The sequence below is a fragment of the Magnolia sinica genome, chromosome 1, assembly GCF_029962835.1.
Source record: "Magnolia sinica isolate HGM2019 chromosome 1, MsV1, whole genome shotgun sequence".
In the NCBI taxonomy this organism is placed as follows: domain Eukaryota; kingdom Viridiplantae; phylum Streptophyta; class Magnoliopsida; order Magnoliales; family Magnoliaceae; genus Magnolia; species Magnolia sinica.
The window spans coordinates 76,561,645-76,633,733 of NC_080573.1; the positions used below are offsets into that span (position 1 = coordinate 76,561,645).

The 72,089-nt window shown below is 42.9% G+C and overlaps 1 protein-coding gene across 1 annotated transcript; it reads right to left on the reverse strand.

Moving 5' to 3' along the window:
* Positions 1-34,128: 34,128 nt before the first annotated feature.
* On the reverse strand, positions 34,129-50,582 carry LOC131251093 (probable purple acid phosphatase 20). Its single transcript, XM_058251605.1, has 5 exons — positions 50,393-50,582; positions 38,167-38,458; positions 35,630-36,198; positions 35,218-35,306; positions 34,129-34,486 (listed from the first exon to the last, which is right to left on the reverse strand). The coding sequence occupies exons 1-5, from the start codon at positions 50,528-50,530 to the stop codon at positions 34,306-34,308; spliced, it is 1,269 nt and encodes a 422-aa protein (XP_058107588.1). The 5' UTR covers positions 50,531-50,582; the 3' UTR covers positions 34,129-34,305.
* Positions 50,583-72,089: the final 21,507 nt, after the last annotated feature.

Consider the following 72,089-nt stretch of genomic DNA (forward strand, 5'->3'; position numbering starts at 1 on the left):
TGAGGCATGTAGACATCAAAGATCAATCAGACAAGCTAGTAGGAGGGAAATTTTGGAGCTCTGAACTGGTTTCGGTGGTGGGTTCAAAGCTAGGAGGAAATGGCTGGTTTCTCTCCCGCAGCTAGAAGAAGGGAGGAGGTCTGTTGTAGCTCAATCCTCACGTCCTTATACGAACTTTAGCTCTCTTTAAATCCATTGGATGAAGATTTGAGGGCCTGGATCTGGTCCAGTTAAAACCACCACTCAAAACGGTGGGTAGGGATTGAAAGAGACCCTGGTTTTATTTGGAAAGCCTTAAGAAATCGGACGGCCGAGATCTGGTTTGTTTGGATGCTCCAGATCATGCCAAACACCTCACACGCGGATTGCCAACGTGTTTACATAGAGAACAGTTTCCATTTCTGGAAACTTTGTGTTTTTGGGACTTGCTTGCGGTGAGAATCGTGTGTATGCACACGCGTGGAATAGCGTGAAACTTATGAGGTTTTGGTTACACGTGGGTCCTCTGTCAGATGGACGGTTTAGATTATCTTGATTATTGATCCAGATGGCCCACCGATCCAACGCGCGGACGGTTTCTTTTCAAAAAGCCCATAGGCGGGAGTTGCGTAAGAAGAGAGGGATTTCTCCCATTTTTAGAAACTATCGGGTCAAAGGTCTTTTGACCCGACTCTACCTTTGGCGCACCTCAGTTGCACGCAGGATGGGTATACATCCTGTATATGGTGGGGTCCACAGTGATGTTTAGGTGAAATCCACTCCATCCATTCTCCTTGGAGGCCTAAATCAGGGCCTCAGACTAAAGATCAGGTAGGTCTAAAGTTCAGGTCGACCATGCCAATGGATTACAGTCTATAAACGTCAATCCCTATTGCTCTCATGGTCAAATTGCCATACTATAAAAAATCAACGGTCTAAAGAGGCCCTACTTCTATACTAGGAGTCTATTGATGGTCATAGTAATGACTAGGAATGTCCAAGTGGCATTTTCTATATATTTTTCTTACTAAAATATCAATTAATGTTATTTTTAATGTTCATTTTATTTATATTTATTTATTTTACTTCACACTGAATGATCGAGTCCTTAAACGATTTCACTTCGTTGATTTATGGTTAGATTAATCCTAAAATCGAATTATCAAGTGTCCAAGGGTTTGGGTAGCTAAGGAAGGGTCCATGACAGTCTAATGACGCGACGATTTGGTCTGGTTAAATAGTAGGGTCTCCATGACTCCACGGTTGGATCAATTCTAATTTGGATACCAACGGTCAATAGACTTTAGATCATTTGTGTGTTCGGGCCCACCCATTCTATGTGTTGATAGTACCATTATTGTCATTAAAATCCTTCCAATGATATTATTCATATTATTATACTACTTATTGTATGCATCACTATTATATGTGTATTCTTAAATACTTATTTTGTTTATTTATCTATTTAATTTTTCTTGTAGGATCTGCCTTTAATCAAAGTCATAAATGATTTGAAAAGTTCCATATCAAGCCATGTGCACACACTACTCCAAAGGTTTATGATTGATTTTATAATCCGATGGTTGATTTAGGAAAGTCAATCGTTAGATCGATCATTGAAATGTTGCGGACCTAATGATGGTGAAAGATCTCTAGGGAGCCCTATTAGTGTGACCAAGCCACGTGTCAAGGGAGAAGATGTCGTGGCCCCATTGATTCATGCTTCAAAGCCTAAGATGCATGGTTAGGTTTAGCCTAATGAAGGTGAATGTTCAATGGACTAGGTTTATGTTACCAAATTAGATCTCCACAATAACACCTGGGTACTGCAAAGTACGGGACGTTACATGAGAGGTATGGGTTGTGTTGACCTTGGGTAAAGAGAGGTATGGGTGAGTGATGAGTTATACTTGATTTGATTGATGTGACTGATTTGATAGATTGGGTAGAGATTCTCTTGGAATTTGCAACGCATGGTATTTTCCTTGAGATGAACGTGGGCCCAAAACTCCTAGCTTGGGTATTGGAACCACGACGACGATGCGGTTACAAGGGTACAAGTCTTTGGTCGAGTCGACTCAGATATACGGGATGTGACTTAGGGTCGCACGTAAATGTCAATTACAGGTCACGAGTTGTTAGAATTCGACGGGAGGATCGCGGGAGTCTAAGGAACTGTACGAACTAGGATGCGGGCCTTACATAACACCTAAAAGTTAAAGTTCCACAAGTGACGACCACCCATGTAAGAATTATATAAATCACAATAATTATAATAGGAACAGAAGAACAGAAGCTAGGGATCTACTCACCTTGAGCAAACCATTGACTGGTCTTATTCCTGAGTTATCTACATATGTCAAATATAAGGCGTCAAATGCTAACATAGTGAAGAAATATCCCCAAGATTGTTACTTGAGACATTTTAGTGATTAACAAGTTCACAATAAATACATATTAATACATGTAATAGACTCAAGCATGTTATCTTTAACGCACAACTATTAAACAAGTTACACATGTTACCAATATAATAGAATGCAAGTAATGATGGAATAATAAACAAACAGTTTCCTAATATATTTGGTAAGTATATTAATGCGATGATGAAATGATGCATGCTCCTCACAATCCAATACTCCCTCACAAATGACTTTCATGCCTATTTTGCAAATGCCAACACTCCCTCACAAGCGACTCCAACGCCAAATCGCAACCTATCCTAGGATATGCATGATTAGTCAAGTGATTATTAGTCCCATTTCATACAACAGGTTGGCGAAGTTAGGATAACGCCATTATATTATGAGTCATTATCCGAATCACATGGTTCATTGCGCATATGATGGCTACTCACCAGTGTCCCTTAATCCAAATTAAGGCATCAACAAGGTACGGGTCATCACCTAATATCAAGTATGAACCATCAATTTAAAGGTGCAAGTTTGTTACTCAAAACTAAATCAATACAAAGGAAAGAGCTTGCTACCCAAATCCATTCACGCCTGGTCGTTCGAACAGTACTCTGGCACGGAACCATCAGCTACGTAATTTGACAGGAGTCATTCGAAAAAATATTGTCACCTCTATTAGTGCTCAATGGTCACTATGGGGAGGCTCGTTACCCTAGCATATGACAGCAACTCGAACGCGGTGACCCATACCACGACGCACGACTCATGAGTCTCTGGGGATTGTGACGCACTAATAGTTATGAGTAGACAAAATAATGGTAATGGTAGTATCCAAGATTCTTTTAAATGCTATACAATCACCAAGCATAAAAATTATCAAGCTTGCATTAGAACAATGTGATCATCTATGGAGGACCCCGAGTAAATCGGCATTGGGTGCAAAGCATCCTATGTAGCTCCAACTACTGTCGATCACCCGTGTTCGACTCTAGTCAGCTGTATAAGCCTATGATGGCCTCCCTAAAGTGGGTTATTCACATATTTAGATAATTTACAAAGCTCAATCCACTGCAACAACACAATTCAATCATATTAGCATTTGTAAGCATTCAACATCAAAAAATTCTAATACTAAATGTTTCATATTATTCAAGCATTTCATCAAGCATGTTATCAATTAAATAAAATAAATAAATATATTTAATTATTCTAAAATGCCAAGTAGAAGCTTAGGGGAGATCTTCACCTTAGAGTTAAAATTCTCGACTCGGATGCGGCCCTAATGTCGGGAATTTGGGAAAAACACTCCAAATCCTAATTCATCGATAATTTTATCATTAGTCATGTGAATTTTAATATAATTAGGTTGTAACTGAGGGTTAAGGATTTTTTCTAACTTAGTTCGAGTAAATCCCAACTCGATTCGACGAGTCGGGGCTCGAGATTGTGTACTATGACATCCATACGGGGCTATGCCCAAATATGGCTTTCACAATAGCATGAGTTGCTCCTAATCAATTTCTGAGACCCTAAGTCCTAGCATGATCAAACCCTAGTGTTAGATTTTTGAGAAATGATGGAAATGAAAGAAGGTTTCCAATCCTAATGGCTCACAAGTGTCTTATACCAAGACAGTTGGATTGTAAGAGCTCATGTATTTGGTTCTCAATGACCAATTTCTAAGAAGGGTTCATTGATTACCTCTAATTACCGCCGAAAAGATTTTGACAATGCAGTGTAGTGCAGCAATGTTGTCAGCTAGTGGCGGCAGTGAGAATCCTCCAAACCCACTCCTCTCTCACCCCTCTTTCCTTCTCTTCTCTTCTCCCTTTCCCCTTCTTGCAACTCAAAATTTGTATGTGAGTGAGAGAGTGAAAATAGGAGGCTATTTATAGTGCCAAAATGTGCCCGATGACCCTTTCTCTAGTAAACTTGCCCTAAGGAGGTTGTTTTCTATTTACAGGGCCTTTCAAGGGCCCACAAGCTCATCCATGTCAGGGAAAAGGTGTCCCACTATAGGATTTATGTTTAGACACAATTAGGTGGCAATCAGACACTCCGCAGCCATGGGGGCCCACTTGCGATGGATGGTATCAGTGATCAATCGGGGCTGCGACTATAAAGATATGTGCGGAAAAATATTCTTAACTCGCACCTCAAGTTTGGTCGGAACCCAACGGTCAGAAAGTCATAACTTCACAAGAGAGCAAAGAGCCTAATTCACTTAAATTTTTAAATTTTTGCTTAGGGCATTTGTACATGCCATTTACCCGGCTGAAGTTGACCGATTTTAGACACTATCTCGCCTCGACATCCGCCATGGATGTCAAGCTTAGTAAGACAGTCGTTATTCTAAGTTTCGAGTCTAACGGACCACTAACGTGCGATTTGTATCTAATTTGGCGAATCTGGGCATTTTTGGGATGAACTGGGTAGCGAGATTTCTCATGCATGATGATTGGGGTTTGGATTACCTAAATTCATAGTGTGACCTATTTGCAATTAGCGAAAACGGTGATTCGACTCTAATCACCTTAATCAAGAATCATAATTCAACTATACTCCAAGCTATCTAAATTAGTAAAATATACCAAAAGTAGAAAATCTTAATTTAATCATATAACATAATTCCTATTATTATTAGAAGAAATGTCTAAGAAGATATCGAATATAAAAACTCTAAGATGAAAAAGATATGCGCGGCACATCGACAACATCTAGTTACAAAAAATTTTCAGTTTCAATAGGTCTATTTCTTGTAATATTTTTAATACTTTTAGTAGCCAAATTATTTTTAAAATTTTTATATTAGTTTATAATTAATTTTAATTTATTCTTACTAAATTTTATCTTATTGTGAATTCTAGAAAAATTCTAAAAATTATGGGAGTACCAGCTACCTGAAACTAATAATTTTAGTACATTTTCTAAAAATCTATTAAATTAATATATTTTTATTTTTATTTTTATTTGTTTTTTATTTTTATATAAAACTAGACTCATTAAACTTCAATCTGGATTTTAAATCACCTCAATCGGAGTTGTATAAAAATAGATATGAATTTTTTAAGTCAATACATTGAAACTGTTAAAATCCGAACATGTAGAATATTGCTGAACAGGGTTACTCAGTTCAACTGAGCCCCACTTGGTGCAACCAAACCCTACTATCTAGATTTTCTTGGTTGCTCGATGTTTACTCAGTGCAACCGAGCATTATTGCCCCAGTTTGCTCGGTGTAACCGTTTTTCACTCAGTTCAACCAAACCTTGTTGTCCATGTTTTTCAAATTTCTCAAATTTCACTCGATCGGGCAATTGTGGTGGATCCAAGGTCACTCCTTTTGATCCCAAACACCTGAAAATACACACCTGAATGTGCACTTAAGTTGAGAAATCAAAGGTAATGGCCAAGGATGTCCAACTCCCAAGTTGACAAAAATCCGGGACGTTACATCTATACTTTTAGATATTGCTAATACTTTGATCTCTTTGTTTGTACTAGGTTCAAACTTAAATAAGATAGTTGTACTCAAATTGTGTTGATCCTTTGTTCTATTACTCTTGTGAACATATTACTTAATGCGTGAATCATGATTAAGACAAAGCAAAATGTCAAGCCACACCAGCAGCTTGTGATGTTATCAAGTCCTAAACCTGTTGTGCCAAAAGCATAATTTTGTGATATGTTAGAGAGAGAGAGCCTTCGGCTTCCCCAGAGTGAACAAGACAAACAAATCACCTCTTTCTTGCTCAAAGGAGGCTTTCCTATGATGCACATCGAAAGTAGTACAATAGTGTGTTAAGCAAAGACTCCCTGTCCTAAAAAGCGAGCAAGAATATTCCTCCACAAGGAGCCCAAGATTGACTTCAGTTCATATATTGCTCGACTAGATCATGAATCCATAATGCAGTTGCCTTAAAGCAAATCCTACCTCCTAAGAAGGGCATAGGAGTCTAGGAAATATCATGACGTCTTACTATTTGTAACACCCTAGACTTCAGGGGTCGAACCGTACTCGACTCCCAAGGTTCCGGATGTCACTTATGCTTTCATGGGAATGCAAGAGTTAGTACATTTAATCAAGTATCACGGTGGGCATAAAATCAAACCAAGTAATGCAATATACTCTGAAGTAAATGATTAAAAACACCTCAACTAAAATAGATAATATATGCGCTTGTTCAAGTACATAGCAGAAGCTGGGTGGAGTATGAGTATATAATCCAAAATGCAAAAAAAAAAAAAAAAATGAAACGTGTTGAGTGATTTTAAAATTATTCACACATCTCATGCATTGGTCTTACAAGTACAAGTTGAGTGATTCTAGATACAATCTTGGCTTGATGTCCCGCAATAAACGTCAAGCCCACTAAGACGAACGTCTTTCTATAGTCTTAGGTTCAATGGCCCACTAACAAGTGGTTTAGGACTTCTTTGGTTAGTTAGGCCATTTCTGAAATAAACTAAGTGACAAGATTTCTTGTGCATGGTGACTAGAGTTTGTATTAGCTAAGTTCATAGCGCGACCTATTCGTAATTAGCAAAAATGGTAATTCAACTCTAATCACCCTAATCAAGAACTATAATTCAACTATACTTGAAACTACCTAAATTAGTAAAATATAATAAAATAGAAAATTTTAATTTAATAACATAAGATGATTACTAGTATAATTATAAGCAATTTCTAAGAAGACTCTGGGTATAAAAACTCTAAGATGAAAAAGATATGTGTGGCCCTTCGATAACATGTAGTTATAGAAATATTTTAATTTCAATAGGTCCGTTGCTTGTAATTTTTTTGGTATTTTTAGTAAATAATTTTTTTTTTTCAAAATTTTTATATTAGTTTATCATTAAGTCTACTTTAACTCCACCAAACTTTATTTCATTTTGAGTTCTATAAAAATTTTAAAAATTCTGGAAGTACCAGCTGCTTGAAACTAAGATTTTTGGTATAGTTTCCAAAATGTCTTAAAACTAACCTCCTTTAAATCTTATTTTTATATAAAACTAAACTCATCAAGTTTTAATTTGACTTTTGAATCAGCTCAATCAAAGTTGTAAAACAAAATATATGAATTTTTTAAGTCAGCACATCAAAACTATCAGTTGTTAACACTGCTACAGTGTTGAACAGGGGGGTGGCGGTGGCATTATTGCCTGCTGTCCAATTTTGGCAGTGGCACCATTGGGGACTATCCAAAAACTCATTTAGTTTTGTAACGCCCCGAATTTCGAGGGTCGAGCAAAACTCTACTCCCGAGATTCAGCACATCACTTATGCAACATGGAGAATGATGTTTATATGTCATCCATACCAATGCATTAAAATGAGTGGGATTATATTAAAACAGTATATCATACTCCAGAGATAATGTAATTTAGTAAACAGAAGTTTGATGTATATGAATTAAGATAAGTAAGAAGTTCTTAACGTCCAGAGTATGATAATGTAACAGGGTTTAATATATACAAAATATATTGTAAAATAAACAAAATGGGAAAATGTAAGATGTCCAACTAAACATGTATCCCAGTATCACAGCGTCCCAATGAATTAGCTCAAGGTCTACGTAGACCCGCCAGAAAGCTGACAGCAGGAGAACTCTTCCTCCTCATGCATGAAATCCTGATCCGTTGCGTAAACCTCATCGTCATTTGCATCTAAACCAGTGTCTAGTTGGTGTTTTAAAACACCGTCCCAGAGTGGGAGTGAGTGATCAACTCAGTAGTACTATAAGCCAAAGGTTAATATGTTATCAATTCAATCAAGTAGTAATGATAAAGCAGCATAACAATCACTTCCTAGATACTCTTGTAAATGCGAGAATGCAGTGCAAGTAATGATGCATGCCCTCACATCAAAAGCTCCCTTAACAAGCGATGCCGACACTATATCGCATATGACAACACTACCTCTTGTGCGACTTCCACACCTTTAAAGCATGTGCTAACTAATGCAGTACTATGCATGGTCATGTTAGCTCAGTAATTAATTAAGTTTATTCATACAACAGATTTGAGAAGCTAGGGTACCTCCCTTTATATCATTGACCCGAACCGAAGGATCCATTTAGGTCCATCACTCCTAGTCAAGCACATAGATAGGCAAGTTGTCGGGTCATCACTCTCGATTGAAAACAGTGGACAGGAAAGTTCAAAATTTTGTACTCGAGGACACTACGGGGTGGCTAATCACCTCGGCGTAGGCCTACAGCTCGAACCCGGTGTCTCATACCACCATGTTCGGCTCACGAGTCTGAGTTTGCTCACTGGTCACTACGGGGTGGCTGATCACCTCGACGTAGGCTGACAGCTCGAACGCAGTGTCCCATACCACCATGCTCGGCTTATGAGTCTTGGTGGATCGTAGTACCATAGTTAAGGTGGGCATTTACATCAGAGGGGGGTACCTTAGATTCAGGTAGTGGTGTCCGTATATGGTAAACACATATTAGGCCAATCGGTTTATTAGACAAGTTCGATTGGTACGAGCAAACGCTGGCTTAATTGACATGGAGTGCATAAGCACCCCTCATGGCCTAACCACTGTCGATAATCGTCGTGTGACCCGGATTCGTCGAATATATCTGAGGTGGCGAATTTAATTTCACCACCTGAATGGGGACTATTACCAATTGCCTGGACTACAACGTAGCCCCAATCCTACTCAGATGTAATAAGTAAACACATGTGACAATAATTCCAGCATTTGGGAATCAGTCTAAACAAATCTCTCATTTGAGCATTTCATCAAACACATTGAACATTCACCAACACTTACATGTTATCCACAAATTATATAGCGGCAAATATGATTACATGGAAGAAACTATACATATGATTAAGGTAATTGAGAATCCTATCTTAATACACTGAATAACTACACTTCATTAACATTTTCTCATTCATACATTTTATCAAACACCTAAGTTACACTTTACCAAATACATAGACTAGATTAGTTACGACATATATTAGAGCAATTCCCTATAAAAGGAGATCATCATGCAAACGACAAACAGGAATCCTAGGTTAACAGTCATGGTAAGCATAAATCACAATTTCAGGTTCATTCAAACATTTTGACAAACACATGGGATGCATCTTTCATTCAACATAGTCCATACATGTATAATATATCAAAAACGTCGTATCTAAAACAATATGGTGGCAATCAAGTCAGACATAAATTATTAGCTGACATTGAAAGCATTGAAAACCATAACCTAAGTGTTTATAGTCCACACCTTTCGTCGGAATACTCGATTCGGACGCGGTTCAAACACTACGTTCCCTAAAACAGAACGTCGGGCACCTAAACAATGAAATAGGTTAGCTATTTCATCGATTACTCTATTTAGATCTCTAAATCAAGATTAGGGTTAGGATTTCTTACCGAAAATGATTGTGTAGTGAAACAGGAAGGTGAATCGGTGCGTGGAGTTGTGGGAGAAAATCACAACAACGATCTCCCAGGATTTCTCTTCTCTCCTTACTCTTTTCTCTTCTTTTCTCTCTTCTCTCTCCTAGGGTTTAGAGAAATTCGTATAAGAGAGGGATGGGGTGGTATAAGGGCTATATATAGGCCCAGAAGCAATGCAAATGGCCCCAAGGCCCTGGTATACTTAGGTTATAACCAAAGGTGACAAACAGAGCACACATGGAGGCCCACTACTCATCTACATCACTATGTAAGTTCCCTGACAATGGATCTATGCCAGGATGTGATTTCGGTGCGATCAGATACGCAGATCGACCGTGGAGGACCTGTGTCAGATCAACGGTCGTACTTACTCGATAGGGGCCACGGTCATACGGATATGTGCAGGAAAATTTTCTTTTCCCATGGGTAAAGTCTTGGTCAAAAATTGATAGTCCAAAATCCTCATTTTCTTGCATGACCGAAGGGCCCAATTCACTTAAGTTTCATTACATTTTCTAAAGATATTCGTGTTTCTCACACACTTCACTCAGGGCTCAAGTTATATGTTTTTGGATACTATCTAGGCTCGATTCATGCATTAATTATCAAGCCCAGTAGGATGGACATAACCCTATAGCTTTGCAGTCATCGAATTTTCGATGTGCGATCTAGGTTCGATACGGAGTTTCAATGTACTCTCGAGAGCAACAGGCTCTTGGGATTTCTTCTAGGTCTTAAGACGACATTGAGTCAGTGATACTCATAATTTTAGGTCTTCTCATTTGTGAAGATGGTGGTCCAAGCTAAATCCACCGATTATTTAGTTTAGTACTTAACTAAATTTTGCCTAAATTATACTACAGGATGCGGTCCTTGGGTAGTTTTATATTTTTTTAGTACTTTTATTAGTATATTATTTTAATTATTTTTTTAGTAGTTCATCATTAAGTCTACTTTATCTCCACCAAATTTCATTAAATTTCGTGTTCTAAAAAAATTCTAAAAATTCTGAAAGTAGCAGCTGTCCGAACTAATAATTTTTGGATAGTTGTCACATCATCCTAGATATAACTATATTAAAATTTTTATTTTATTTTTCATATATTTTTATATAAAACTAAACTTATCAAGCTTCAATATGGCTTTTGAATCACCTAAATCAGAGTTATATTGAGGGAGATATGACTTTTTGAGGTTGGCTTAAAAATGTAGAAAATTTCAGCGAAGGTCCACCAAAATTCGGTGCACCGCCGACCAGGCGGTGCCGCCGCGCCCTTTTGCTGGTCCTGATGGTGGTTCTGCCACTTAATTTTTGAAAGGAGTTTATCGTGCAAACTGGAATGAGTTATTCATTGTGTAATATATGATTTTGGGGTAGGAGAATCTAAGCTATCCAAATAACCTAGTTATTTTGTGAGATTCCAAAAGGTTAATAGTCAAAAAATCCATTTTATTAATATATTTACTATTTATAGTAAATTTTAGTTTAATTATTATCCTTTATCAGTTAAACTTTAGGATTTGTGTCTAATATGAAAGTACCTAGAAATATTTGAAGAATAGGGTGGTGGAAGGTGAAATTTTCGAAGGAGATGGGTTAAAAGGGGGATTTGAGACTTTGGGATTGAGTTCTGAGAGCTTAGGAAGAGAATGAGGTGATGACTTAAGAGTGAAAATGGTAGAACGGACTAGAAATGGGGTATAAGTGAAGTAGAAATGGCCCTAGGAGAAGCCTCAGAGGCTTCTATGTGATTCATGAGAGCAAAAAAGGGTCAATCTACCCCCCTTAAAAATAATTTCATCTCCAAAATTGGCTAAGGCTTCTATTGGGTTCATATTCAACGAGTACATTTGTGGATATACTGACTTCGGTTATTGTAATTTAGCTCGTACCCATTGTTAGGCCTATTCTTTAGCGATACGATTTTTTTTAATATGAATTGGTTTAATACTTGAACCCTAATTATTTCCTTCAATGACTTCATTATTGACATTCTAAGGAAGATTCAAATCCTATTTAGTTACCTAACCTTACGTATAACCTGGATCAATTTCCTTCAATCCTGGGCCAGTGGGCTATTAGCCCACCAAGCTTCTATTGCAGCTATAAGTGGGTAGACGTGTATACCTACTTAACCTGACTGAGTTCATAACTTTTCTACCCCCCTTAAAATTGTTTCTACTCTCAGGGTTCAAGAATTTGTGTATCAATCTGTATGTCAGAACGAGTTGAAATTTGAGACCTATCTTTAATATGAAATGGGAAGCAATCTCTCAATACATTGGTCTTCTTTTCATCGATGATGTGTATTATGGCATTGGTACCTATGGTTATAGAAAGGAGCTAAAAATGATGGGTGTTGTAGTTGATTTCAGGGACGGGTGTGAGTTTGTGGCAAGATGCCTAATTCTACCAAAGAAGGACTTTTGCCACGGTCCCGACTTACCCTCTTTAATCATGTCCAGTTTAATACTGTAAGATAATCTATGCATTATTAGTGCATAAGGAATTTGGACAAAATAGGTTAACGGGCAGACTATCTTTCTAAGTTCATATGCACAATATCATATCCAAAATGCTCTATGATTTGAGACCTAATTCCTAACTGTCTGTTGCCCATTTGAGAAATTTCTTGGGCCTAAAAAAAATATCCATATTGGTTATATGTTCTTAACACTTCTCAAAGGCAAAGTAATAAACTTTTGGTTGTAAGTGGTCAGACCAACACGGAAGGAAGGTTGTGTAGTGGGTCTGAGCCAGATACATAGACTTTCTGCCTAGCTATGACAGAAAAGTTGTCGCATCAGTTCTTAAACCTAGTTAATCCTGATCTTCTGCTTGATCAGAGCATTGAGTTCATTGGTAACTACCAGGATTGAGAATTCGATTCAAATCGCGAATACTTCGCTTATATATAATTTCTCTACTCCGTGTTTCCGATTATAATAAGTCCTTGAAAAGGTAATTCTAAGGGGTGTGTTGATTTGACCTAACGTTCAATCCGAGAGATATATAAGTTTTCTCTGAGCGTGAATAGTTTCTAAGTCAAAACAACTTTCCTAAGAGTTATTAAAGAAGCCTATAAGTATCGAGGGGATCCAATGAAGGAATGGGGTCTCAATCTAACCTAATCAAGCCAACTAACTAAGTTTATCTTTTAATTATCTTAGCATAGTCAGTCTTTTACGTTCCTTAGTATAAATAGTAGCCTACTCTTAATTTAGGAGTAGTGGTAATCCAATAATTGTAATCTAAAGTCTACACTCATACACTAGATGATTTCATACCATTTCTAATAAAAAAAATTGTTTTATCGCTTAGGGTCAAAAGTTGTCTGATTAGAATTGAGTTGCCCGAACTTGAATTTAACTACACTCGAGCACTTCACACACGACCACACCAGCTAAGGAGGTCCTAGGGTTCATGTTATTAATTTATTGGATTTCTTATACTGTCAGATTTTTTGAAATCTAGGAGTACCAACTTTAGGTCCAAAAGTCTAAATGTCCCAACATTTGATGGTCATTGTGGTTTGTATAATCCTCATTCCCAAGGTCTTGGTTTTCTTCAATCTTAGCCATGCGGGCTTCTAGGGTGGCCCGATCATGGCGATTCTCACGATCAATAGGAGGTCCCCCATCTGAGTCTTGGGCTTCCTCTTCTTCTTCCTGTCTCTCTTCTCTATTGTCCACCTCTTCTTCACTACCTTCCTCTACTTCACTGCCTTCCTCCTCTTCATTTCCTTCTTCTATCTCATCCCCATACTCATTAATCCTTGCTTGGCATTGCCTAGGGCCTATTCCCATATTGTTGAGTGCAGTTTCATTAATGAAATGGATCGAGGCGAGATTATCCATATGGAGTCTGAAGCCAAAATTTCGGGCGATCTTGCAGATGAGTTGGCCGAAAGGGAGTGAGGCATCTCCCCGAGCAGATCATGCAGTATTGATTCTTTGAGTTAAGGCGAGAGTAGGCAGGTACATTTTTTTCTCCCTGTGCAACCCTGTACAAGAAGTCCACAATGAACCTAATACATTCTGTATGGTTGCTCGATCTAGGATACACGTTATATGTGCATATATGGTGGAGCAGGTTGAAAATCCTCTGTCATACTGGTCGATGCGAGGCTATTCCCTCGCCTCCACTCATCAAGTTGGCCGTAAAGGAAACATGTGCGGCGATTTCTCTCTCGCTCACTAGCGAGATTCGTCTCACTGGCATGTGCAACTCCACGTTCAATTCCCATGATACGTGCTTTGACATCCACATTGACCCTGGCGTGAGATCTTCCCAATGGTATGATAAACTGGAGAGGCTCCAGAGTTGGGTCCCGTATGTGAGCATAGAAGGCTCGTACGGTGCCTTCATTTGTATGAGTTTTCCCTTCAAATATGGGACCCCACCCATTCTTTAGGAGAAGGTCGATTACTGGATACAACCCAAATAACTTCTCGTCAATATGAGCTTTAAATACAACTTTGCGATCACGGAACATACTAAGTTCAGCACCCGTTGGTAGAGACCTTTCTAACGGAATTCGAGGGTCGAATCCCGTTTCGACCTTCACTCGGCGCTTGCACTTGTCTCGACACTCGCCTTCTTCCTCGAGCGGCTTGGACAGCTAGGCTTGGCCTCATCCGGGGCCGCTCTTTTCTTTCCCATAAGAGAAAGGGGCATTGAGATTGAGAAGATGGTGGTGACAAGCTCAAAGAGAGCCATGGAGGTGGAAAATCTTGAGGTTGAAATGGATTTGAGGATATGGAAGTTATGAGACACAAAAAGGATGGGTTATGTGCTTAAATGAGTGGAAACAAGGAAGATGGAGAATAACAAGAAGATAAAATGGATAGTCTTAGGAGGATGGTGGTGGATGGGTGTAGAATGTATAAGATTTAAGAGTTTTGAATGTATGAAAGAAGAGATTTGAGAGGGAAAAGTGTTCTGGAGGGTTTGGGGTGAAAATAGGGTGGAATGGGCAAAAGGGGGGAAATAACTGTTAAGTAGGGGGTCCCACATGTGGGACAAGCCCCACATGCATGGTCGGTGCGCCGCCGCACCCCCCTGGGGTGTCCGGCAGTGGCCACCCCCTCTCAGGGTGTTGTATGGGTACGTGGGACCCCTTGGGCCCTACCAAATCTTATGCATTGGGGTTTTAGGCCTGCACAATATGTTTTCGTAATTCATCACGTGCATATTCGCTCCCTTTGGATTTGTTCTAGGTTTAGACTTCATCGTCTAATGATTTAAACTCGTCGACTGACGGCCCAGAGGTCATCTAGGTCAATACACGTGATTTGTAACAGCTCACCAACACTGTATAATATTGTCCGCTTTGGGCATGCACGCGCGCCCACATGGTTTTCTTCTTAGGATTTTCCCCCAAGAGGCCTCATATAGGGAAGGTGGGAGCTCCACATATAGCCCAAGGTCAAGACACCCATTCATCCGATGTGGAACTAACCTAACCCAGCGCCCTACCAACTAGAGTGTTATTTTCGAAGCCCGACCGATCCCAATGGGACCCGGATGACAACCCACGCTCGGACTACAACCAGGCTGCACCGGGGTGTTAGAATCTCCCACCCTCAGGTATACGTTAGGAACTAACCTACAGCGTTTGGTTTCGCCCGTCGGTGAAACTTGGGATCCTAATGTGGTTTCTTGATTCCATCGCCCCCTTTCTAAGTCAGAGTGCGTCAGAATGTGTCGTGTTACCTATAACTCAGGTCCAGTTTAATCCAAATCATGCTCTTATACCAACTTATAACGCCCTAAATTTTGAGAGTCGAGTAAAGCTCTACTCTCGAGATTCAGCATATCACTTATGCAACATGGAGAATGATATTTATATGTTGTCCATACCAATGTATTAACATGAGTGGGATTACAATAAAACAGTATATTATACTCCAGAGTAATGTAATTAAGTAAACGGAAGTCTGACGTATATGAATTAAGATAAGTAAGAAGTTCTCAACCTCCAGAGTATGATAATGTAACGGGGTTTAATATATACAAAATTTGTTGCAAAATAAACAAAATGGGAAAATGTAAGATGTCCAACTAAACATGTATCGTAGCATCCCAGCATCCAGACGAATCAGTTTAAGGTCTACATAAACCCGCCAGAAAGCTGACAGTAGGAGAACTCCTCCTTGTCCATGAAATCCTGATCCGTCGCGTAAACCTCATCGTCATTTGCATCTAAACTAGTGTCTGGTTGGTGTTTCAAACACCGTCCCAGAGTGGGAGTGAGTGATCAACTCAGTGGTACTATAAGATAAAGGTTAACATGTTATTAATTCAATCAAGCAGTAATGATAAAGTAGCATAACAATCACTCCCTAGCTACTCTTGTTAATGCAGGAATATAGTGCAAGTAATGATGCATACCCTCATATCAAAAGCTCCCACAACAAGTGATCCTGACACCATATCGCATATGACAACACTACCTCCTGTGCGACCTCCATAGCTTTAAAGCATGTCCTAACTTGTAAGACCCGTGCCCTAATTCGTACCATTCTGTTGGTTTTCGTGGTCCTTCCGGTCAAATTCCGGCAACCTTCGCATCGTGTCTGACGTTTCCGCGCGATCTTAAGCCACGTCCCACACACCGACGTCTGCTCGATCCGAAACTTGTATCATAGTGACCGCATCGTCGCCGCGGTTCCAACGCTGTGACTTACGCACCGAACCGATACCCAGACCAGGAGATATCAATCTACGTTTATTCCGAAGAAACGCCGCGCATTACAAATCTCGAGGAAATCTCTACGATATGTCCCATCAATCAATCAATCAATCAATGTCAAGTACAACAACCCATCCCTACTTTTTCAAAATTCCACCCTCTTTCCACCTCACCATTCATCCTTTTCCCATTTTCAACAACAACTATACCCCTTTTTCAAAATTTTCAACCCAACCCATCACCCATCACACCTCACTAATCCATATCATCTCTCTCTCTCTCTCTCATTTCTCAAATCTCCCAAGCCACTCAAGCCTCTCACGTCCAACCCCTCTCTTCCAAAAATAACAAGTGTGGCCCACCCTCTCGTCCCTCATCCCCACCATCAAAAGTCCATCAACCTCCATCAAAAGGCAAGTTAAGGAGCATTGGAGTCTAAGGGACCAAGAAGAAGGAAGATAAGGTGGGTGATCTACCGTTGTTTCCAATTTTAAGGGCCACTTGTTGTGGGACCCACTTTGATGTATGTGTTGTATCAATGGAGGGCCCATAGTGGCGGGGTCCCTCCTCTCTATCACCGTATATCTCTCTTTCTCTCTCTTTCTTTCCTCTACCTAGAATGAAGTGGGTCCCACCAAATCATGTTAAATCCACTCCATTCATCAATGGTGTGGCCCACCACATTTTAGGCGAAATCCATCGTCCATTTTGGGATGGTGGAAAGTTCCACTTGTTATATGATATATTATATTTATTTTTATATTAATATATATATATATATATATATATATGTATGTATGTATGTATACATGGTGGTGGGCCACGTACATGTGGGACCCACCATGGTACAAGTGTTGTAGCAACACGGTCCAGCGTCCAGGGATGCTGGACGTGTAGCCGTGGACGGGGGTAGCTAACAGTGCGTATACTGACAATGGGTGTGTACTTGCAAACAAGAAAAAAAATATAGAGGAAGGGAGTGGTGGGCCACTCATGCAGGCCCCACCTTGATTCATGTACTTAATCCAAGCCACCCATCCTATTTCCCAGATCATTTTAGGCGTTGAGCCGAAAAATGATCTCAATCCGAATTTATGGTAGGCCTTAGCATAGCAAACAAGTTTCCTACCATTGAAATACACCCCGATGTTGCTATACATCAGAAAACCATTCATTATTGGTCTCGATAGATTTGTATCGAGCTATAGGGGCCAATGGCTAGAGTGGATCTTGCTGATGTAGGCCCCATATACTAAAAATCGAAGAAAATCATAAAATCAAAAAAAAAAAAACAAACCACAACAACGAGCAGCAGCGCTGCTGCTGCTGTCAGTGCACTTAGGCGCTGCCGGCGCTGGTTGTTGACGGATGCTTGGCTAGGCCTCACGGCACCAGCCGTGGACCCCACGTGATGCATTTCTAACATCAAGACTTGCATTTGATGGGTCCCCTTTGTCCACGGGACATCCCCAAAAATCAGATGTATACGGAACTCCGGTGGGCCACACCATTTAAAATCATGTGAAGACATGCCTAAACATATAAAAACACTTAGTGGGGCCTACCTGAAATTTGGATGAAGCTGAAACTTGGTCTGAACGGTCAGCCAAGTGGGACGCACCCAATGAGTGGGCTGGATCTGTGGACCACATCGCGGTGGGCCCCTGATTGTGACCTTATGGTCAGTTTGGATGACAATAAATATTACCATGGGCCCCTGGTCCACACAAACCGTGAACAGTTTGAATGGTAAACAAATAAACATTTCAGTGGGCCCATTTTGGACGGAAAATAAATAGCACAAATTGGATGATAAATAAATATTACAGTGGGCCCTACCCTAGTCCACATGACCTTCTGAATAGTTGGTTGGAAAATAAACATTATGTTGGGCCCTAGGTTGCTTGGAAAATAAACACTACTGTGGGCCCTGGTCTGAATGACCTTATCAATGGGTTGGATGGGAAGTAAACATTATGGTAGGCCCCACATGGAACCCACTTATGTATGTATTGTAAACCATACCCTCCATTAGAGTGGGCTCCATCATGATGCATGTGTTTCATCCAACTGTCCAACCATTTTGGAGATAATTTAAGGCCCACCTTGATATATGTATACGAGACCCATGCATGAGGCCCATTTGATGTATTGGAGGCCCAATGGGATGTACATGAGGCCCATACCATAATTTATGTGTTGACCCTTATAGCGGCAGTGCCTTGGGAGCAATGATGGTTTGATGTCCACATTGTAAAGTTAATGTTGGTTAAATGTCCGCATTACAACTCTCCCTAAGGCCCATTAATAGGCCCATATCTGTAGTATGTAGGCCGTCTAGGCCCATCTTCATGTTGATCCGAGCCCATCACCACATAACATGTATAACATAGATCCATGATCATACGCATCATATGTATGCCTGATATGAGAAGTGACTGATCATAGCATATGCCTTCGGGCAGATCGTTATGGACTCCCAGATAGGCGTTGTCACCCCACATGAGCGCTCGGTACGTGCAAGATTGTTGCATGTTTGGTAGGGTGATTCATGCACTTGCATTTGTGTGATCATGATTAAAATATGCCCTAGCAACATCAGCGCCATAGCCTCCACAGACACATCGTGGGTGGCTGGGTTGGATACCGAAAATGTTTGGTTCTAGCATACGGGCGCCATAGAAGTCCCTGGGTGAAAATCTCTAAACCTGATGGTACCAGAGGATGACTCCAACGTCAAGACCGAGTGGATATATGAGCACATGAGGGCCGAATACCAGGAGGCCGCGTCTACCACTGTGTCGTGGTCGGTTAGAAAGGAGTGTAGCCTTACTCGCCCGATGGTAGGGGGCAATACTAGGCTGAGTTTGACCAGCTCGCGAATGGGTCCGCTATCGACGTGCTGGATAGGTATTGGCAGACTATTGGCCAGGCGGATAGTGAGGTTTCTTACGCTCACTTGGACTATGCGGCTAGGAGAGCGACAGTACCATTTGGAATGTATTGAACCCCGGTGATTATCCAGAATGAGAACTGTACTGATATATGATGAGGATTGACATGCTTGAGTTGCATCTCGCATCGCATGGCCGTATTATGGCCGATAGCATTCATATCTTGCATCGCATAGCCTTGGTACGGCTGATCGCATTCTTGTACTCATCACCATGATTCCACATTACTCTGACCTTGCATTCTGAGCACGTTCATATTGCGCACACACTCACACCACCCTCTAACCTTTTTATAAGCTTATACACGATTGATGCGTGCAGGTGACGCCAGGACGTAGCCATAGCATAATAGCAGCAGGAGCGTGCAGACGAGCTTTGGAGTTTCTATCTTTTGCATTATCTTGTATTTTCCCCTTCCAGACGCATTGTACTCAAAAGTTTTTTATCATAGTAGATTTTGTGATGGTGTTCTTATGGTTATTGTTCGTGGGTTATGCTTTTGGTTATGCTCATTACAATTGAATTGATGATTTGAAACCCTCCTTGTAGCATCCCAGGATCGGAACCTGGTGTATAGGTGCCGAGAGCCGAGAATGGGGTACTACGGAGGCTGTCGGTGCCAGATTCGGCGATCTGGAATTTTGTGAGCCCGGTTTCTGAGTTTGGAGCATGACAGAAGTTGGTATCAGAGCATAACTTAGAAATAACCGAGAACAACATCACATGTTTGCTATGAGTTTAGGGCGATTAGGTTCCGAGTGCAATTCTTAAGGGTGACATATCGCCCAGGAGAGCGACCCGAGCGCACCCCGCTCCACCACCTGAGACTCCAGCTTTACCACCTGCGCCTCCCGTTCCACCGCCAGAGATCCCTGCTCCCCTGCCTGAGGATGTCATTCCTCCACCCGAGGCCGGTGCAGACTCGACCGTGCCTGTGAGTGCCTCGCAGCTACAGCAGATGTTACAGGCTGTGACTACTGCGCTTCAGGGGCAGGGCAGGCGCCCAGTTGTTTCTCCAGCCCAGGCCGAGCAGGAGCTCGCGAGTGCCCTTCTTCGTGAGTTCAGACAACTTGATCCTCCGCGTTTTCAGGGTGAACTCGCTGAGAGGTGGCGCTCCGATGTGGAGAAGATCTTCGATACCATGTCATGCACGACCGAGCAGCGAGTTCAGTTGGCAGTGTTTCTTTTCCAGGGTGAGGCCGAGCACTGGTGGACCTCGGTTACCCGAGTCACAGGACCTGACTATGTCTGGACATGGGAGGACTTTATTGACCGATTCGAGGAGCAGTACTTCCCTGACTATATTCGACGTCAAAGAGCACTGGAGTTCGAGACTCTGGTGTAGGGGGACATGACCGTGGCACAGTACGCGGCCCGTTTCGTGGCGTTATCGAGGTTTGCACCATATATGGTTGATGATGAGGGGCGGAAGGCCCACCGTTTCGAGAACGACTTGCGTTACGGTCTTCGAGGCCGTGTGATTGGGCACGACCTCCCGACTTTTCAAGCAGTAGTGCGGAGGGCTCAGATTTATGAGACTGAGTGGGCCGGCAAGCAAGCCGACAAAGATCAGAGGAGGGGTCAGAAGAGCAGACCCCTTCCAGTAGCTCCCAATAGTAGCGGCGACCACAGACGTATAGGAGCCACCTACCTGATAGAGCACCAGCAGCCCCAGCAACACCTCCAGCGCCACCCCAGCAGCTGTTTACAGGGACTTGTTTTGGTTGTGGTGGGACAGGGCACCGCCTGTCTGAGTGCCCTCGCCCTCATCTGTAGCAGTCGAGAGGGTCACAGCAGCCTCCAGCGCAGCAGCCGAGAGCACAACAGTAGCCTCCAGCACAGCAGCGACCTCATCAGCAGCGTCCATAACCACCTCAGCAACCGAGACCCCAGCAGCAGCAAAGACAACAGTATAGGCCACCGCAGAGGCAGCAGAGCATCAGGGACCTCAGAGGGGACAGACACCTCCCCAGCTAGCTCAGGCTAGATTTTATGCGGCTCAGTAGGACCCACAGACCTCCGAAGGAGTCGTTGAGGGTATACTTCCAGTCTCTTCATGCATCGCCTGAGTATTATTTGATTCTGGTGCTTCTCACTCATTCATGTCCGAGAATTTCTGCCGATCGACTGGATTGCCAACAGAGTCTGCTCGCGAGGAGTTGACCGTATCGACGCCCTTGGGGAGGACCATAGTATTAGGCCATTTCTGTTCATCTTGCCCGGTTCTGGTCGGTGATATCTTTTTGCCCACTGACTTATTTGTGCTACCGATAACAGATTTCGACGTTATTTTGGGCATGGATTGGCTAGCCGAGTACCACGCTATTTTGGACTATTCTGTGATGACAGTCACGTTCTGCATACCAGGCTTGCCGCAGTTTTAGTTCGTTGCAGAGCCCCGAAGAGAGTCGTTATCTTGCTTGATGTGCTACGCCGTTGAGAAGCCTGTTGCCATTTGTATTGATCGGTTGTCGGTGGTCTGTGACTTCCCAGACGTGTTCTAGGAGATTCCAAGGTTGCCGTTGCGCCGTCATATTGAGTTCCAGATTGATCTTGTGCCCGGTACCGCGCCTATCTCGAAGGCCCCATACCGTATGACACCGATGGAGTTGCGTGAGCTACAGCGACAGTTGGACGAGTTGCGTGAGTTGGGATTTATTCGTCCAAGCAGTTCTCCATGGGGAGCACCGGTACTCTTCGTTAGGAAGAAGGATAGCTCGTTGAGGCTCTGTGTGGATTACCGCGAGCTCAACCAGGTCACAATTAAGAACAAGTACCCGCTCCCGACGATAGACGATTTGTTTGATTAGCTGCATGGTGTACAGTTCTTTTCAAAGATTGACCTACATTCTGGTTATCATCAGATTCGTGTCCAAGAGGAGGACATCCCGAAGACAGCTTTCAGGACGTGTTATGGTCATTTTGAGTTTCAGTTCATGTCTTTTGGACCGACCAATGCACCCGCGGTCTTCATACAGTTGATGAACGAGGTCTTTCATCCATATCTCGATCAGTTTGTTGTGGTCTTCATCGACGACATTCTGATATATTCAAGGACCCGTGAGGACCATATGCAGTATTTGGAGATCGCCTTGTAGACCCTTCATGCCCACCAGCTATATGCGAAGCTGGAGAAGTGTGAGTTCTGGAAGGAGGAGGTGAGATTCCTTGGTCACGTGGTAACGAATGAGGGTGTCGTAGTGGACCCCTCGAAGGTTGAGGCAGTGCGTCAGTGGGTCAGCCTACGACTGCATCCGAGATCCGCAGTTTCCTTGGTTTAGCGGGATATTATAGGCGTTTCATTGAGGGCTTCTCCCGTATTGCAGCCCCATTGACCAGGTTGACTCGGAAGGGCGCAGAGTTTATTTGGAGTGACGCCTATGAGCGAGTATTTATGAAGCTGAAGGACCGCCTGACGTCTGCTCCTATCCTCACTCTTCCCTTTGGGAGTGATGGATTCGTGGTATTTACTGATGCTTCGCGTATTGGATTGGGTGCTGTCCTGATGCAGCATGACAGACCTGTAGCATTTGCATCTCGTCAGCTCAAAGTTCATGAGCTGAACTACCCCACGCATGATTTGGAGCTGGCAGCAGTTGTCTTCGCACTGAAGGTGTGGAGACACTATCTCTATGGGGTTAGGTTCGAGCTCTTCTCCGACCATAAGAGCTTGAAGTATCTATTCTCTCAGTCCGAGCTGAACATGAGACAGAGACGCTGGATGGAGCTTCTGAATGACTATGATTTTGACCTCCAGTACTACCCAAGCAAGGCGAACGTGGTGGCGGATGCCCTCACCCGTCAGCCACGAGGCCTGGTGGCACATATGATGATTCAGGAGTGGAGGATGCTCGAGGATATAGCAGAGTACAACTTTGATTTTGGTCTGCAGTCTTCTATCGTTCAGTTATCGAGCCTATCGATTCAACCCTCTCTTGTCGCAAGGGTGATCAAGGCTCAGCAGACGGATGAGTCGTTATAGGATTACCGAGCAGAGGCAGCATCTGAGAGTCAGACAGATTAGCAGATTAGTTCTGATGGTGGACTTCGCTTCAGAGGCCGATTGTGTGTCCCGAATATTTCTGAGTTGCGTAGAGATCTTATGACCGAGGCACATCGATCACGGTTTTCTATCCACTCTGGCTCTACGAAGATGTATCGTGATATGAGGAGATAGTATTTTTAGACGAGGATGAAGTGCCAGATTGCCAGTTTTGTGGCCGAGTGTGACACATGCTAGCGTGTCAAGGCCGATCATCAGAGACCCCCTGGTCTATTGCAGCCGTTGAGTGTCCCAACGTGGAAGTGGAAACACGTATCTACAGATTTCATTATGGGTTTGCCAAGGACTCAGCGCAGTCATGACGTTATCTGGGTTGTCGTGGATCGCCTGACGAAGTCGGCGCACTTTCTTGCGATTCGTGCGACTTGGCCTTTGGATCGGCTTGCGAGGTTATTCATTGAGGAGATTGTGAGACTACACGGCGTTCCAGTCTCGATCGTTTCTAACCGAGACCCGAGGTTCACGTCTCAGTTTTGGAGGAGCTTCTAGAGAGCTATGGGCACTGAGTTGCAGCTCAGCACAGCGTACCATCCGCAGACTAATGGCCAGACCGAGAGGGTCAACCAGATCCTTGAGGATATGCTTCGGGCCTGCGTGATTGACTTCGGGGGTAGCTGGGATGAGCATCTGCGATTGACTGAGTTCGCATACAACAACAGCTATCAGGCGACCATTGGCATAGCTCCTTTTGAGGCATTGTATGGCATACCGTGCAGATCTCCGAGTTGTTGGACCGAGGTCGGAGAGCGGTGTCTCTTAGGTCCCGAGCTTGTGCAGGAGACATCAGAGGTTATTGATATCATCAGGTAGAGGATGCGCACAGCTCAGAGCCGGCAGAAGAGTTTTGCTGATCGCTAGCGTCGTCCCTTGGAGTTTGATGTGGGGGACCACGTGTATCTCAAGGTCTCGCCCATGTAGGGCGTTGTTCGATTTGGAGCGAAGGGCAAGCTTGCCCCGAGATTCATAGGACCTTTTGAGATCACTGAGCGCATTGGCGTTGTGGCCTATTGGCTTGCCTTACCATCTCAGTTGTCTAGCGTCCACAACGTTTTCACGTTTCTATGTTGAGAAAGTGTGGGTCAGACATAGTTCCTGTTATCGATTGGCAACCGTTGGAGGTTTGTGAGGATGCTTCTTACATCGAGTAGCCAGTTCGAATCCTTGATTGGAAGGAGCAGGTCCTCCGGACCAAACTCATCCCCTTGGTAAAGGTTCAGTGGGGTCACCATTCTGCTAATGAGGCATCATGGGAGCGCGAGGCCAAGATTCAAGAGCGTTATCCCCACCTCTTTGATGATTGATCATATGCTGTATCTTGTATGCTGCCTTCGATTTTATTGATGATGCCTTATTTTCTCTTCTATCATGAGTTAAGTCTGGTTGCAGTGATTATGTAAATTATGAGGATAAAATTTTTATTTGGAGGGGAGAGCCGTAAGACCCGTGTCCTAGTCCGTACCATTCCATTGGCTTCCGCGGTCCTTCCGGTCAAATTTCGGCAACCTTGGCACCGTATCCGACGTTTGCACGCGATCCTAAGTTAGGTCCCGCACACCGACATCGGCTCAATCCGAAACTTGTATCATAGCGACCGCGTCGTCACCGCGGTTCCAACGCCGTGACTTGCGCACCGAACCGATACCCAGACCAGGAGATGTCGATCTGCGTTTATTTCAAAGAAACGCCGCGCATTGCGAATCTTGAGGGAATCTCTACGATATGTCCCATCAATCAATCAATCAATCAATGTCAAGTACAACAACCCATCCCTACTTTTTCAAAAGTCCACCCTCTTTCCACCTCACCATTCATCTTTTTCCCATTTTCAACAACAACCATACCCCTTTGTCAAAATTTTCAACCTAACCCATCACCCATCATACCTCACCCATCCATATCATCTCTCTCTCTCTCTCTCTCTCTCTCTCTCTCATTTCTCAAATCTCCCAAGCCACTCAAGCCTCTCACGTCCAACCCCTCTCTTCCAAAAATAACAAGTGTGGCCCACCCTCTCATCCTTCATCCCCACCATCAAAAGTCCATCAACCTTCATCAAAAGGCAAGCTAAGGAGCATTGGAGTCTAAGGGACCAAGAAGAAGGAAGATAAGGTGGGTGATCTACCGTTGTTTCCAATTTTAAGGGCCACTTGTTGTGGGACCCACTTTGATGTATGTGTTGTATCAATGGAGGGCCCATAGTGGCGGGGTCCCTCCTCTCTATCACCGTATATCTCTCTTTCTCTCTCTTTCTTTCCTCTACCTAGAATGAAGTGGGTCCCACCAAATCATGTTAAATCCACTCCATTCATCAATGGTGTGGCCCACCACATTTTGGCGAAATCCATCGTCCATTTTGGGATGGTGGAAAGTTCCACTTGTTATATGATATATTATATTTATTTTTATATTAATATATATATATATGTATGTATACATGGTGGTGGGCCACGTACATGTGGGACCCACCATGGTACAAGTGTTGTTGCAACACGGTCCAGCGTCCAGGGACGCTGGACATGTAGCTGTGGACAGGGGTAGCTAACAGTGCGTGTACTGACAATGGGTGTGTACTTGCAACAAGAAAAAATATATAGAGGAAGGGAGTGGTGGGCCACTCATGCAGGCCCCACCTTAATTTATGTACTTAATCCACGCCGCCCATCCTATTTCCCAGATCATTTTAGGCGTTGAGCCGAAAAATGATCTCAATCTGAATTTATGGTAGGCCTTAGCATAGCAAACAAGTTTCCTACCATTGAAATACACCCCGATGTTGCTGTACATCAGAAAACCATTCAATATTGGTCTTGATAGATTTGTATCGAGCTACAGGGGCCAATGGCTGGAGTGGATCTTGTTGATGCGGCCCCCATCTACTAAAAACCAAAGAAAATCATAAAATCAAAAAAAAAAAACAAACCACAACAACGAGCAGCATCGCTGCTGCTGCTGTCAGTGCACGCAGGCGCTGCCTGCGCTGGATGTTGACGGACGGCCTGACTGGGCCTCATGGCTCCAGCCGTGGACCCCACGTGATGCGTTTCTAACATCAAGACCTTGCATTTGATGGGTCCCCTTTGTCCACGGGACGTCCCCAAAAATCAGATGTATACGAAACTCCGGTGGGCCACACCATTTAAAATCATGTGAAGACATGCCTAAACATATAAAAACACTTGGTGGGGCCTACCTGAAATTTGGATGAAGCTGAAAGTTAGTCTAAACGGTCAGCCAAGTGGGACGCACCCAATGAGTGGGCTGGATCTGTGGACCACATCGCGGTGGGCCCCTGACTGTGACCTTATGGTCAGTTTGAATGGCAATAAATATTACCGTGGGCCCCTGGTCCACACGAACCGTGAACAGTTTGGATGGTAAACAAATAAACATTTCAGTGGGCCCATTTTGGAAGGAAAATATATAGCACAGTGGGCCCTATCCAGGCCCACGTGACCTTATGAATAGATTGGATGATAAATAAATATTACAGTGGGCCCTACCTTGGTCCACATGACCTTATGAACAGTTGGTTTGAAAATAAACATTATGTTGGGCCCTAGGTTGTTTGGAAAATAAACACTACTGTGGGCCCCGATCTGAATGACCTTATCAATGGGTTGGATGGGAAGTAAACATTATGGTAGGCCCCACATGGAACCCACTTATGTATGTATTGTAAACCATACCCTCCATTAGAGTGGGCTCCATCATGATGCATGTGTTTCATCCAACTGTCCAAGCATTTTGGAGATAATTTAAGGCCCACCTTGATATATGTATACGAGACCCATGCATGAGGCCCATTTGATGTATTGGAGGCCCAATGGGATGTACATGAGGCCCATACCATGATTTATGTGTTGACCCTTATAGCGGCAGTGCCTTGGGAGCAATGATGGTTTGATGTCCACATTGTAAGGTTAATGTTGGTTAAATGTCTGCATTACGACTCTCCCTAAGGCCCATTAATAGCCCATATTTGTAGTATATAGGCCGTCTAGGCCCATCTTCATGTTGATCAGAGCCCATCACCACATAACATGTATAGCATAGATCCATGATCATACGCATCATATGTATGCTTGATATGAGAAGTGACTGATCATAGCATATGCCTTCGGGTAGATCGTTATGGACTCCCTGATAGGCGTTGTCGCCCCACATGAGCGCTCGGTACGTGCAGGATTGTTGCATGTTTGGTAGGGTGATTCATGCACTTGCATTTGTGTGATCATGATTAAAATATGCCCTAGTAACATCAGGGCCATAGCCTCCACAGACACATCGTGGGTGGCTGGGTTGGATACCGAAAATGTTTGGTTCTAGCATACGGGCGCCATAGAAGTCCCTGGGTGAAAATTTCTAAACCCGATGGTACCAGAGGATGACTCTAACATCGAGACCAAGTGGATATATGAGCGCATGAGGGCCGAATACTAGGAGGCCCCGTCTCCCACTGTGTCGTGGTCGGTTGGAAAGGAGTGTAGCCTTACTCGCCCGATGGTAGGGGGCAATACTAGGCTGAGTTTGACCAGCTCGCGAATGGGTCCGCTATCAACGTGCCGGATAGGTATTGACAGACTATTGGCCAGGCGGATAGTGAGGTTTCTTACGCTCACTTGAACTATGCGGCTAGGAGAGCGACAGTGCCATTTGGAATGTATTGAACCCCGGTGATTATCCAGAATGAGAACTGTACTGATACATGATGAGGATTGACATGCTTGAGTTGCATCTCGCATCGCATGGCCGTATTATGGCCGATAGCATTCATATCTTGCACCGAATAGCCTTGGTACGGCTGATTGCATTCTTGTACTCATCACCATGATTCCACATTACTCTGACCTTGCATTCTGAGCACGCTCATATTGCGCACACACTTACACCACCCTCTAAGCTTTCTATAAGCTTATGCACGATTGATGCGTGCAGGTGATGCCAAGACACAGTCATAACATAGTAGCAATAGGAGCGTTCAGACGAGCTTTGGAGTTTTTATCTTTTGCATTATCTTGTATTTTCCCCTTTTAGACGCATTGTACTCAAAAGTTTTTTATCATAGTAGATTTTGTGGTGGTGTTCTTGTGGTTATTATTCGTGGGTTATGCTTTTGGTTATGCTCTTTACAATTGAATTGATGATTTGAAACCCTCTTTGTAACATCCCAGGATCGGAACCTAGTGTATAGGTGCCGGGAGCCGAGAATGGGGTACTATGAGGCTGTCGGTGCCAGATTCGGCGATCAAAAATTTTGTGAGCCCGGTTTCCGAGTTTAGGACGTGACAGAACTAATGCAGTGCTATGCATGATCATGATAGCCCAATAATTAATTAAGTTTATTCATATAACATATTTGAGAAGCCAGGGTACCTCCCTTTATATCATTGACCCGAACTTAAGGATCCATCTAGGTTCGTTACTCCTAGTGAAGCACATATGATAGGCAAGTTATGGAGTCATCACTCCCGATTGAAAACAATGGATAGGCAAGTTCAAAATTTTATGCTCGCGAACACCACGGGGTGGCTAATCACCTCGTCATAGGCCGACAGCCCGAACACGGTGTCCCATACCACCATGCTCAGCTCACGAGTCTGAGTTTGCTCATGGGTCACTACGGGGTGGCTGATCACCTCGGCGTAGGCTGACAGCTCAAATACGGTGTCCCTTACCACCATGCTTGGCTCATGAGTCTTGGTGGATCGTAGTACCATAGTTAAGGCGAGCCTTTACATCGGAGGGGGTACCTTAGATTCAGGCAGTGATGTCCATACATGGTAAACACACATTAAGCTAATCGGTTTATTAGACAAGTTCGATTGGTACGAGGACACGCTGACTTAATTGACATGGAGTGTATAAGCACCCCTCATGGCCTAACCACTATCGATAATCGTCATGCGACCCAGATTCGTCGAATATATCTGAAGTGGCTAATTTAATTCGACCACCTGAATGGGGACTATTACTGATTGCCTAGACTACAGCGTAGCCCTAATCCTATTCAGATGTAATAAGTAAACACATGTGACAATAATTCCAGCATTTGGCAATCAGTCCAAACAAATCTCTCATTTGAGCATTTCATCAAACACATTGAACATGTCACCAACACTTAGATTTTATCTATAAATTGTATAGCGGAAAATATGATTACATGGAAGAAACTATACATATGATTAAGTTAATTGAGAATCCTATCTTAATACACTGAATAAATACACTTTATTAACATTTTCTCATTCAGACATTTTATCAAACACCTAAGTTACACTTCACCAAGTACATAGACTAGATTAGTTACGACATATATTACAGCAATTCCTTACATAAGGAGATCATCATGCAAACGATAAACATGAATCCAAGGTTAACAGTCATGGTAAGCACAAATCAAAATTTCAGGTTCATTCAAACATTACAACAAACACATGGGATGCACCTTTCATTCAACATAGTCCATACATGTATAATATATCGAAAACGTTGTATCTAAGACAATATGGCGGCAATCAAGTCAGACATAAATCATTAGCTGACATTGAAAGCATTAAAAATCATAACCTAAACATTTATAGTCCGCACCTTTTGTCGGAATACTCGATTCGGACACGGTTCAAACACTACGTTCCCGAAAATGGAATGTCGGGCACCTAAACAATGAAATAGGCTAGATATTTCATCGATTACTCTATTTGGATCTCTAAATCAAGATTAGGTCTAGGATTTCTTACCTAAATCGTAACCGAAAATGATTGTGTAGCGAAACAGGAAGGTGAATCGATACGTTGAGTTGTGGGAGAGAATCACAGCAACGATCTCCTAGGATTTCTCCTCTCTCCTTACTCTTTTTCTTCTTTTCTCTCTTCTTTCTCATAGGGTTTGGAGAAATTTGTAAAAGAGAGGGATGGAGTGGTATAAGGGCTATATATAGGCCCAGAACTGATGCAAATGGCCCCAGGGCCCTGGTATACTTTGGTTATAACCAAAGGGTGACTGTTTTTGACAAACAGAGCACACAGGGAGGCCCACTACTCATCTACGTCACTATGTAAGTTCTCTGATAATGGATCTATGACAGAATGTGATTTCGGTACGATCGGATATGCAGATTAATCGTGGAGGACCTGTGTCAGATCAATGGTTGTACTTACTCGATCGGGGCTATGGTTATACGGATATGTGTAGGGAAGTTTTATTTTCCCATGGGTGAAGTTTTGGTAAGAAATTGACGGTCCAAAATCTTCATTTTCATACTTGAGCGAAGGGCCTAATTCACTTAAGTTTCATTACATTTTCTAAAGATATTTGCGTTTCTTACACACTTCACTCAGGGCTCAAGTTGTGTGTTTCTGGATACTATTTGGGCTCGATTCCTGCAATGGTTGTCAAGCCCAGTGGGACGGACATAATCCTATAGTTTCGCGGTCATCGGATTCTCGACGTGCGGTCTAGGTCCGATACGGAGTTTCAATGTACTCCCGAGAGTGACAGGCTCTTGGGATTTCTCCTAGGTCTTAAGACGACATTGAGTTAATGATACTCATGATTTTAGGTCTTCTCATTTGATAGTGGTCCAAGGTAAACCCACCAATTATTTAGTTTAGTACTTAACTAAATTTCGCCTAAATTATACTACAGGATGCGGTCCTCAGGTAATTCTATATTTTTTATCACTTTTAGTTAGTATATTATTTTAATTTTTTTTTTACTAGTTCATTATCAAGTCTACTTTATCTCCACCAAATTTCATTAAATTTCGTATTCTAGAAAAATTCTAAAAATTCTAAAAGTAGCAGCCATCCGAACTAATAATTTTTAGACAGTTGTCACATCATCCTAGATTTAACTATATTAAAATTTTTATTTTATTTTTTATTTATTTTTATATGAAACTAGACTTATCAAGCTTTAATCTAGCTTTTGAATCACATAAATTGCAGTTATATTGAAGGAGATATAACTTTTTTAAGTCGGCCTGAAAATGCAGAAAATTTTAGCAAGGTTCCATCGAAATTCGGTGCACTGGCGGTGCGCCATCGACCGAGCGGTGCCGTTGCGCCCCTCTGGTGGTTTTGCCACTCGATTTTTGAAATGAGTATATCTTGCAAAATGCAATGAAATATTCGACGTGTAATATATGATTTTGGGGTAGGAGAAGCTAAGTTATCCAAATAACCTACTTATTTTGTGAGATTCCAAAAGGGTAATGGTCAAAAACCAATTTTATTTATATATTGATTATTTATAATAAATTTTAGTTTAATTATTATTCTTCATCATGTAAACTTTAGGATTTGTGTCTAATATGAAAATACCTAGAAAGATTCAAAGAATAAGGTGGTGGAAGGTGAAATTTTCGAAGAAGATGGGTTTTGAGGGGGATTTGAGACTTTGAGATTGAGTTTTGAGAGCTTGAGAAGAGAATGGGGTGATGACTTGAGAGTGAAAAAGGTATAACGGACTAGAAATGGGGTATAAATGACGTAGAAATGGCCCTAGGAGAAGCCTCAGGGGCTTCTATGTGATTCATGAGAGCAAAAAGGGGTCGCTTCTATAGCTGAACCCTAGGCTAAGACTTTAGTGTTTAGATTAGCCAAATGGCTTGGTCTTAGGGTCCTTTAACGTCACTAATTTCGATCGCTCCCTCCTAAGTCGATAAGGTGTTATGATAGACCCATTGCCTAAGGAAATCTAACTCCAAGTTGAAAAAAATCCAGGACGTTACAATTTTGCGGTGGCACTACCAGTGTTGGCCCACGTTCTGAAAATTTTAAAACTTTCACTCTTTTGGACGGTTTTGTTGGATCCCACATTACTCCTTTTGGTCTCAAACACACGTGAATGTATGCATGGACATGCACTCAAATCGAGAAATCAAAAGTAATGCCCAAGAACATCCAATTCCCAATTGGTGAAAATCCGGGGTGTTACATTTAGTAGGTCTTTTTAAGGTTAGTATACAATCTCATGGACAGTTGGAACAATGTTCCCTTCAAGATATGAGGCAACATATTATGGAGAATGCTCCCCCTTGAAATCATGTGGGTATCTGTGAGGAAAGAAATAAAAGAACTTCCAATAATAAGTCTCCATTCTTATAGCATCATAATGGATTTTAGAGGAATATTAGTTTTCGACATTCTTTGGGAGTGGCAGTAGGTAATTGACAATCCCCATCGGCCACCTATCTTGAAAGCCTCCTTCAGGGTGTTCGAAAATGTCGATGGTAGTTTCCTTGGGAGTCTAATGGCACCTAAGATTTGGGGAATACTAAAGATGATAGGGAGAAGTTAAGCTAACTCGTTGGGGCTAGTGGGCTTCAAACATGGTTACAATATGGTTGTTTCGATCATATTGGTCCCCCATCGTTACATGATAAGGGGGTGAATCGGCTTACTAAAAAAATGAGTTGTATCGGCTAATATGGTCTGATACAACCATATTGCCACTGATACAGGTACGGCCATGAAGGCCCTCTTTAGCTCTTTTTCCCCCTTGTTTTCCCTTTTCTATTTTTGTTTTATCAGTCCCCCACCATTACATGATACATGGATAAATCGATCAAATGGAGGAAAAAAAAAAGAGGGTTGTATCGGACAAAATGGTCTTCTACAACCATATCGCCATTATATAGTTCTGTTATGCCAGATATGGCCTCATACGAGTACAACCATGAAGGCTCTCTTTTGTTCTTCCCCCTTTTTTCTCTTCTTTTTCACCTTTTTCTCCGTTTCAAATATGAAGGAAGCTTAACTTATAGTGGATTAGATGTAGGCCTATTTTGGAATCCAAACAAAAGATTGGAGTGGTATTTGAAGAATCAAAGTGTAATGGACCAATTTGGAGAAAATTAGGAAAAGAGGTAATGGACTTTTATCAGCGCTTTTTCCGTGATTAAATGTGGTTAAAAACCGTGCTTTGAAATACTTTTATTAGCACTTGGAAAGACTTCTACCGGTGTTTTTTCAACTTTTGCTGGTGCTTTTTCAGTGATCACTGGTGGCCAACAAAATGCGCCAGTAAAAGTAGAATGGGTGCTGGAAAAGGCTACTCAATTACAGTGACCGAAAAAAGCACTGGTAAACCTTTATCGATGCACCCTTTTGTTGGGGCTTGCATGAGCGCCATCGAATGTTTTACCGGCGCTTTTATTGACCTTTGCTGGCGCTTTTGACCACCCATAAAGGTCTTTTTTTTTTTTTGTTGTTGTTGTTGTTGTTGTTGTGACACATGAGGAATGCTTTACAAGAATCAAAGCATTTCCACACGTTCATGGCTGTTATAATGCTTCCTAACTGTCATAATAGTGGACCCACTGAATGTATGGTCCTGACGTCTAGTACACAATTAGAACGGTTAAGAGTAGTTTTTTCCTGGCCTTCATGTATTTTGTATTTTCACGAGTGTCGCATACTGGTACTGGGGAAAAGGGTGAGCCACACACCATGAACATGTAAGAGTGGCCCACTCAATGAGAGGATTGTTTGAATCTCCTTCACAGGTAATCTTCATGGTGGGGCCACCTTCCTAATAGATCTGATTCCTAGACTACGTGTGCAGGATGGATTATTTAAAAAAAAAAAAAAAAAAGCAACTGGTATATGTATTATAAAGCCAACGAGCCATTACAACGAACTTCTCCTGACTACAAGAAGATATTCTCAGTCCATGTCATCTCTCAATCTCCTCAAATGCATTTTTGAGTAGGTAACCGAATCTGGTATAGCATGACTAAAGTCCCATTTTTGGTTCAACGATGTGCCTACTGACAAGCAGGCTCGGATGCAAGGCTTTTGAGCCAAATGGTGTCGGCCGCAACGGACAAATCATCGTCGTTCCTATGCCAAGTCCACAAGGCATGGCTTCTGTTAGCCACCTCAAACTGACCGTGCCCAAAACTCGCCTCTCTGAAGATGGATATTTCAGGCTTGGGGTCCAGATACCTACACAAACCCAAGCATTCTTGTAAGCATCATCTAGTAATTTAAGTATTGTCTTAAGTTGTCAATTCCAAATAGCAGGTGGGAGACCTTTTTTCATTATCACGCATCATATAAGTACAGTCCTCTTCATTCAAAAAACAATCCCGCCATTCAACAATCCGTGATAATGTCGTCTCGTGCATTGAACATGCCAGATCTAATAACAGAATTGTAAGGGCTGAAAATCCATTGTTTTTAGGCTAACGCAGTGCAATGATGTAGTAAGAAATTTATTATATTCTACTAAGGTGAAAATTTGTATGTGGGACCAAGACGGGACAAATCTGATCAGGTGGAACACTACACTGCAAGTTTCTTTTGCGGGATGGACCAAAATGGAATGTAGGAGGTTGATAAGGTGGATTGAAGATGGCTCAAAATCCACCATCATCAAATGATCACAACCATTCAAAAAAGAGGTAGCAAAAAGTTGTTAATGAGAAGATCTGCAGTGGATCCCTACTATACAACAGCAGTTGGTAATCATAGGAGAGCACAACTGGGCCTCATGACAGGAATTTGAACCGTACGTGGTAGGCTGGTAGCACAGTCATAAAAGGTCACTGGATCATGGTTTGAGGCCAATGTAGTATGAGCCCTTCGCATTTAGTATGCACGCATCTACATACACACACAGATGGACTGTAAAGACAGGAAAGATGAACGAAATCAAGTTAAAGATGAGAACATACTTGCTGGCTAAGCCTTCTCTGTTGCCGCCATCGCCAATGGTGATATGCATAGGACCACAAAGGTCTGCTTTGCCTCCATGTACACGATCCTAAAACCCACATTTGAGGTAAATCATTGTAAGTGAAATCAGAAAATTTCTTCCATACTAATTATAATGCACACCACGGATACATATATGATCATGTCCACCTTTTGATTTTGTTGATAGTGAGGACAGAGCACTTGTAGGAAACAAGCAATAATCGTTGTAATAACTTAAGATTAAAGAAGTTTGTCAGGTAGATCAACACCATGAACGGCAATGGTAATAGGATGGAACATGCATAGCTGGCCTACTTGATTAATGGCCTAAATCTCTAGCACACCCATAAACATTATAAGTGAAAATGAAAGAAAGAAAAGAGAGCTTACGAAGCGTTCATAGGCATGGACATGCCCTGCAAAGACGATGTCGACACGGGCATTATAAATCAAATCTTCCATGGCTTCTCTCATGCTGTCCCCTTCCCCTTGATGAGCAGTGTTGGAATTATACCAGGGTGCATGAATCAGAGCAACCAGCCAAGGACTCCTACCCCTATCCACCTTAGCCAAGTCAGCTTTGAGCCACTTGTACTGATGTGAGTTAGTATCAAAGTCGGTGTAAGACCCCAACATGATCACATGAATCCCAGCGACGTCGAAAGAGTAGTACAGGTTTGAGTTGGACCCAGATTCCTCGAATGGCATACGCCACCTTGCGTTATACGACTTGAATGCATGTCCTTCGACAATGGGGATCGTCTCGATCTCATGATTGCCTTGTGTGACCATCCAGGGTCGTTGACTTGCTAGCGGTTCCACCAGCCGTCCAAATGAATCCCAAAGTGGCTGGTTGAAGTCGGCGTATGACAAGTCCCCAGGCAAGAGAAGGACGTCGTAGTTTGAGCTGTCAATGTGCTGGAGGGTCGAGTTGGTCCACCCGGTCTGGCCCAGATCCCCTGCGTTTGATGGGGGGAGTGATAATGTCAGGGTTATTTTAGTCTTATGCAAACGCACGGTGGGCCCCCACAGAGTCCCACATACATGGGAAACGGATTGGCTACTCCCCCTTGCCATCAGCCAATGGTTGATGGTTGGTGCTCTGTGGTCCCCACCATGATATATGTGTTTCATCCATGCAGTCCATCTATTTTTATAGATCATTTTATGTTATGTTACTAAAAATGAGGTATATCCCAATATCAAGTGGACCACATTACAGGAAACAGTGTTGAATGAATGTAGACCATTAAAAACTTTTTGGGGGCCATAAAAGTTTTGGATCAAACTGATCTTTGTTTTTTCCCTTCATATACGTCTGTATGAACTAATCAAAAGATTGGATGTCATATAAACAGTACAATGGGCCTTGGGAGGATTTTAATGGTGGATATCCAATCACTATTGATTTCCTGTGGTGTGGTCCACCTGAGATTTATATCCCTCTCATTTTCTGGATCAAGCTCTAAAAGAATCTGTAAAAATGGATGAATGGCATGGATGAAATACAGAGCATCATAGTGGGACCAACAGAGCACCGACCACAAGCCAACGGGCCAGTGGCAGGGATTAGCCAATCCATTTCCACATACATGACCGTCCCTCTAGCTAGGTCCTACTATTTGGATGGTCCATATTTGAGCAAGTGATTCGAGTGTGCAACTTGTACTGTGCTTGAATTGGCACTTGGGAATTGGGGCCACTTTTGTCAATTAAAATAGATAAGCGCTTCAATATATATATATATATAAATTTTGTTTTTTTAAAAAAAACGCTTTAAAAAAAATAATAAAAAATCATAATAAAGTCTCACATGTGGACCCGGCAAATTTGTGCAAAGGTCCACAGCTTGGATGGGCCACAACACAGATGACGGGTATGTGTGTGGGCCACCATGGTCAGTATCCCTCATCAAACCCATAAATCAGGCGTAACTCACGAGAACGAAGAAAAGATACAAAAGTTCAGTCTCATTAAAAAACTCGGGCAGACCACACCATGTCAACTTTAGATGCCTAGGGAGCAATTGTACATGGTTGTCATTGGTGCTGCCCATATGAGTTATTAACCAAGCATATCATCCAAGTACTGGAGCTTCTCGTCTGATCCGAAGTCGGCAGAGAGTTGATTTTACGTATACGACATTCAAATCGCTTGACAGATATTGACAGTTCTAGACTCCATAAAGATCGCGGAATGGAGAGGAGTTCTGAGTGGTCAATGTGATGTATGGATTTTATCCACACCGTCCATCTATTTATCCCTATAATTTTAGGATATAGGTCCAAAACTGAGACAGATCTAAGACACAAGTGGACCACACAGCGGGGATTAAACTCCTACCATTGAAAACTTCTTAGGGCCACAGAAGTTTTGAATCGAGCTGATATTAATTATTTCCCTTCGTTTAAGTAAACGTAACTTTATGAATAGGTTGGATGGTAAATAAACATCACCGTAAGCCACTGCTTCCTGTAGTGCGGTCCACTTGAGCCTTTGATTTTTCAATTTTTTGATCCCATTATATAAAATATCCCGGCATAGTAGATGGAAGGTGTGGAGCCCACAAAGAGCTGCTGTCCGTTCCTTGCTAGAGACAGGTGGGAGTTGGACACAATCCGTGTGCCTGTATAAAACAGGTGTTGCCAGCTGTCTGATGACAAAGACATCCTGGCTTTTGTTACATATGTAGGCAATGATAACAAAATTTGTAGAACCGTACCATCCTTCCCACCTACCAAAAAGATTATCGTTCTCAAAAATCAGGCCTGATAATCCCGTGGGGTTATAGGCAGATTGTGGGTTGTTAATTGAATTACAACAGTGTAGCCGCTCTACATAAGTGACATGTTGATGAGAGAGATGATACATTTTCACAACTCGAGGTGCCTTAGGCTGTTTGTGAGAAGAGTGGAATGGGAGCATACCTACGACAGCGAATTTGATGGGGAGCTGAGCCGGTGGTGTTTTAAATCTGAACTCAGGAGCCGAAGATGACCCACATTGATAATAGTACACTGTATTCGGCTTCAAAGGACCTGTGACCACGTCATGTATTTGTCCCGACTTGTACAGTATATACGAATACGTTGATGTTGTCCCTGTGGCAGAGAAGCTATGCACACCACTAGACGTACCATACTTTATTAGTGCCGGAGATTCACCCTCTGTTATCCACGATATTCTCATCTTGTCACCACCCACCAAAGATACATGAACCTGCAAAGTATATATAGTTTTGGATAAGGATATGATTAATACAAGCAGCTGTATGTCAAGCCTAGGATGCAACTCCTTTCCACGTTTTGCCAATGTTCATTGTAGAATAGACTAATTCATTCCACTTTCAATGAAAGAATCACATGTACTGCACACTCCTAACCATTGGATCAAAACGATGGAAACAACCAACGGTTAAGATTAAACGGATAATAATACCTTAGTTTATTTGTTAAGGGTTAGCTTGGTTTTAACATTTCTAAACCATACCATATTTTTTTGTTAAGGGAGGGTTTGGTTTGTTGGGAGTCACGGAAGTAAACCCCGATTATAATCACATAAGTGAAAGACAAACGCAAACAAAGCAACATAAAGAACGCATAATTTTATGTGTAAAAATCCTTGCGGGGAAAAATCATGACACAAAGTAAAAAAAAATCCAATATGAAAACGAAAGTACAAGAGATGAAATGAACTTACATATGCAAAAATCTTGATTTTCTCCCTTTAAAATCCTATAAACAATTTAGCTCTCCTTGTTCTCTGCCCTAATCCCGTATTATACCCATATAAACGATTCAGCTTCAGTTATGGAAAGAGCAACCACTAACTGAAGCTTCGACATCCAACTAATCACTTCGCCCACTAGCACAAGTGAGTACTCGGAAGTCGATCTTCTATTGTCAATATTTCCCGCATAATCAAAATCCATCATCTCCCTCTCAATTAAGGGCACGGATTAGATTCTACCGCATCAGCACCTAGCTAGAGACGAACGGTCCTAGTAGGAGAACTATGGAGCCCACCATGATATGTGTGTGTTTTGTTAGGGATTTGTGCTGCAGAATCACACAGATCTAGATCTAAGATTGCAATCCAATGGCACCAAGCACACACAAGAGAACACGCAGATTTAAAGTGGGAAACCCTTTCGGGAAAAAACCATGGCACAAAGCGACAAAATTCACTATGAAATAGAAATTACAATGAGAGAGGACTTACCCGATTCGAACAACCTCAAATCTCACCTTTGTTACACCCTTTAAAAACTCTAAAACCCTTTTAAGAACCACTAGAATACCTTCAGGAAGCCTTAGAATACCCTAGAACAACCCTAGGGACCCATATTTATAGTTTAGGAAACTCCCCTTCCGCACCTCTGCGAAACTTCATCAAATTTACGCAGTCTGCACAAAATTCACGCAGAATCTGCATAACCCTCGACTGGTCGACACAAAAAAATACAGTTTGCTGGACTTTGAGTCAGCGAGCCTTGACCGGTCGAGCAGCGTGGGCAAAACCAAAATTAAGACATCTGATTACAACAATTAATCTTTACCATGTCTTCAATCTTCAACCGTGTAGCTTCTTGACCTCTTCTTTTATCTCTGTATCATATTATAGCTTCTCGTGGATACTCCGTCATTTTTTTCCGTCATCGCCAAGCTCAGAGAAGTTGCACAAAACTTGAACTTCTCTGCAGGAACGTTCTTGGTGAGCATGTCTGCGGGATCAGAATCCATGTGCCCAACTACCTTTCCTGTCTTCTCAAAAGGAAAGGCGTAGTTTTCTTACCATTTCACCGCTACCCAATATTGCTTACCGGGGTATTTGCTCATAATACTGATAGCCTGTGAAATAACCGGTTTAATCCAGACCATGGTATGCACTGCCAACCGCATTCGAATAAGGCACATGAGATATCTTACTTTTCATCATCTGTTTTGGGACATGTTTGAGGAAAACTTGAGGAGAGACGCGTAGGGAACGCTCTCTAGATTTACATGGTCCATCACTTCCTTAATTAATACCTACCCAAGGTATTCTGCCTGAGATAACCAAAGCCTACTCCTATTCCAGTCTCAAAGCTGAGAACCGTCTTTGCTGCCCCCCGATCCTTCATCCTGAATGTCCCACTTAACCGAGTCTACAGTACATTGATATCAGACATGTCATAATTGGCGATCTACATGTCATCAACATACAATTCCTAACTCACCATGAAGGAATCAAACCACTGCCTAGGCGACAGGTCATATCACGACCTCCTGCAAACTTTTTTTTTCAGCCCCTTTAACTTCAAATCGCTCTGGTTGCTTCATGTAGATTTGCTCTACCAATTTCCCTTACAGAAGTGCAGACTCTACATTCATCATTTCAGTTGAAGATCGCATTGACCAACCAGCGCCAATCACGAATCTAATAGACACCTTCTATACCGTTGACGCGAATATCTCTGAGAAGTCGATCCATTCTCTCTAAGCATAACCCTTCGCTACCAACCTCGCCCTGTATCTATGCTATATCCTCCTAAAGATTCACCTGCATCCAACCGCTTCCCGGCCCCACTAGATGCTCCACCAGCTCCCATGTGTCGATCTGCTACAACGAGTCCATCACATCGCCTATAGTCACCTTCCACTTCTCAGCACCTGGCTTACTTAAAGTCGTCTGAATAGAAGACGAATCCCCTGCGATATTGGAGTCGTTCATGTACCTCGTTGATATCCTGCGATTATGTTGTGTGATTCTTCTCACAGGTGGTTGCTCCACCTGCTTTGTATCATTGTCCGTGCATCTTAACTTTCCTGCCCTGCCCGCTCATGTGGCCATGCCCATCATGCTACACACGTGCAGACGTGAAATCCACTATAGCTATTGCAGCTCCACCTTTTGAAGTGCTCCCGATAAACCTGTACATGTTACCGACTCGTTACGCTTTCATGATTACCCGTGACCCCTTAGATACCTTAAGAGCACCGTCAATACTCGTGAACTTGCAGCCTATTGCCTCAAGTACACCAAGAGAAATAAGATTCTTCTTCAAATCAAGAATGGGCCTAACTCAGTCAAGGTACGCTCCACCCCATCAAACATCTTGATGCGTACTATACCAAAAGTCACAACATTGTAGGCAATGTCATTGCCCATAAACACCTGTCTACCATCGCACTCCTTGTAGGTGGTGAACCGACTTCAATGAGGAGTCATGTGAAAGGATGCCCTTGTGTCTAGAATTCACTTGCCCTTACGATTATCGTATGGGCGTCTGATCGTAGACACCGACAAAATATCACCATCACATCCATTCGATCCATCTGACGTGGCAACATTGGCCTCCTTGTATGAAGCCTTAGATTATTCTCTCTTAAATTTAGGATTCATACAATCCTCTTTCAAATGTCATTCCATCCCACAATTCTTGCACTTTACTTTTCTTTTGCCCTTGTCATTGGATTTGAATCTAGAACCTGAAGAAGCTGTACCTTGTTTAGAATTCCTACCCCTTATAAGTAGCGTATCAGAATATATCTCCATGTCGTCGTTAAGCTTTCTCATAGCTTTCCCTTGAAGGGCTGAAATAACGGTGTCGACACTTATGGTTTTATTTGTGGTGCACATTGTGTCCTTGAATGACTAATAAGATGCCGGAAGAGAATTCAACAACATATATGCTTATTCTTCATCTTTCATCACCTCCTCCATATTCAGTAATTTGCAAACCAATTTATTAAAGTTGCTGATGTGAGCCTCCAAATCTTCGCCCTCTGCCATCTTAAAGTTATATCACTACCGCTTCAAGTATAGGCAATTTTCAGAGGATTTTTTCGCATAGACATCCTCTAACTTCGCCCATAACTTAGCTGCAGTTTTCTCCCACATGACATTATAGAGAACCTTATCCGTGTGATATAAACGAATCGATGATAAAGCCTTCTTATTAAGAGTCTTCCATTCATCATCAGTCATAGTAGACTTTTGTTCCTCAAGAGCACCATCTTCGCCTTGCTTGATTAAGAAACTGATCATCTTGATCTTTTATAACTCAAATTTTTTTCCCTGAGTACTCAATCTCATACCTAGTGCTTCCCATTATTACTAATCTCTCACAGATTCAGATCTGTGCCCTAACGATTGCTTTGATACCACTTGTTGGGGATTTGTGTTGCGGAATCACACAGATCTAGATCTAAGATAGCAATCCAATGGCACCAAGCACACACAAGAGAACACGCAGATTTAACGTGAAAAACCCTTTCGGAAAAAAACCACGGCACAAAGCAACAAAATTTCACTATGAAATAGAAATTACAAAGAAAGAGGACTTACCTGATTTGAACAACCACGAATCCCACCCTTGCTACACCTTTTAAAAACCCTAAAACCCTTTTAGGAACCACTGGAATACCTTTAGGAAGCCTTAGAATAGTCTAAAATAACCCTAGGGACCCCTATTTATAGTTTAGGAAACTCTCCTTCTACACTTCTACGAAACTGCCTCAAATTTATGTAATCCGCACAAAATCCATGCAGAATCTGCGTAACCCTCGACTAGTCGAGCCAGTCCCTCGACTGGTCAAAGGATCCATTCGACCGGTCGAGCCTGACCCTTGACTGATCGACACAAAAAAAAACAGCTTACTGGACTTTGAGTCGAGCAAGCCTTGACCGGTCGAGCAAGCTCCCTTGACTGATCAAGCAGTCTATTCAATTGGTCGAGCAGCGTATGCAAAATCAGACTTAATACATCCGATTACAACATATTTTATCTACTCTGTTCTTTTAATTTAAAAGACTATTTTAGAGCATTATACCAGAAATGAGGCAGATTGAAGTCTCAAGTAGACCACACTACAAAAAGCATTGGAAACAATAACGCTTACTGTTGAAACCTTTTTAGGCTTCACTATGATATTTATTTGCCATCAAACCTATTCATAAAGTTAGGTAGACCTGGAAGAAGAGAAAACACGAAGAGAAAACACAAATATCAACATCATCCAAAGCTTTTGGACCCTACAAAGATTTCAACGGTAAATGTTTAATCTCCACTGTTGCTCTATTTGAGCCTTCCATTTACCTCTTATTTGAATCATCAGATAAAATAATAAAATAATCTGTCAAAATATATAGAGAATATGTATAAGAAAACATACATCACAGTGGGCCCCACAGAACCCTCAGGACCGTCGATCTATAGGTTCGTCGGGTAGTACCTAACCCGCGGGGAGCGGATTAGCTGTTACCCCTGTCGCACCTCAGTGGATGTTACCCTAACCGTGTGGGTCCTACCTTGATGTATTTTTTAATTATTATTATTTTTACTTTTATATCCATACCGTCAATCTGTTTTCTCATCTCATTTTAAGACGTGATCCCAAATGTTAAGAAGATGTAGGTGGGCCACACTAGTAATAACATTGATGAATAATCATTAAAAACTTTTTGTGCATCACAAATGTTTTGGATCCAACTAATCTGTATATTTTCCCTCCATCAAAGTCTTCTTGACATTATCTAGAGGTTGGATGGAAAATAAACACTACGAAAACAGTATGATTGGCCCTTTAGAATTTTTAACGGTGAGACACTCAATCACTACTGTTTTCTGTGGTGTGGTCCATCTGAGATTGATCTGCTTAAGTTTTCGAACCACATCCTAAAATGGGCTGGAGAAACGGACGTAAAACGTGGATATACAACACATCATCAACATCATCAAGGTGGGCCCCACAGTAAAGGTAACACGCACTAATGTGTTACCCGGGTAACAGCTCATCCGCTCCCGAATCCGCGTCCCTCAACAGAAACAAATGTCGGTCATAATCCCACGCGCGTTGCCGCCCAAAGATTTCTACGATGCGCTGATAAGTTAGGTGGGGCCACCGTGATGTTTGTGAGCAATCCACACCGTTCATTAATCGCTGATAAGTTAGGTGGGGCCACCGTGATGTTTGTGAGAAATCCACACTGTTCATTAATCATTTTAGATAATGTTAGTAAATAATTTCGAAAAAACAGGCCGATCCAAAACTCTAGTGTACCGCGCCACAGGTAAAAGTGAGTAAGAAAAAGAGGGTCCACTGTAATATTGATATGCCATCCAAACCGTTGAACCTGGTTCAAAACTTTTGGGGCTCACAAATGTTTCAACGGTGGACGTTCAATCCTTACTGTTCGCTGTGCTTATTTTTAAACCTATATCCTAACATGATATGGAAAAATGGATGGATGAGGGTGTACATCTCAGAAACATTACGGTGGGCCCACTTAGCTTCGTTTCGCAAGCAATCGGCGTCCGTCAAAAACCAACATACTTGGACACGTGTATCCACGTCAATACAGAGTCTGGGTGGGATCCGTTATCAAAAGGACGGTTACAGCCTAGACAATAAATGACTAACGGTTCAATATCAATAACATAAATGTGATGGCTAAGAACCTCTGAGCGTTGTGATATGTGGGCTGCGATAAGCTCCACCTGCAACAGCGCCACCAACGATTTAAACGGTACGGTTCCAATATCGTGTAAAACACGTGTACGACGGATGATTCATCACCCCCAATACACCCGATTCCAGTTACAAAACGAAATCTCAAGAGATATTTAGGACTGTGGACCCCACCTTTTATCCAGCTGTTTTTATGAAACAATTCAAACTTTGTTTTGCAACTTATACCTGATCGTACGGACAGAGAATTTGAGGACGAAAATTCCCCTCCTTTCAAGGAAACGGATTGGGTACTCCGCCTGCCACCAGCCAATGGCGGATGGTTGGTGGTCCGTGGGCTCCACCATAATGTATGCTTTTCATCCATGCCGTCCATATATTTTTCCAAAGCATTTTATGGTATGAGACAAAAAATGAGGTATATCCAAATCTCAAGTGTACCACATTACAGGAAATAGTGTTGAATGAGCGTCGACTATTAAAAATTTTTAGGGGGCCCATTGTGATGTTTGTGAGAAATCCTCCCCGTCTAAGTTCATTCATAGGGTCACAAAGACCAGGATGTAGAGGAAAAACAAATTTCACAATGATCCAAAATTTCTATAACCCCTAAAAGGGTTTAATGGTAGACGTCCAATTCCCCATTGCCTTTTACAGTGTGGTCCACTTAATAGTTAGATCTATCTTATTTTTTGTCTCAAGCCTTAATATGAGCTCACCAAATAGATGGATGGTTTGGATATAACACAGACTTCATGATGAGACCCACAAAAGAAACAAAGCAAAAAAAAAAAAAAAATTGTTGGACTGCCGCGGCCCGCGGCAATTTGGCTGAGTTTTATTTTTATTTTTATTTTTATTTTACAGGGAGAACTTTTTCTCCCTCACATTTTTCTCTAATACATAATTATGTAAATATGTATATATAAGTATATAAAATATTTTTCTATCTTTTAATTCATTTCTTTGTCTATTTTTTAACAAGCATATCTCCTAAACTAGAATGATTTACTTAACTTACCACATATGATTTTAGGGTAAGAGAAGCTAATTTAGCCAACCGACCTAGTTATTTTCCAAGATTCCATTGAGTTGATGGTCAAAAATCCATTTCATTCAGTTCGTGGTCAATTTCAATCACTTCGCGGTCAAACTAGAAATTCAGCGTGGCAAACATGAAATTAAGCGAGGCAAACTAGAAATTCAGCCAGGCAAACTAGAAATTGAGCGGGGCAAACATTAAATTGAGCAAGGCAAACTAGAAATTCAACGTGGCAAACTAGAAATTGAATGGGGCAAACATGAAATTCAACGGGGTAAACGGAAAATTGAGTGGGGCAAACTAGAAATTGAGCAGGGCAAATATGAAATTCAGTGGGGCAGACATTAAATTGAGCGGGGCAAATTAGAAATTGAGCAGGGCAAACATAAAATTTAGCAGGGCAAATAAGAAATTGTGCGGGGCAAACATGAAATTGAGCGAGGCAAACATGAAATTGAGTGGGGCAAACATGAAATTGAGCGAGGCAAACTTGAAATTCAGCGGGGGAAACTGAAAATTGTGTGGGGCAAACACAAAATTGAGCAGGGCAAATAAGAAATTCAACAGGGCAAATTAGAAATTGAGCGGGGCAAACTAGAAATTCAACAGGGCAAACTTGAATTTCAACGGAACAAACATCGAGAGATCGTTCAATATTATCGAGCATTGCTCGATATATCGAGATTTGAACGTCGATATTATCGGGACATACTCGATATATCAAGAAATTATTGAAATCAATGTTGGCTGCTGAACATTTCAAAGGCAAAAGTCGATATTATCAAGCAACGATTGATATATCGAAGATTGAATCTCAATATTATCGAGACACTCTCAATATATGTTGATACTTGTATCTTAAACCAAGCTTACCGAGCTAAAGTGATATGTAACTTTACGTAAAAAAAATTACTTATAATTGATCTTAAACTGAGCTTGCCGAGCTTACTTATCTCGAATAAGCTACTTATCTACTACTGTAGGTATACAAAGCAACTTATTTCGGGGTATTCAAATAGTCCCTAAAAGCCAAATACCTTGCACCAGCACAAGTTAGTGACAAGTAAACATCATTTCAAGCTAGTCTTTGAGAACAGTTCACTTTAATTGATGTGTTTTGAATAGTGGTTATTGTGTTTGTCAATCCAATTTCTAATATCTAATGAAAGACAACAATTTCATTAGAAGTGAAAGAAGGGATACGCCAAGCCAAATGAAAAGGATTTACAGTACATAGAAATTGTTTCGTGGGTACTTTAGTGAGTATTCATGCTTTTATGATGTAATAAGGATCTATTGCGTTAGAGAAGATCAAATACTATCAATATTATCTAAGTAGCCTGAAATTGAGCGAGAGAAAATAAAAATTGAGCGAGCCTAGCATGAGAGGGAGCAAGGAAAACTGAAATTAGAGCGAGCTTAACATGAGAGGGAGCGAGGAAAACTGGAAATTGAGCGAGCGTAACATGAGATGGATAGAAAATTGAGCGAGGCAGACGTGAAATTGAGCGGGCAAACATGAAATTTTTGAGTGTTTTTATGCAATTTTGGATCGATCAAAGCGTTTTGACCGGTTAACTCAATGGATAGATAGGTTACACAGTTTTGAGTGTTTTTATGCAATTTGTTTCTATTTATAGTTTTGATTATATATGCTGGTGTAATCGATATTAGGGTTACTGCTAGACATGCTTAAGGGTTTGAAAGGATTACACCCTAGACCATATAATATATTTTATAATGAAGAATATCATGATTATCCCAAGTTAGAGAATGTTGGAATCATTGGCCATGTATGACATGTTTTCATCTGGTAGTGCCAGACTGCTAGATTGTTGCGGCACTGCCGCCGCAGTCTGTATATTTTTTTTTTGCTAATTTTCTTTTGTGGGTCTCATCATGAGGTCTATGTTAAACTAGAAATTCAACGAGGCAAACATGAAATTCAATAGGGCAAACTAGAAATTCAGTGTGGCAAACATGAAATTGAGCAGGGCAAACATGAAAATGCGCGGGGTAAATTAGAAATTCAGCGAGGGAAACATGAAATTGTTGGCTGCTGAACATTTTAAAGGCAAAGTCGATACATCGAGACACTCTCGATATATCGATACATTATGCAATTTTCAATGTTGCTTGCTAGACAGTTTATAGCCAAAGTCGATATTATTGATCATTAGTCGATATATCGAGATATATTGAGTTCGATATGAAATTGTTGGCTGCTGAACATTTCAAAGGCAAAGTCGAATAAGCTACTTATCTACTGTTGTAGTATACAAAGTAACTTATTTCGAGGTATCCAAACAGGCCCTAAAAGCCAAATACCTTAGGTTGCCCCACTCAATTTCAAGTTTGCCCTGCCGAATTTCATGTTTGTCCCGCTTAATTTATAAGTTGCCCCACTCAATTTCAAGTTTGCCCTGCTGAATTTTCAATTTGCACTGCTGAATTTTATGTTTTCCCCGCTTAATTTCTAGTTTACCCCACTGAATTTCTAGTTTGCCCTGCTCAACTTTCAGTTTGCCTCGCTCAAATTGAGCGGGGCAAACGTGAAATTAAGCGAGGTATTTTTATGCGATTTGTTTCTATTTCTAGTTTTGATTATATATACTGGTGTAATTAATATTAGGGTTACTGCTAATATCATGTTTGTCCCGCTGAATTTCTAGTTTGCTCCACTGAATTTCTAGTTTGCCCCACTGAATTTCGTGTTTGCCCCGCTGAATTTCGTGTTTACCCCGCTCAATTTCATGTTTGCCACATTGAATTTCTAGTTTGCCCCACTCAATTTAATGTTTGCCCTGCTCAATTTCATGTTTGCCCCGCTCAATTTTTAGTTTGCCCTACTCAATTTCACGTTTGCCCCGCTCAATTTCTAGTTTACCCCGCTCAATTTCTAGTTTGCCTCGTTGAAATTCATGTTTGCCCCGCTGAAATTCATGTTTGCTTCGCTGAATTTCATGTTTACTCCGCTCAATTTCTAGTTTGCCCCGCTCAATTTTTAGTTTGCCCAGTTTAATTTCCTGTTTGCCCCGCTGAAATTCATGCTTGCCCCACTCAATTTTTGGTTTGCCCCGCTGAAGTTCATGTTTGCCACGCTCAATTTCTAGTTTGCCCCACTCAATTTCATGTTTGCCCCGGTGAATTTCTAGTTTGCCTCGCTCAATTTCATGTTTGCCCCGCTGAATTTTCAGTTTGACCGCGAAGTGATTGAAATTGACCATGAACTGAATGAAATGAATTTTCGACCATCGACCCGATGAAATCTTGACAAATAACTAGGTCAGTTGGCTAAATTAGCTTCTCCTACGCCAAAATCACATGTGGTACGTTAAGTAAATCATTCTAGTTTGGATCCTTACTCTTACTCGGGTGGTAGACTCTTAGGAGTTTCAACACCCGGTCAAGCGTTCGAGTATCCATAGGTGGTGAAATTTCACTACTGTGAGTGTGTGGGGGTGTGTTTGCATGTGTAAAAAAAAAAAAAAAAAACTATTCTAGTTTTGGAGATATGCTTGTTAAATAAATAGACAAAGAAATGAAATAAAAGATAGAAAAATATTTTTATATACTTATATATACATATTTACATAATTATGTATTAGAGAAAAATGTAAGGGAGAAAAAGTTCTCCTTGTAATAAAAAAAATAAAAAAAATCTGCTAGGCTGCCGCGGCACTGCTGCCGAACCGCAGTCTGTTTTTTTTTTTTTTTGCATTTATCTTTTATGGGTCCCATCATGAGGTCTGTGTTATATCCAAACCGTCCATCTACTTGGCGAGTTCATATTAAGGCTTGAGACGAAAAATAAAATAGATCTAACTATCAAGTGGACCACACTGTAAAAGACAGTAGGGAATTGAACGTCTACCATTGAAACCCTTTTAGGGGTTACAGAAGTTTTGGATCATTATGAAATTTGTTTTTCCTCTTCATCCAGGCCTTTGTGACCTTATGAATAGATTGGATGGAAAATAAATGTTATGGTGGGCCCTACAAAATTTTTAACGGTGAAAATCAATTTTCCCGCTGCTCTTTGTGTTGTGGTCCAGTTGATCTTTGGATATGTGATTTTTTTTTGATAATGCTCCGAAATGATCTCGAAATATGGATGAACGTTGTGGATATAATAAATACATAGCTGTGGGGCCATGTAACTTTGATCTCTTTTGAGCCGTTCGTACAACTCTCAGTTGGAGGAGCGTCAGCGCTCGTCTTCGAAAGGAAGGGAGGGGTATTTTCGTCCTCAAATTCGCTGTCCGTACGTGCAGGTCTAAGTTGGAAAATAAAGTTGGTAGTGTTTCATAAAAACAGCTGGATAAAAGGTGGGGTCCACAGTCCTAAATTTCTCAAATCTCAGGGAAACACGAAATTTAAATAAAAAGAATAGAAAGAAAGCAAAAAATTAGGAAGGGAAGGAAAAAAATAAATCCAAATGATTATTTATTTATTTATTTACAGACTTGGAATAGAATATATCTCAATTCAAAGATCACGTAAAGAAGAAGAAAAAAGTTTCAATCTCTTCCCTATTCAAAACCTAAATTCTACCAAAACTAGGAAACGGAAAAGCCACTGTTATTATGTCTTTGCATTTCTTAAAAATAATAATAATATCATATGGAAATTAGAGAAGAAGAAGCGATAAAAGAGTACCTGTTGTGGCGAGGTGGGATCCATGTCTTTAAGCGGCAATGAAAGGGTTTCCCGCGGCAACGGACGCTCGTAAGAAAGCACGGCATGAAGGAATGCCGCTGCCAAAACTAATGCAAAAAAGAGGCTCCGAAGAGACATGGCGGAGATATGGATCGGAATAGAGGAGAAGCGTAATGGACTTTTAATGGCAATGGCCCTGCCAAGGTGTTATTGCAAACCTTGTCGTATCCACTCACCGGTATCATTTAACAGGACCCGATTACGTCAAACCCTGCCCGTCTCTAGCCCCGAACGGGCAGTTCTGTGAGCGGGCCCACCATCCATGATGTATCTGTTTATTCAAGCCGTTCATTCCTTTTATCAGATCATTTTAAGGCATAAATTTTTTTTAAAATGAATTAGATCCAACTCTCAAATTGACCACACCAAATAATAAGCTTGGTTACATTAAATGCACGAAGCATGAAATGTTTGTCATTTGTGGTGTGGTCCATTTGAGCGTTTGACCTGCCTTATTAATTTTGTGTTCATACGAGAAAAGGGCTGGACGGGATGGATACAAAGATGCATCATGGTGGGCACGCAGCGCGTAAAACACACACGCCCTGTGTAATCTACTCCGTCTATCCGATGAGAATCACTATTTTGGACCGTACGAAAATAAGAAATTCCAGAATAAAAGAAGATATGGGCCACACAAATGGTAAAAAGTAAGATTGCTCCCAAAAGTTGTTCACAAGGCATGGCTCGCTTGATTTTTGTATCAGGCTGATTTTTCTATTTTTATTTATCTTCGTGAGTTACACCTGATTAACAGGTTTGATGAAACATACCATGGTGGATATAGAAAAAAAACCTATGGTTGGCATCCCATCCCCGTTGTTCCATCTCGTGTGATCCACTTGAATTGTTGATCTTGTTGAATTTTGTCCTCAAAGTCTATTTTCTATGAAAGAACTTGATAGACAGATTGGATTTCACATATGAGGCCATGGTGGGCCCCACAAACTTGAATGTTTTACGTATTGCTGTGGATACCAATTTCCAGTCTTCTGCTCCATCATCTAGCAAAAGCGTTAATTCCGCGCCACGTTGACGTCGAGTTCGAAATTTGGCCATGTCGATGTAGGATATTCCTAGATTCCAAATTGAGAGTCGCTACGTCGAGTAGGAGAGAATCCGTCTTCCTGTGCGCAGATCCAGGTCGTTCGTCAGATGGGCCACACCGACTTTTATTAACCTAAAATAAGATCGGTTGTAGCAGATGTGTCGAATATTTTGTCCATCCATTTCACACACGAGTGGCCCACACTACGAGTCTATTGGAATAATTTTTACAAAGAAACAGTCCGTGTGCCATTCTGATGAACGGCTTGGATCACATTTTTGTAACAAGGTGCACAACCCAGTAGTCAATTTGTAATCCTACTCACGCGAGTAGCCTCGGAAGAACTCTTCCAAACGGAACGTCGTTTTCACTCGCTGCCAGTGGGAACTCTTGTTCATTTTCCGTTCACGAAAAGTAGAAAGTACGAGGGTACGTAGGATTACCAAATCAGTAGCATCCACCAGCGAAATGATACGCGCACGAGCGTTGGTTGCGTGGCACCCATCTCACCATAAATGAGTCTAAAAGAGTTATATAGGTAAAGAGCCATCACCATGGTACATCCATCTCTCGATGGCCCACGAGCAGGTAAGTGTATAAATTAGTACAGTTCATCTACCAGATCTCACCATCAATAAAAGAAATACACACACACAAAACGCACACAAATAAGGTGATCCAATCCATCCAATCGGAGGATTGCTCCATAGGTTTGACTTTCGAGCCATGCGCTAAACAAAATAAGGTCCAGTATATGGACCGTCCGTATTGTTCTACCATGTTCCTATTGCTCCCAACTCTACCTGATTGGATCACCGGTTGCGTGGTGAACGTGGGTCAATGTGACGTGCCCATGTTAGGAACTCCAAAATCTGTTTATGTCATTTTCGGAGGGTCCCGCACTAAAATAAGCAAGGTGATACACGTAGAGTCACAAAAGTCATGGTTGTTCTCCAACCTATACACACCAGAACTCATGGATCCCGACCCAACATGGCTGGTATGATTGATTTAGGAAGCTTTGCTAAGCCAAAATGTGTTTACAAGGCTGCTAATGTCCCATTTTCAGCGGGTTGGTTTGACTTGAAGACTCCACTCGAATCTACTCAATATTTAATAATTATAATTTTAAAAAATTAGAGAGGAGGAGATGTTCAACATAGTTAAGAGTAGTAATATAAGATATAATTTTTATCATCAAACTGCTTAATGATATGTTGATTAAGTTCATCTCTCCCTTTGGCAGATAGATTCATCAGGGGACTCTGTTCCAGTTGTTTTGAATTGACATAATTCAACTTGATGGCCATCCTGAGTTAAGGTTAAGTCAGTCCCATGACTGAGTTTACTAGCGACTCAGCTTGAAATTTCCTTGACTTGAGTTGACTCGACTGAGTTTTATGTTGTCACGCCCCCACAAATTCAGGAGTCGCATAAGGGCGTGCTATGCAGCATTGTGGTGGCAGCGCTGGCACGGTCTTGCAATAGAGGTCTCAGGTCAAACTGTCACGCCCCAAACTCGGAAACCGGGCTCACAAAATTTTCGATCGCCGAATCCGGCGCCGACAGCCTCCGTAGAACCCCATTCTCGGTTCTCAGCGCCCATTCGCCAGGTTCCGATCCTGGGATGCTACGAGAAGAATTTTTAACATCAGTTTGATTCATAATAAGCATAACCAAAGGCATAACCCACAACAACAACCAAAAATTTCATCACATTTCTACTATGATAAAAAACTTTACAAGTACAATGAGCATAAAGGGAAATACAATGAAGATGAACAAGAACTCCAAAATGATCAGCCACGCGCCCAAGCCTCAGTGCTGCTGCGATCCAACGTCACCTGCACGCAACGATCGTGCATAAGCTTATAGAAAGCTTAGAGGGTGGTGAAAGTGTATGCTCAAGGTGGTAATGCAGTTATGCAGTATCAGAGTAATGCGGAATATGTTGATGAATGCCAAGAATACCATTAGCCGTACCAAGGCCATGTGGTGCAAAGAATGATGTCGGCCATACCAAGACCATGCAATGCGAAATGCAACTCAAGTATACAAATCCTCATCTAAGTCCACATATCGATATAGCTCAAAATCTGAAATATCACCGGGGTCCAGTACACTCCAAGCCAGATTGTCGCCTCATCGATCACAATAAGGTGAGTGGAAAAGACCTCACTATCCGCCTGCCAATATCGGGCTCGGCTCGTCAATAGCGGACCCATTCCTCGAGCTGGTCAGACTCAGCCTAGCATTGCCCCCTACTCTCGGGCGGGTAAGGCCGCACCCCCTTTCAATCGACCACGACACAGTGAAAAATGTAACTGTCTGGTAATCGGCACTCGACGCTCATGCACCCACTCGGTCTAGACGTTGGAACAACCTCTTGGTACCATAAGGGTTTAGGGAACCCCATGTAGAACAATATTTTCGGTATCCAATCCTGCCAACCACGATACGTCTGTGGAGGCTACGGCCTTGATGTCGCTAAGGCGTACAGTAACCATATCACACAATGCGAATGCATGAATCACACTATCCAGTCATACAGCAATCCTGCGCGTATCGTGCGCTCATGTAGGGCAACACCCCCTATCTGGGAGCCCCTAAACAATCTGCCCGAAGGCATATGCTATGATCAGTCACTCCTCATATCAAGCATACATATGATGCGTATGATCATGAATCATGGAACTATACTAAGCAGGTCATATGGTAATGGATGCAGTTCATAACGAAGATGGGCTTAGACAGCCTACACATTACATGTACGGGCCTATAATGAGCCCTAGGGTGAGTCATAATGTGGACATTTAACTAACACTATACTTACAATGTGGACGTCAAACCAACATTACTCCCAAAGCATAGCCCGTCGTAAGCATTATTGCATAAACCATGATGGGATTACACATTGCAATGGACCTTAGGTACATCCCCTTGGGCCTTTAATATATCAAATGGGCCGTATCACATGGGCCTTACATTTATCAAATGGGCTGCATTAATGGGCCTCGCTAACGGACCTTATGTACATTGCAATGGGCCATAGCTCATGGGCCTTACAATACATCACAATGGGCCTAATCACATGAGCCTTATGTGTATCAAATGGGCCACACCAATTGGGCCCCATAAGTACATCAAATGGGCCTCAACCCATAGGCCCCAATACATTTTAATGGCCCTTAACCCATGGGCCCCTAATACATCAAATGGGCCTCGACCCATGGGCCTTACATATATATCAGAGAGGGCCTCAACCATGGGCCACAAGTAAACTGAGGTGGGCCTCCCACCACCAGTGTATTATATATAATATAATATAATATATATATATATATAGTACATACAATATTATATAAAATATAATATTATATATATATATATACACACACACACACGTACACACCCACACACACACGCACATGAACACAAATATCACAGTGGGCTCCACCATCCAGGCGGACGGTGGAAATGAAACACATAAATCGTTATGGGTTCCACGTGGGGCCCACCATAAAATTTGCTTTCCATCCAACCTGTTGAGAAGGTCACGCAGACCTGGATTAAAGTGAAAAAAACAAATTTCATATTGATCCTAAACTTCTGTGGACCCAAAAGGGGTTTCAATGGTAGAGGTTCAATCCCACTGTTTCCTACGGTGTGGGCCACCTGAGCGCTGTATGTATCTAAAATTTGGATGGCAAATAAACATCAAGGTGGGGCCCACGGCTAGAGCCGTGGCGGCTGCCCAGTCTGCCCGCCCACCAGGGCGCTGGTGCGTAGGCAGCGCCTGCTGCCGTTCTGACATAGCAACGGCTGCTGCTCATGCATATATATATATTTTTTAAAAAATACATTTTCTTGTGGTTTTTCAAGTGTGCAGCCCGCATCATGTAAATCCATCCTAGCCATTGGTCTCTGCAGACTACGACAAGTCCATCGAGCACAATTTTGGACATGTTCTGGCGCGTAAGAAATTTTAAGCACATTTGAAAGGTGAAAATCACCGTTTTTAATACTATGGCCCATCAGATACTCGGATCAACCTCATTTTTCGGCTCAACGCCTAAAATAGTCTGAAGAAAAGGTTGGACGGCTTGGATTGAACACATGCATCAAGGTGGGGCCTGAACAAGTGGTCCACCCAAAAAGCTTGTGAAGCAAGCTAATATTTTTGTTTCCCTTACACGTCCAGCGTCCAGGGACGCTGGACAGTGTTGCCTAGCACTTTAAGGTGGGCCCTGTTCAGGTGGGCCACCAAATGATGGATGGTGGTCACAACATATATGAAAAGTGGGCCCCCACCTACAAATGGCCTGGGATCAAATGCATGCTTCATGATGGGGTCCATTCAAGTGGGCCACACAACCTCATTATCATGATCTTATAAAAGGAAATGAAAAAGAGAGGGAGAGAGAGAGATAGAGAGTGGGACACGCGTGATGGAGGGACCCCGGCACTATGGGCTGTCCCTTGCACTAAATCATACATCAAGTGGGTCCCATTACACATAGGCCCATTAAATCAAAATCCAACAGTGGAGATCCCTTCTCCACTAAATTAGACGGTCTAGATGACCCTAAATATGCAAGGAAAATAAACATCATGATGGAGTCCATGGAGAATGGCCCCATCATGGCATAATCATGATGATCCAAGTGGGCCATCGGCCACATCTTAGGGTCCAAAGTGAGATCCAAACCATTGATCGGTTGGCCTCACTTGGCCCATCTTGAAAACATTAAAAACTATCCTATCAAAGCACCCACCGCTTGATCTGCTTGCTCCCTTGGCTTCCTTAGCTCCTTGTGCTTCTCTTTGATGGAGGAAGATGAGAAATGGATGGCTAGGATGGGAGATCTAGGGATGGAAAGGTGGGCCACACTTGTAGCTTGGAAGAGTTGGAGAGCTCATACGTATGGATTTTTTTTGCTTTGAGAGAGTTTGAAAATGAGAGAGAGACTTGTAAAGGGAGAGAGAGAGAGGGAGTGATGAGTGGAGTGATGGATGTGGTGGTGATGGGTGTAAGGGGCTTTTTTTGACTTTTGTGGCTAATGGTGTAAGAGAAGGTATGGGCTTGTAAGATCTTTTTGACTTTGGGGCTTGCTTGGGAAAGGGTGAAAGGTGATGTGTACTTGACATGATGGGATTGATGGGTTGATTGATTAATGTGACATCTCGTAGAGATTCTCTCAGGTTTTGCAACGTGTGGCGTTTTCCTCGCACCGAACGTTGGCCCACATCTCCCGACCACGGTATCGCCTCGGCGCGCGAGTCGCGGCATCGGAACCGCGACGACGGCGCGGTCGCTAAGGTACAAGTCCTGGGTTGAGTCGACTCGGGTTGACGGCATGAGAATCAGGGTCGCACGCAAATACCGGTTAAGGGTCGAAGGTTGCCGAAATTCAACCGGAAAGATCGTGGAAGCCTATGGAACGGTACGGTCTAGGATACGGGGCTTACACAAACATACTCAAATTCAAGAGGTACGACCGGTACTTAACCGATCGGATCAATCTTGAGCACGCCAACATCAGAAATAGGCATGCCAAAGGTTATAGGGAAACACAAGTCTCACAACTCTTGGCTCCTAAAATTCACAACCACCTAATCTCAAGAAAAGCACACACACCCATTCTGTTGAGAATTTACGTTTGGATACATCGAAAATATAAAAAAATAAATTAGAAAAATATTTCACTAGGCTGAATCACGTATAAAATACGCTGTCCTTAAAGAGTGATTCGCCCCCTTATCAACTGCTAATGGGTTACAGGCGAATTGCCTCCATGATAGGTCCACTATGGAACAATTTTAATGCAGCATATTTCTTTTGACAGACTTAGACGGTAGAGATGATCAGAGTATTCTAGATGGAGATATGGATCGTATTTGATTTGATGGGATGGTGTGTTGAGATGATGAAATTGGACTGGAATGGTCCAATTTATATAGGCATCAGGTATAACATCGTTACTGTGTGGTATTCAATGGTCCAGAACTTTTGAAAATGTTTCTAGTAGTTGTCAATTAATCCCAGAAGTTTCTGGTAGTTGTCAATTAATCCCAGACGTTTCTGGTCATTAGATCAGAAGATCTGACCGTTGGATTATCCTGATCCGTTCGTTTTCGGACTGTTTGGCTTTCAAGGCAGAGAGCCGTTTTCAGAAACTACTGAACGTTTTGGATTTATGATTCGACCGTTCTCAGTCTTCTATAAAACTCAGACCATTTTAGACCCCACTGCACACAAGCACAGACTAGACCCATCGCACCGCGATCGCACCGTCTCGCGCCGGTTCGCGTAAGGTCGCGAGGGAGTGACCACTCTACGACACGTGCAAAGTGTAAAGTGCGCCATCTAGTGCCACTATAGCCACACTGCCTCACTGCCCACGTCCTCGCCCACGCCCATGCCCATGCCCGTGCTCGTGCCCGAGCGCGCGCGTGCGTGTGTGTGTTCTAGTGTAGCACTGGAACACACAACCCGAGCATCACCTCCTCAAAAAACTCCAAGTAAGAATACTCTTCACTAGTCCACATATAAACCACAAAAGGATTTCAACCATTTTCGATGTGCGATAAAGCACACACCGCACTTTTGGATTTGAAATTTTTAAAAAAGCGTTTTGGCCGCAAAATCTCAAAATTTTAAAAATTTCAAATTTTCTCTTTTTTATTTTTCAAAAACCACTAATTTTCAACAATCCCCCACTGATTTTTTAAAACAATGAAAACTCTACCAGAATAATAATAGTTATTATGTATAAAGAAATATATCTTGCGATTTGAATCTTTCCTTAGTGTAAGTATTTTAAATTTATTTCAAAATTTCTGGTTACCGCAGCATTGAACCAGTTATTCCTATATGATATAACCGAAAATACTGCACACATAATAGGTCCTACGTTAGGTGTTCCTTTATAATCTTGCTTAGCACTTTTAATGGCATGTGCTTATCCTGTTTCATGAACGATCCCAAGATAACTCTAACTCTCATGAGAAGCGGCACCACTTCTACAGTCACATAGGTGAAATCCTTCCAGTGTTTTCATTAAAACACTTGTCCCATTTGACTGGACTTCAATAAGAGTTTAATACTCATCCCTCTTTTAAAATGGCCGGCACTATTATCCTGGATGATGTTATTAATTTATTTAGTACTGAAACTTTTCACTTATCAGTGAATTGTTGTTACCCATTAAACCCAATATTTAGAGATTTTCTAATTTAAGGTTGAGTTTCTTTCACTGGTGAAACTTTAAGTAAAGAGTTTCAACCTCATTCCTCTAAATGTTGTCCTCACTACCTCTCTCGTTAGAGGTTTAGTAAAAGGATCAGCCAAGTTATTACTTGACTTTACATATGAGATCGCAATGATTCTATCTTGAATTAATTACCTTACATAGTCATGTCTCAAACTTATGTGTCTGGACTTCCCATTATAGGTACAGCTATAGGCTCTCACCAGAGTGGCTTCACTATCACAATGAAGTGAAACAGCCGGTATAGGCTTTACATAGAATGGGATTTCTAATAGAAGATCCCTTAACCACTCAGTCTCTGTCACGCCTCAAACTCGGAAACCGGGCTCACAAAATTCCCGATCGCCGAATCCGGCGCCGACAGCCTCCGTAGAACCCCATTCTCGGCTCCCAGCGCCCATTCGCCAGGTTCCGATCCTGGGATGCTACAAGGAGGATTTTCAACATCAGTTTGATTCGTAAGAAGCATAACCAAAGGCATAACCCACAAACAACAACCAAAAACTCCATCACATTTCCATTATAATAAAAAACTTTACAAGTACAATGAGCATAAGGGAAATACAATGAAGATGAACAAAACTCCAAAAATGATCTGCCACGCGCCTAAGCCTCAGCGCTGCTGCGATCCAATGTCACCTGCATGCAACAGTCGTGCATAAGCTTATAGAAAGTTTAGAGGGTGGTGAAAGTGTATGCTCAACGTAGTAATGCAATTATGCAGTATCAGAGTAATGCGGAACATGCTGATGAATGACAAGAATAACATTAGCCGTACCAAGGCCATGCGGTGCAAAGAATGATGTCGGCCACACCAAGGCCATGCAATGAGAAATGCAACTCAAGCATACAAATCCTCATCTACGTCCACATATCGATACAGCTCAAAATCTGAAATATCACCGGGGTCTAGTACACTCCAAGCCAGATTGCCGCCCCATCGCGCGCAATAAGGTGAGTGAAAAAGACCTCGCTATCCGCCTGCCAAAATCAGGCTCGGCTCGTCAATAGCGGACCCATTCCTCGAGCTGGTCAGACTCAGCCTAGCATTGCCCCCTACTCTCGGGTGGGTAAGGCCGCACCCCCTTCCAACCGACCATGACACAGTGGAAAGCGCAACCGTCTGGTAACTGGCACTCAGCGCTCATGCACCCACTCGGTCTAGACGTTGGAGCAACCTCCTGGTACCATAAGGGTTTAGGGACTTTCACCCAGGGATATCTATCACACCCCATGTAGAACAGTATTTCCGGTATCCAATCCTGCCAACCACGATACGTCTGTGGAGGCTACGACCCTGATGTCGCTAGGGCGTATAGTAACCATATCACACAATGCGGATGCATGAATCACACTATTCAGTCATGCAGCAATCCTACACGTATCGTGCGCTCATGTAGGGCAACACCCCCTGTACGGGAGCCCCTAAATAATCTGCCCGAAGGCATATGCTATGATCAGTCATTTCTCATATCAAGCATACGTATGATGCATATGATCATGAATCATGGAACTATAGGATGGATGATGTGCATAACGAAGATAGGCCTAGACGGCCTACACATTAGACGTACGAGCCTAATAATGGGCCTTAGGGAAAGTCATAATGCGGACATTTAACCACACTATACTTGCAATGTGGACGTCAAACCACCATTGCTCCCAAGGCATAGCCCTGACGTAAACATCATTACATAAATCATGTTGGGACTGCACATTGCAATGAACCTTAGGTACATCCCATTGGGCCTTAAATACGTCAAATGGGCCATATCATATGGGCCTTATATTCATCAAGTGGGCCACATTATTGGGCCGCACCAATGGGCCCTATGTGCATTGCAATGGACCATGACCCGTGGGCCTTAGAATGCATCAAATGGGCCTAATCTTATGGGCCTTATATGTATCAAATGGGCCACACCAATTGGGCCCCATATGTACATCTAATGGGCATCAACCCATAGGCCCCAAAATCATTTTTAATGGGCCATAACCCATGGGCCCCTAATACATCTATGGGCCTCGACCCATGGGCCTTACATATATATCAAGGCGGGCCTCAATCACAGGTTACAAGCAAACTGAGGTGGGCCTTACCTATATATCAAAGTGGGCCTCAATCACGGGCCTCAAGCAAATTGAGGTGGGCCTTACCTATATATCAAGGTGGGCCTCAATCACGGGCCTCAACACTAGTAAAAAATATATATATATAATATAGTATATAATATATATATACATAATACATACAATATTATATGAAATATAATATTATATATATATATATATACACACACACGCACGCATCACAGTGGGCTCCACACATTCATCACAGTGGGCTCCACACAATCATCACAGTGGGCTCCATCGTCTAGGCGGACGGTGGAAATAGAACACATACATTTTTGTGGGCTCCATGTGGGGCCCACCATAATGTTGCTATGACATCCAACCCGTTGATAAGGCCACGTGGGCCCAGATGAAGGGTGAAAACAAATTTCACCTTGATCCCAAACTTCTGTGGGCCCAGAAAGGGTTCCAAGGGTAGAGTCCAATTCACACTGTTTCCTTTGATGTGGGCCACCCGAGTCTTGGATGGACCTCAAATTTGGAGGGTGGTCCACTGACCTCAGGGTCCACCATATGAATGGATTGGATGACACATAAACATCAAGGTGGGGCCCACGGCTGTTCGCCAACGTCTGACACAGCAGCAGTGGCTGCTGTGTTGATGATTTTTATTTTTTTTTATTTCTGTTTTTCTTAGAATTTTGCAGGTGGGGTCCATATTTTGACAATCCACACCGTCCAATGGCATTCCATGGCTCAGCACGAGCAAAACAAGTCCAATATCAGACATATTTTGGCGTATAGGAAATCAGGGGAGGTTTCAATGGTGAAAACCACCATTTGGTATGGTATGGCCCGCCCGAAGGACTGATTGATCCCATCTTTCGGGTCAACGCCTAAAAGAGGCTTGGGAAAGGAATGGATGGTGTGGATTTAACACATACATTAAGGTGGGGCCTACATGAGTGGGCCACCCCAAAGCTTGGGAAGAAGATGATATTTGTGTTTCTTTCCAGCAACGTCCAGCGTCCCTGGACGCTGGACTTACCATAATCGTTGGAGGTGGGCCCTGCTTAGGTGGGCCACCAAGTGATGGATGGCATGGTACTACACATATAAGGTGGGCCCCACTTATAAATGGTTTGGATAAAATACCTACCTCATGGTGGGGTCCATTCAAGTGGGCCACATAACCTCATTATCATCATAAAAATAAAATAAAATAAAATAAAAGAGAGAGGGATAGAGAGTGAGACCCGCATGATGGAGGGACCCCGGCACTATGGGCCCTCCCTTGCACTAAATCATACATCAAGTGGGTCCCATTACATGTGGGTCCATGAAATCGAAATCCAACGGTGGAGATCCCTTCTCCACTAAAAGAGACGGTCTAGATGACCCTAAGCATGCAAAGAAATAAACATCATGATGGGGTCCATGGAGAATGGCCCCATCATGGAATGATCATGATGATCCAAGTGGGCCATCGGCCACATCTTAGGGTCCAAAGTGAGATCCAAACCATTGATCGGTTGGCCTCACTTGGCCCATCTTAAAAACATCAAAATCTACCCTATCAAAACACCCACCACTTGATCTTCTTGCTCCCTTGGCTTCCTTAGCTCCTTGTGCTTCTCTTTGATGGAGGAAGATGAGAAATGGATGGTTGAGATGAAAGATCTAGGGATGGAAAGGTGGGCCACACATGAGCATTTTTCTCACCATGGGAGAGCTTGGAGAGGTTCATACGTATGGGATTTTGCTTATGGGAGAGTTTGAAAATGAGAGAGACTTGTAAGGGAGAGAGAGAGAGGGAGTGATGGGTGATGGAGTGATGGATGGGAGAGAGGGATGGGAGTGTAAGAGGTTTTTGACTTTTTTGGCAAAAGTTGTAAGAAAGGGTATGGGTGGTGTAAGAACTTTTTGACTTTGGGGTTTGCTTGGGAAAGGGTGAAAGGTGATGTGTACTTGACATGATGGGATTGATGGGATTGATTGATTGATATGACACCTCGTAGAGATTCTCTTGGGATTCGTACGCGCGGCGTTTTCCTCACACCGAACGCTGGCCCACATCTCCCAACCAGGGTATCGCCTCGGCGCGCAAGTCACGGCATCGGAACCGCGGCGACGACGCGGTCGCTAAGGTATAAGTCCTGGATTGAGTCGACTCGGGTTGACGGCATGAGAATTCAGGTGGCGCACAAATACCGGTTAAGGGTCGAAGGTTGCCGGAATTCGCATAAAATGGGATTTCTAAAAGAAGATCCCTTAACCACTCAGTCTCTTTGCCTGTAGTAGCTAAAAGCTATGAACTCAGATTTCATAGTTAAGTGCATTATGCAAGTTTGTTTCTTTGATCCCCAAGATACAGCTGCACCTCCTAGGGTGAATATCCTCCCTGTAGTGGACTTATTGTCCTCTGCACTCGATATCCAACTTGCATCGGTATATCCTTCCAATACTGTTGAAAATTCTGAGTAAAATAGCCCTAGTTCTTTGGTTTCATTAAGATAATCTAGAACTCTACTTAGTGCTTTCCAGTGTTCAACACTTGGATTACTTGTAAATCTGCTTAGTTTACTCACAGCGTATGCTATATCCGGTCTTGTGCATTGCATTGCATACATAAGACTGCTTATAGCAATAGCATACTCTAGTTGTGCAACTGCTCTTCCACTGTTTTCTTTTAACTTGATACTTGGATCAAACGGGGTCTTTGCCTCTTTAATTTTCAAGTGATTAAACTTGTTTATTATTTTCTTAATATAATGAGACAGACATAATGTACTGTAACGACCTTGGAATTTTGTGCTAATCTTTCCTTAAGTAGTTGTTTTTGGGGTAATTAGCGCTCTACTTGATTGCTTGTGAAATTCGCATCAATCACTTTAAATTGTATCTGCATGGCTCTAAACGTGCAGATTAGTGAGCGCTACGTTACTCTGAAATCTGGGATCCATCGCTAAATCCAGTTGTTCTGGGGAATTTTTGGAAGATCTGGATCGGACTGAGCGCGTCGAAAGTCCGATGGCGATGATCTTATTGCGGTCACCGAGTTGGGCTTGGTCTTCACCTCAAAAATCAAGTCGATCGGATGTTCTGGGTTTGATTGAGTCTTGAGTGAAGAGTGTGAGAACGGTTGGAATTTAATAAGCTTTTATGAAATTGAGTCGTGTCGCTTGCGCGACGATTTTAAGCATTCGACCGTTGGATTCGACCCAATTTCACCCTCGATCGGGATGGTTGGCCCAGGCATATCTTAGTGCTTGTGGACTGATCGAGTTTCCGTGACCGTTGAATTGAGTGTGGTCCGCCACGGCCGATCGAAGAGCCGGTCGATGCGAAAACTCGGCTGACCTAGATCCATGGTCGGTGAGCTTAAGTCCGACCTTTCGTGGTTATAGGCCCACCGGAAGTGCTTCGTTGGATCGAGAAAGGCGTACTTTGGTTATTACCTAAGTATACCTTGACCCCGGGTTATTTCCATCATTTTAAGGCCTATATATAGTCCTTAAACCCTAGCTCTCATTTCCATACGAATTTTCTCTAACCCTAGCTTGGAGAGAGAGTGGAAAAGAGAGAGTTAGTGAGAGAGATTGGTTGGTGAATCATCTTGATTCTTCCTTGTTCTTCGTCACCTTTGAACCTTTGCTTTGAATCGTTCCTCTGACGATTCTGAGTTCCTTTGGGGTAAGTTAACCTAACCCTAACCTGTGTTAGAGCTTAGATTAGACTTGGTGTTGTTGTATCTCATTTCTATCCTTATTTTAGGGTATTCTTGCGCCGTTGACGAAGACAACTCGTCTAAATCAGTTCGGCGGTTCTTTCTTTGCTTAAGGTGCGGACTTTAAGTGTATAGGTTATGGTTTTCAAGGCTTTCAATCCCAGTTAGTGATTTATTCTTGTTATGGATGAGATTTCACATGCCAAATGTTGTGTTTACATCGCTTTCCTGTTATGCCTATGCTATATTGAGATTTGTGTATTCTAAGTGTATTTATAAAGTACCGTATACGTATAAAATACGCACTTGTGTTTGCCATGATTATTGGTCATGTATGTATGCTAGATGCATGTATGACAGCTCCTTGATAAAAGGGAATTGTCTAAGTGCATGTATTCCAACATACGTCATGTATGTTATTCCTTGTATGCTAAGTGTTTGTAGAAATGCATGAATGACCTACGTGTAACTGATTACACTAAATGCAGGCGTTGAGAAGTGATTCTCAATACTTCTATGGATGCGCATGATTTCCCTTATGCATTTACATTCCAAGTTATTTAAATTCAAGCATCTCCTATGCTTACATTTATGTTAAGTTGATATTATTCAGATGTGTATGTAACATGATTTGAGTTATTGTTCCATTACTGTTTTACATTCCATATGAATATCTGTCGTAGTGTAGGATGTTTGGGACTATGCCTTAGTCCAGGAAATCGGTAATTGACCCTTTGGTCGTGGTTGAGATTGCTTTCGCCACGTGAGACGCATTAGACGAACCCGAGTCGTATTAGAGTTGGCGGCAGTGGTTTGGCCACGCGGAGTGTTTGCGCACTCTATGTCGTTCAATTCAACGTGCGCTCGTGCTAGTCGAGTTCGTCAACTAACCCGATTGTCCAGTGTATGTTAACCATGTATGGACGCTCGCTTGAATCTAGGGTACCGAACTTACCAGTGAAATCCTAATAACCATGGTACCTGATCCGCTAAGACTCATGAGCCGGACATGGTGGTATGGGACACCGTGGTCGAGCTGTCGGCCTACGCTGGGGTGACGAGCCTCCCCGTAGTGACCAGTGAGCAACTAAACTCGTGAGCCGATTATGGTGGTATGGGACACTATATTCGTCTTTGTCGGCCTACATTGATTGGTGACGAGCCCTTTGTAGTGACCTCGAGCATACCTGGATACCACAAGGAGGTGACGAGCCGATCTGTGGTAGTAAGGGCATGAAAGGCGTGCATTGATTGGTGACGAGCCCTTTGCTACGACCTCAACTATATGATCGTATGAGATGTCTAGGATTGACGACCCTAGTATGGATCACTGTTTGGATGATGATATGAGGAAGGTATCTTAGCTTCCCAATCCTGATGTATGAATTGGACTAATAACAACTTGGTAATCATATCCATGCACCGCATTTGCATGTGCTTTGTAGATGTGGCGCACTTTGAGGCGATGTCATGCGTAACGTAAGATGAAGACGCGGCGAGGGTGTACGCGTGAGGGCACGCATCATATTGCATTCATACTTGCATTAACAAGAGTACTTAGGATTTATTTAATTGTCTGCTTTATCATTCTTGTTTGATTGAGCTGATAGCATGTTAACCGATTGCCTTATTGTTCCACCGAGTTGATCACTCACTCCCACGTTTCGGCGGTGTTTCACACCCACCGGACTGCATCTTAGGCCACGATGTTGCGGATGTGGATGCGACGTCGAGGCAGAGCGGAGCTGGATGACGACGAGGTGCCTTCTCCTATATGCGGTTTTCGAGACGGGTTCTAGCGAGCCTCGATCCTATTGCGCGGGATCTATGGGATTACTATTTTTGGGAACTGAAATGATGTAACTTGTACTTATAAATTTTGATAAATAACACTTTTACACGATCTGGTTGTATATGTAATTCAGGGACTTACACTTGTACACATATTTTACTATAAGTCTTCCGCTTGCTTTATTCACTTATCCCTGAATCATATCTGTGTTTTGGCTTAATCTATCCCATGTTTATGTGCTAATACAGTCAACATACATCATTCATTAATTATGTTGCATAAGTGATGTTTTGGAACTCGGGAGCTGAGTTATGCTCGACCCCCGAATTTCAGGGCGTTACAAGTTGGTATCAAAGCATGATCTGGATTAAACCGGACCTGGGTTATGGTCACACACCGCACGTTGTCACCACTATAGTGTAATTGGGTGCGGGTCTATCATCGCTTTGTGTTTGTGCTCCGTAGTTTCTATCGGCGAAAGTTTCTTAAAAACCTTGCCGAGATCGAGTCTGTACCCTTACCTGATCACACACAGCGACCCGAAACCTGTTCTAGACCCTCTATTAATGAGTGTAGATGGTCTACCCTCCCATTATTCAGTTTTAAACCTTCCAGAAATCGCTGTTTGCATCAGATTTCTGTCAGAATGACCCGATAGGCTTCAAATTACACAAGGGGCCAATCGGGGCATTTTCTGTGGGACCCGTGGGGGAACCACATCATTTGGACCAAGGAGGACCAGGAGGACCTCGCCAAATCGGCGAGGCATCGCCGATATGTCCAGAGACCGGCGATGCCATCGCCGGTTCGGCGAGGGATCGCCGGTCGCCGGGCCAGGCGGGCCGGGCCGACGCGGGCCGATCGTCCATGAGGCTTGTGTGGCCCACCCCTCCACGGTTTTCATTTTAAAACCCTTCCTTTCATCTATTTCCTTCACAAAACCCTCTTCCAAGCTCTCCTTTTCTTCAACAACCTCTCCAAACTCTCTCAAATCTCTCCCAAATCTTCATCTTCCTTCCATTTTCGTGCAAACCCATCACCCCATTCTCAAATCTTCTATTCCATTGCTGATTCCTCCATTTTTCCCTCTCATTTGAGCCCTTTCATTCCCTTTTTGGCTCATAGTTGTGTGGAAGCTTCACCATCTTCCTATTTCTCTCTTTCTCTCATTTCTCATGGCCCTCTTTGAGATTGTGACGGCCATCTTTTCCATTTCTTCCCTTCTTTCCTTGATGGGGAAGAAGAGAGCGCCCGTGGATGAAGCCGGGCCGAGCCGCCCAACCCGTGCACGGAGGCCAAGAGGTGCCGCCGCTTGCACGTCCGCCACGCGCGAGTTCCAGACGAAGCGGGACCTCGATCCTCGAGCTCCTGTCAGTAGGACCTTGTTGGCGGAATTGTCGCATGGAGTCTATGAGGGGCGTAGAGTCCTTTTTGAGGCTCATGTTGATCCGCGGCTCTTTGGTGAGTTCCTTTTGTTGGAGCGCCTAGAAGGGGCTGGTTGCGGTCCCTTGTTCGAAGGCGAGTATCGCGCGAATGCTAGCACTGTTCGGGCCTTCTATGCCAACATTCTGGAGCCTTCGCTGGATCCTCTGCAGTTCAAGATTCCCTGTGGTAGCGGTCGAGTTGGTATTGTCAATGTTGCTTTGATATCCCGACTCTTGAAGGTGCCACTTGGGGAAGTGCATGCCAGGCGAGAAGAATGTGGACAGTGTGCGCGAGAAGGATCGTCGCACCCGATCCTTGTGTGGTCGTCTGGTCGAATGGCAGCTGAATAGGAGTCTCTTGGCTTCTTTCATGACGGACGACTTCCGTTTGCTTCACCACATCTTTACGTTCAATGTGTATCCGAGGTGGAGCAACCGCAGCGAGTGTACGCGCCTGATGGTAGTTTTTCTATATCGGGGGGGGCAGGATGCGAAGTTGTGTGTGCCGACGTACGTCCTGCGTCAGATTATTCTCATCGCTCGTTCGAGTAGACGGACCGAGTCTCTTCCCTTTGGCCGCCTCATTTGCAAGATTGCACATGAGTTTGGCTATAGGCTTGGAGCTGAGAAACCGGTCCCTGTTCGTCATCTCAACTTGAGGACCCTTAAGCGGATGGAGGTTGGTTCTGGGTCGGCTTGCCTCCGAGGGTGAGGCCGGGTCTGAGAGTGATGATGAGAGTTATGCTGAAGGTGGTGCGGAGTCTGAGGAAGAAGCAGAGCAAGACGAGGAAGAGAGTGGGGCACAGGATTCGAGTGATTGCTCTCCTCCTGTGGTGCCAGAGCAGGGCGCAGAGCAGGTTGCCAGAGATGCCCGTCTTACACGGCTTGAAGAAGGGCAAGCTGCTTTACGCCAGGAGATGGTGGATCTTCGAGGCTTGGTTAAGCACAAGTTCAAGAAGATGTCCCGGACTTTGAAGTCTATCCTGTGTTGCTTGCAGGATAGGGGTGCTCCGCCTCCGTCTCCTGACTCCGACGAGTAGCATCGTCGTGGCCGTCTTTGCTTTGTTTGGTGTTTCTTTCTGTGTGTAGCCGTTGTTGGCTTGTAGTTGGAGTTGTTGTAGTGTGGTAGCTGTTAGTGGTTGTAGTAGTTGTGGTTGTTTGTAGTGTTAGATGTTGTTGTTTTCATGCTTTCCTAGTCGTGATTCATGTATTGCTGCACTACTTGTATTGCGACGATTTTGATTAATGGAATGCATGTGGTTTGTTTTGGTGTTGTGCTGTGATTGATCATGGAAGTGGATCGATCCGTGTTGATTTGCTAGTCGCACCGCTTTATCACTACGATGTTATTATGGGTATGGATTGGCTCACGAGGATGCGAGCTGAGATTGATTGTGAAGCGAGATCAGTGACGATCCATGGACCTGAGGGCGAGATTGTTACTTTCCCGGTTCAGGTCAGTTACCCTATTCGTATTGATTTTTATTCTTCTCTGTTGGAGAGTTCGGCCGAGTCGGCGTTGGTTAGTACGCCGGTAGTTCAGGAGTTTGAAGATGTGTTTGAGTCGATTCCTGGATTACCTCCTCAGCGTGAGATTGATTTTGCTATCGATCTTATGCCTGGTGCGGCGCCCATTTCTTTACCCACCTATCGGATGCCTCCGAGTGAAATGGAGGAGTTGAGGAAGCAGATAGATAGTTTGCTAGAATTGGGTTTTATTCGCCCGGTGTGTCTCCTTGGGGAGCACTGTTTGCTTGTGAAGAAGAAGGATGGTTCCTTGCGATTGTGTATTGATTATCGCAGTTGAACTTCTGGTAATCGTGAAGAATAAGTACCCCTTGCCCGGATTGATGATCTGTTTGATCGGTTGAAGGGGGCACGGTACTTTTCGAAGGTTGATCTGCGATCGGTATCATCGATTGCGCGTCGAGGATGGGGGCGTGCGGAAGACCGCTTCGAGGACGGCCGGTCATTATGAGTTCCTTGTGATGTCGTTCGGTCGACGAACGCACCGGCCGTGTTCATGGATCGAATGAACAGGGATTTCGGCCATTTCTGTTCCGATTCGTCATTGTATTTATTGATGACATTTTGATTTATTCGGCGAGCCGGCGAGCACGAGGAGCACTTAAGAGCGGTTTTGGGTACTCTTAGGGAGCATCGGCTTTTCGCACAGTTCAAGAAGTGTGATTTCTGGAAAGAGGAAGTCAAGTTCCTGGGACATGTGGTGTCCAAGGAAGGTATAGCGTCGACCTTGCCAAGGTAGCTGCAGTGCAGGACTGGTAGCAGCCTGGTTCAGTTACTGAGGTGAGGAGTTTTCTTGGCCTTGCAGGATATTATCGACGCTTTATTCGGGACTTCTCGAAGATTGCCGGACCGTTGTCGCGGTGACACGGAAGGATTTGAAGTTTGCTTGGAGTGAGCGGGCGGAGTTCTTTTCAGGAAGTGAAGGACAAGTTGACGTCCGCCCCTGTGCTAGTATTGCGAGCAAGGGGTTAAGTATATTATTTATACCGACGCCTCTCGCGTTGGTCGGGTTGTGTCCTTATGCGGAAGGGACGGGGTGATTGCTTATGCTTCGCGTCGATTAAGGAAACACGAAGAGAATTACCTTACGCACGACTTGGAAGTGGTCGTCATCTTCGCATTAAAGCTTTGGAGACATTACCTTTATGGTGAGGAGTTCGAGCTCTTTTGCGACCACAAGAGCCTTAAGTATATTTTCACGCAGCGTGATTTGAATATGAGGCAGCAGATGGATGGAAACATTGAAGGACTTCAAGTTCGATGTTTCTTACCATCTGGTAAGGCGAACCTTGTGGCGATGCGTTGAGTCGCAAGAAGGCTTTGGAGTTTGCGGCTCGCCGATGATAGCAGAGTGGGAGATGTTGGAGTTCGTGCGCGATTTTGAGCGAAGCTTACGGTGGTTGAGCCGTATGAGGTTATCGCACACATTCGTGTACGGCCGTTATCGACGAGAGGATCGTTGCGGCTCAGGTAGATGATGAGCTCTTGGTGAAGATGAGGCGGCGGGTTGGTACAGATGGGAACTCCGACTGGAGTGTTAGTTCCGATGGGGGCCTACGTTTTCGTGGCGGTTATGTGTTCCTAACTCCCTGACTTGAGGCGTGAGGTTCTCGAGTTAGCCCATAGTTCTAAGCTTGCGATGCATCCAGTAGCACGAAGATGTATCAGGATATGAAGAGGTCTTATTGGTGGGCCACTATGAAGGTCCCGTTTGCTGAATTTGTTTCTCGTTGTCTCACGTGCCAGCAGGTCAAGGCAGAGCATCGCCGACCTCCTGGGGTGTTGCAGCCCATGCCCATAGTTGAATGGAAATAGGATTTCATCTCTATGGATTTTATTTCTGGGTTGGCGAGGACGAGAAAGGGATTTGACTCTATTTGGGTGATCGTCGATCGATTAACGAAGTCGGCGCATTTCTTACCGATCGAGTCACTTACTCTGCAGACGAGTTGGCTAGGTTGTATATCAAGGAGATAGTGCGTCGACATGGAGTTCCCCTGGAGATTGTGTCGATAGAGACACGCGTTTTACATCTATCTTATGGACTCGTATCCAAGAAGCGATGGTTGTGAAACTGAAGTTCAGACCGCGTTTCATCCGCAAACAGATGGGCGGACGGAGCGCGTGAATCAAGTCTGGAAGATATGTTGCGAGCTTGTGTTTTGGATTTCAAAGACGGTTGGGATGATTGTCTTCAGGATGCCGAGTTCGCGTATAATAATAGTTTCGGGCGAGTATCGGCATGGCTCCCTTCGAGGCGTTGTATGGTCGCCGTGCGAGCACCACATTGTTGGGCGTAAATTGGTGAGCGTAGTTTGCTTGGCCCGAAGTTGTGCAGGTGACTTGAGAGAAGGTTGACATCATTCGACGTCGACTTCTAGCAGCGCGGAGTAGAAGAGTTATGTTGATACGAGGCGTCGACCGCTTGAGTTCGTAGTGGGAGATCATGTTTTTACGAAGGTCTCTCCTATGAAGGGAGTTACGCGGTTCGGTAAGAAGGGAAGCCGACGCCGAGATTTATTGGTCCATTTCAAGTTACGGATCGAGTGGGAGCGGTAGCTTACCGCCTTGCTTTGCCCACACCTCTTGCGGGCGTGCATAACGTATTTCATATCTCTATCTGAAGAAGTACGTTCTGATCCTTCGCATATTATCGGTTGGGAGCAAGTGCAGTTAAGTGAGGATGCCACTTATGTACTGCAACCGACGCGTATTCTGGATAGAAAGGAGCAGGTTCTGCGTAGCAAGGTTATCCCTCTCGTGAAGGTGTTATGG

Excerpts from the sequence above, each read along its gene's own strand:
- LOC131251093 (XM_058251605.1), bottom strand. The coding sequence starts at position 50,530 with ATGTCTCTTCGGAGCCTCTTTTTTGCATTAGTTTTGGCAGCGGCATTC. Across the intron at positions 38,459-50,392 it reads ATCCCACCTCGCCACAACAG|GTTCATGTATCTTTGGTGGG; the intron begins GTACTCTTTTAT and ends TATACTTTGCAG. Across the intron at positions 35,307-35,629 it reads TCCATGCCTATGAACGCTTC|GATCGTGTACATGGAGGCAA; the intron begins GTAAGCTCTCTT and ends TGTGGGTTTTAG.